The following is a 72,089-nucleotide window of genomic DNA, read 5'->3' as shown; positions in this document are numbered from 1 at the left end:
GTCAAGACCTTGGTCTGATAGGTATCATCTGCCATACATTAAATAAATTTAGACAATAAATATATTTATATTGCAGTTTAACCAGTTCAACATACAGTATATACTGTATGTCATCAGTTGAATTTTATTTTAAGCAGAATAAATGAAATTTAAAAGCAGCAGGAATAAAGTTTTTAATTTAAAACAGTAATGAATAATGTGCTAAGCCGTTTTCACTTTACATATTGCCAGGCGTTCAAAAATGCTTAATTGACTAGTTATGAGTATGCGTATATTCTACAAAGAGATCAAATTAAAATTACATCTGCCAAAGGGTAAAGAAAACCATGACCACATGTGTTGCACTGTTACTTCAAGTAACACAATACACTTACATAAACTGCTTCAAGGTATTTTTAAGGCATCAATAAAAATCACTTTGCTGTATTGCAATTGTAATACATTTCAAGAATTGAATTTAATTGAATGTAATAACTAAGCCCAACTAACAACTTCATGGTCATGCTGCCTATTACATGTTTAGATGTCATGTTTCATTGAAGTATTAATTGTACATTGTTATTTTTTTCTAGAACTTTTGACATCCTCCTTCATAGGAGTGGAAATGTTAGAACAAGAATTCATAATGCAAACTTGAGGGTCAGATGTTTAAATCTAATGCAAAGAAATGTTACTTCACTGAGAGAGTGATAGATAAGTGGGACAGCCTCTAAGCTAAAATGATTGAGGTTAATATGCTTACCTGGGAACTCCCTGGGTTTGACCCAGGGAACTCCGGGAAAAGCAACTGTTCTCAAGGTCAACACTCAAGTTCTCCGGGTTGTGGGAGCGGGATCTTAGCACGCACCACTCCCCGCCCATTTCCTCTTTAAATTGAGGTGTCTCCCGCGATGTCAGTGTAAACGTCCACTGACAACAGTGGGGATGCCCACTGACATTAGCAGGAACGCCCACTCATATAAGCAGGAATGCCCACTGACATCAGTGAGAAAGTCAAATGATGTCAGCGGAAGTACCCCAATGTCAGTGGGACCACCTACCGATGTCAGTGGGACTACCCACTTGCATCATCGGGACTGCCCACTAACATCAGTGGTCAGTCCTGGCTGCTAATTTGCAGTAGATTTTCCCTTCGGGTCAGTAGCATACCTAGCGTGGGGCGGGGGGCTGTCCGCCCCAGGTGTCACTCATCAGGGGGGTGCCACAGGGCTAGGGTGACCACATGTCCCTGATTGCCCGGATCCCCGGCAGCGTCATCATTTTTTTATTTATTTTTTTGCGCGGAGGAGAAAGAGGGGTGTCTAGCAACCGCTCGGCGCCCCTTCAGTCTCCTTCGTGAGGCTTCTCTGTCACGGTGCCAGCATCAAATGCTGAGTGCCGAAATATGACATCACATTTCGGCGCTCAGCAGTGAAGCAGCGCAGCGGCAGAGCAGGAAGCAGCGGCAGAGCAGGAAGACTGAGGCGTCATGCTCCCACCGCAGGACTTCTGAATGGTAAGTCCAAAACCTTTAACTACAAAGGGGGAGAGGGTAGATAGTGGAGAGGGAGGGAGAGTAGCGTAGATAGTGGGGAGAGGAGGCTAGATAGTGGGGAGCGGGGTAGATAGTGGGGAGGGAGGGAGAGGGGGTAGATAGTGGGGAGGGAGGGAGAGGGGGGTAGATAGTGGGGAGGGAGGGAGAGGGGGGTAGATAGTGGGGAGGGAGGGAGGTTGAGGGGGTAGATAGTGGAGAGGGAGGGAGAGGGGGTAGATAGTGAGAATGGGGTAGAAAAGGGGGAAAGGTAGATAGTGAGAATGAGTGAATGTGTGGATGAATTGTCTGAATGAGGGAGATAATTAATGAGTTTGTGAGAATGCATTAATGAATGTGTAAATTTGTGTGAATGGGTGAGAGAATAAATGATTGTGTGAATTAATTATGTGAATGAAAGTGTTAATTAGTGAGTGACTGTTAAAGTGTTTATATGATAGATGTATATAGATGCTAACAGCAATCATACTCCTATCATGCCAAGTCAGCTAGTACATGCTGGAATCTGGGTATGCCTGGGCATGATAGGAGTGTGATTGCTGTTAACAATCATATATATATATTAATATTGTTAATTAATTTATTTTTGTCCTATTTTGCGGTGTTACTTACTTTAAATAAAAGTGTGAGATTTTTTTTATGGTGGGGGGTCATATTCGGTTTCGGACAGGTAAATGCTGCATTTTCGGTTTCAGTCCAGAAGTTTCGGTGCATCCCTAAGCCATACAATGAAGTAGTAGGCCTACAACACATCAATGTTTGGCTTAGTATATAGTGATAGGAGTTATGCTGCACTATTATCAATGTCTGGCTCAATGTATAGTGATAGGGATTATACTGTACCACCATCAATGTCTGCCTCAGTATATAGTGATAGGTGTAATGCTGTACCACCGTCAATGTCTGCCTCAGTATATAGCGGTAGGTGTTATGCTGTACCACCGTCAATGTCTGCCTCAATATATAATGATATCAGTAATGCTGTACCACCTTCAATGTCTACGCCAGTATATAACGATAGAAGCTATGCAGTTTTAAAGTGTTTGTGGGTGGGGTGCCACATACAGCATCCGCACCAGGTGCCAAATACTCTAGGTACGCCCCTGCTTCAGGTTCCAGGGTTTGGGAGAAAAGGCAGGAAATGTTTTAGCCAACTCTGCTATGGCTTGTGCAGCTCCTTTTGTGACAAGTCAAGCCTGCTGGTTAGAACTTGATGTTTGCCTTCATAAGCGCAACTTAATCTATTTTAATATAAATATGCATTAGCATTCCGTCTCGTAAAAAAATATCCTTTATATATAGTGGTTACCTCTGTATGTTTTATGTCTTCATATATATATATACCGTATTTGCTCGATTATAAGACAAGGTTTTTTTCAGAGCAAATGCTCTGAAAAATACCCCTCGTCTTATAATCGAGGTCGTCTTCTAATTAGACCTCAAAATGTCCGCTGGGGCCAGGCTGCTTACCGGTGCTTTGGTCGCGAGCAGCAGGAGAACAGGAAGCTAGAAGTGTCACATAACTTTGCCTCCCCCCTCCTTCCTCTGGGGGCGGGGCCAGAGAAGTTGCTCGCACAGCCGGGCCCCTGCAGAAGTCTTCCGAGTGAGAGATCTGCAGTTCAGGTAAGGGGGTGGGGGAGGGTTTTTGTGATTAATGTGTGAAGTATGTGTGATTAATGGAATGAATGAGTATTTAAATGTTTGTGAATGAGTGTGTGTTAGTATGGATGTGTAAGGGGGGTAGTGGTGGTAGCATGGCATAGGGAGGCTGTACTCACACTCCTATCATCCCCAGGTTCCAGCATGTACTGGCTGCCTTGGCTTGATAGGAGTGTGATTGCTGTTAGCAGTTATATATATATATATACCTCCAGAAATGCCTTTTAACCCCCTATATGCCACTCTGGCATATAGGGGATTAAAAGGCATATCATGGGGCAGAGTGGCATATAGGAGGGTATAAGACATTTCTGGAGGCAGAGTGGCATATAGAGGGTTAAAAGGCACATCATGGGGCAGAGTGGCAACCCTGGGGGCAGATGTGCATAACTGGGGGGGCAGGTTGGCAAATAAAAGGAAATAAAAAATATATATATTTTTCTCAATCATAGCTTTTATTAAATATGAAAATATTGTTTACATGAATTAATATTTACTAGTAAAACTTTTTTTCCTATAGGGTCGTCTTATATTCAGGCTTTTTGTTTTTTTTCCTAAATTAATATTTAGATTTTGGGGGGTCGTCTTATAATCAGGGTCGTCTTATAATCGAGCAAATACGCGATATATAAAACAGTATTGTTTTTGGCTTAGTGACTGTCTCTAATGGAAGCATTGTTAAAAAAGCAATAGGCCTTTAGGCCTTTTACAATATCACCAACCGTGCTCGCTGTTTGTTTTTGCATTATGAGATTTATTGATAGTTAGTTGTACTATGGTCTCTCACACCCACACTTCCTTAACATCCTTTTTGTTGGATATAGTGAGGCTTTTATTTTCTGGCAATACATTATGCATGTATGCACATACTGACAGTGGCGTCGCTACAGGGGGGCAAGGGGGGGCAATTGCCCCCCTAGGTTATTCCTTGCCCCCCCCTGTTGCCCCCCCGCCGAATTTGTAACCACCCAGGACAGTCCCAGTCAGGTGCTAACGACGGCACCTTGCCGTCACTAGCACTACCTTACCTTGATGGAGGTCTGTGGACCTCCATCACCACCTACCCCGGCGATCTGCCCCTCAAACTGAAGGGCATCATTGGGGCCACCCGATCCGCCCGGTTCCGTTTCGCGCAATGACGCGATGACGTCACCGCGCAACTTTATTAACAACTGACAATTGTCAGTGAAAGAGGTATGGGGGCATGCTGCTTAGATGCCTGTACATACCCCCAACATATACCGTTGGAAAGGTAATCGCCTCACCTTTCGGTATATAGATTGTAAAAAAAGAATAACAAATATTAAGTTAAAAAAATAAAAATGTAAAAAAATGGATTTGGGGGTCTCTAAAGGCAGATAAAAAAAGATCAAAGTTGCCTAGAGACCCCCAAATTAAATTATTTAAACATAAAGTAGTTTAACTTTAAAAAACAAAAGGTTTAAGTATTCTAGCTAAATGATCACTGTGGTAGCCAATGTTACCACAGTGATCATATAGCTATAAAAAGTTACATTCCCTTTTTAAAAATGGCCGATACTAATTTTAAATCCTATTATGCCTTTGATCATGGGGTTAAATTTAGCCAACGGTAGAGGGAGGCAATTTTTGAAATCCTGATGAACTGCAAATATTATTAAAATCAGCCATTTAGCCCGTGCGGTACGTGAGTAACCATCTCATCCTTGGAGCGCCTTGCATTTTTACTGCAAAACTTATTTTTGCTGTAAAAGTGATTTTTTTTTTCTCCCTTTACCATCATTTCTTTGGGATTGTAACGGGAAAGAATGGTGTGTGCTTCTGCGAGTGAATGGAGATATGAAAGGCGTGTGAATGGTCAGTAATTATGGTTAAAGCCTTGACGTGGCATTACTGCTCACGTAGGAAGTTAAATTATGGCACAAAAAGTACACATTTGCAAAAACTACATCCCTTGGCGCATCAAATGAGGGGCTGCATGTGTTTCTAGTACAAACCTGGAGTGCGCAAGACAAAAATGAACATGTCGCTATGGTTAGAAAAAATTTTTTCTAGCCAAAGCGACATATTCCATCATTATTTGTGCACTCAACTTTTGTCCTAGAAATACATGTAGCCCCTCATTTGAAGCTCCAAAGGGTGTAGTTTCTTAAAATGGATGAATTGCCTGAATGAGGGAGAACATGAGTTAATATGTGGATGAATTGTCTGAATAAGGGAGAGCATGAGTTGATATGTGGATGATTTGTCTGAATGAGGAAGAGCATGAGTTAATATGTGGATGAGTTGTCTGAATGAGGGAGAGCATGAGTTAATATGTGGATGAACTGTCTGAATGAGGGAGAGCATGAGTTAATGTGTTTGTGTGTATCATAGATGTATAATTGTGTAAGGGCAAAGATGGCACTAGCAGGATGTTTGAGCCTTGGGGACCAAGATGGCACGGGCAGGGTATATATGGGACAAAGATGGCAAATCTTATGTGTGTTATCTGGGTGCTGACCAGGTTCTATGTGGGCAGCATGGTTGGGGTGTGCAACCTGTGATCTATCCCTTTAATTTAGGGGGTTTAAATATACCTTTAATGCCGTGTTTTTATGTGAATTCCAATTGATCTGTACCTGCAAAGCTGGGTTTGTGTGTTCTTCTGTAGATCCATATCTGCTATGCTATGTTTCCATACATTATTTATGTATACCTGCAAATACAGGGTTTGTATGTCTTGTTCAGTTGATTAATACCTGCAATGCTGTTTCCATGTATTTATTTGATCTATACCTGCAATGCTACATTTCATATATTATTATTGTATACCTGCAAATACAGGATTTGTATGTCTGATTCAGTTTATTTGATATATACCTTCAGTGCTGAGATCACAAGTGAATTTCAATTGATCTATACATGCAAAGCTGGGTTTGTGTATTAATGTGTTGATCTATACCTGCTATCGGCAGCAGGGTCTAATATTTATATATATATTTATATATATATCGGCAGCAGGGACTAATATTAATATATATATCGGCAACTGGGGCTAATATTAATATATATGGGCAGCAGGGGCTAATATATATATATATATATCAGCAGCAGGATCTAATATTTATATATATCAGCAGCAGGATCTAATATTAGGCCATGAAATCATTTAGTGCAAAAGTTAAGGTATTGTGTTGTTTAAAGGATTTCAAGGATTAGTTTTACTAAATTGTGGCTTCAGGCTTCCCATGTTGAATGTACAAGTATTGTATTGGCCAATAACAAAAGTATCATTCCATAGCACATTACTTTTGGCAATATATATATATATATATATATATATATATATATGTGTGTTTTTTCAGTGGTATGATTTAATGGTGGAAATTATTAATGCCCCCCCAGTTTGACTGTGGTATCTTGTGTGCCCCCCCTATATATTGTTTCTAGCAGGGCCGGCCCTACAATGGAGCCGACTGGGGCAATTGCCCCAGGCGGCACTTCAGAAGGGGCGGCACTTTGCCGCCCCAAGCGTTTTTTTTTTTGTTTTTTTTGAAGCGGAGGAGAGAGAGAGGGGCACAGAGTGGTTTTCGCTTACCCGCTCGGCGCCCCTCTCTCTCCTCTGCGGCGAGTTTCCCTGTTCGGTCTCTGTGCGGGCTTGTAATGCAGAGCGCCGGAAGTGACGTGAATTTCCGGCGCTCAGCATTACAAGCCGGCACCGTGGCAGCACAGGGAGACTCGCCGCAGGACTGTTTAAGGGTAAGTACCGGTGGGGGGCGGGTAGATAATGCCGCCCCCCCCCTCGGCGGGGGGCGGCATTTTAAACTTCGCCCCAGGCGGCGTTAAGTCTTCGGCCGGCCCTGGTTTCTAGAGTCGCCACTGCATACTGACATAACCTTTTAGACATACATATAATGCCATTAGAATTGAGTCCACTTCATACATCCCAGTTTAGAATCTAGCTACCACGCAACTATTAATGCTGACACAATCATATATCATTAGGCGTTTTTTAAGTGTAGCACCTGTCTAACCTGATTTGCTTCTTTATGTAGGAGTGTGAAGGGAGAGGTTAATGGCTACAATCTGAGCAATATTCATTTCTGAATAAGTTTTAATATCAACTATGCAAAATAAAAATGTGGATAGTTTAGAGGTATTAAAGTTTCTCCTGATTGAGTTCTTCTGCTGTAACAAGTGATAGAAAGTTCTAGGAAGCACCACATTCCGGCCGAGTGTTTGCAGACATAAATTGTGAAAGCAACCCTTAAAGCTACAATTGTGTATCTTGTTTATAAGTATTACATGATTACCTGATTATCTTTACGGAATTATGTTCGAGATTAGGACTGATAACACCCTTACATAAATTCTAACAATAACAAAGTTGCACTGTATAACTTCTTGAAGTACAAGCAAGGCCCCAAGAATGTAGGAACTGATGCAATGTCACAACTCGCTGGCCTACTTACTGCAGTGTTGAAAACAAAAATAACATAAATATCTGAGAACTGAGGTTCATTAATTCAGTAGTATGTGCTCATAATGCCATACTGATGGCTATGTATCTGTTAGTGTAGACTCCCAACTTCGCTTGTGCTGCCTATTCTTGTTCTATGCTTCTTCTGTCACTTGTATATATATATATTATACACATACACTTCTAAAAAAGGTTACATACATATACCTTTATTATTGTCTTCTATAAAACAGAATTTCAGTTCTGTTTTCAGTTATTAAAAACCCTCATGTAAAACTGAACAGAAGTAAGGAAAAAAAATCTCCAGAGTGCTTTTTTCCATGAAATCATAGAAATTAAATGTGCAGTGCTGTAGACACATGTATAACACATACTGTCATGCTTGATTTAATTACATCTGCCCATTCATTTTTCTGACTGATATGCAGTATGTAGCTTAGTCTGAACTTGCAGTCTGGTTGCCTCCCTAACTTTTACTCTGATTTAAATGCCAACTAATTGACACAGCCAAATACAGTATGTTGGGTAACAAGTATGCATTTTGAATATTTATTTATTCACTTTTATCTCACTGTCTGGTAATGTAAGGTCTGTCACAATCATATTCAATAAGAATTGATATTTAATGATGATTTTATTGTAAAAGTTTAACAAAATACTACCACTATCATATAATTATTTAGAATACAAAAAAATATGCAAATGTGCACATGGTACCTATTAAAATGAGTTAAAAGAATGTGTCTAGGATTCCAGTAAAAGGCTGAGTAGGCAGCAGATTGGTCAACTGATGATCACATTTCCAACTTTATGATTGCCAATTTTGTTCCAATGCTAACCAAACACATCTGCATTCTATCACTTTCAAACATCAACACCGATATTAGCACACACTTTTATTACAAGGATAGCTCCCTAATAATTCATCTTTATAGTGACAGTATATATCAGTTGGCACTCTATAAATGGTCTGAATTTCAAGAAAATCTTTCTTAAAAGTCTTTTCGTAAAATCCAGTTACCATTGACTGAAACTCTGTAACCTTGAATACAACAAAATGTATTTGATTCACTTTGTTTCATACTAGGAGCAATCTAATGGCCTCATGGTGTTTCACATTTCAAGTACAACTTGACATTTTTTTACATTTTTTATTTTTTCTGAATTTTAATAGTGGACTTTAAAATTTTCAACCAGATACAGATAAAGTTAACCAGACTCATTTAAGTGCACAACAATTTTACTTTTGTTTGTCCACAAATAAATGTTTAGTTGATAAGTATTTTAATATGCATTCATTATGCCATCCAATTATATATATATATATATATATATATATATATATATATATATATATATATATATATACCATTACATAAGTTATGGTGTATAAAGTGGATATAGAGGCAAAGGTGATAATTGTTAACCTTATTTGCATGCGCCTACCCAGAATCCCTTGTGGTTGTCAAAGCATCATGAGATTTCTGAGGGAAAAACAAGCCTTCTGGCTTGTCTGGTGTCTGTAGATGAGTGTTTAATAATACTTCTACTACCCCCTATATATATATATATCTATATATATCTATATATATAGATATATATATATATAACTAGTGCAATGCCTCCAGCACCAGAGCCATGGCAGTATACCACATGACAGGAAATGTACCTGCACAGCAATTGGAGTATTATCTGCCTCATCATACATATAAATGGAGCTCTATAGTAGATGTCCAAGTCCCCTAGACAGCCCTTTGATGTACATGCAGAAGTTATTAGAGATCTTTTCATTAAAAAACACACAAAAGTATAATAGGGAAGCTAAGCTTTAATTCATCTGAACAACAAGCAGGGGTAAGCCTAGGGTTACTGGGGCCTGAGAGCAGTTTTCTCAGACATACACACAAACCTACATACACGTTATACCTGTACGTACTCAGGCTAACACATACACACTCACTTTAACACCATATTCTAATACAGACACACACTCTGATTCGTCCATCTTGTACTGAATCGAATCAGCAAGTGTGCAGATCTCTTTGCAGATGTCTTAGCACTAATGAGGAGCACCAAGACTAACATGTTTAGCAAGTAAGGCTGTAAACTGGTTTAAACAATATAAGGGGAGAATTAATTAATTTAGGTAGAACATAAACAGTAAACCCAGTTTTAAGGGAACACAGCAAACACAGTAACTCACAGCAAAATAAACTGAAACAAAGAAAATTAGGTAAAATCACACAACACCACTCTATGCTAGAAGAGATTGTTATATGCAGTTTTTAGTCCATCTTAAGGATAACCGATGTTGATTCTTACCAATTTCCCCAATCAAATAGTATTTGTTGCACATATTTATAGTACTTTGTACAAATTGCGGTTAACCAATCGCATACAATCTGTACTTTACATGACACCTCTTGTAGAATAATCTTTGTAAATAAATAAACTCAATAAAATGTTTACACTACCACTTATGTGCTGAGGACATTTAGATCAACCCCTTTTTTAGGCTGATCTCCCTTTTTCACTAATTGCCTCACCTCTAGAAGCATGACCAATTCCTAAGACTCAGTCACTCTAAAATTGAACTTCCCACAGTGTTTCCTAAAATATCTTTTTTAAGCTGTCATTCGTCTATATTCATGTCTAGTGATATAATTTATTAAAAAAATATTTGTGCTGGAATAAAATTCTGTGAGTAGTCCACCCCAAATGTTTGCATTTTTCACCTCTCCTGCGTCTTTCTAGTTTATAAGCTAGCAAAGCCCTCCTCAACTTTTTTTTTAATTACAAAGTGTTATTTGATGTATTATGTTATGTCCTACTTGCACATTGTACAGAGCTGCAGAATATGATTGCACTATATAAACGTATTAATATTAACAAAAATTATGTTTTTTTGGTATTTCTGAAATAAAATATTTCCTAGAATTTCCTAAAATAGCTGTTTTGCTGTTGTGATAATAGGTACCAGCTATAAATATCACTGCTCTTTTGTGAAAAGTTTTAAATAGTTTTGAATACGTTGAATAGGAACAGTTTGCAGTATAGTTTTTGCTTCTAGCTTATCGTCAGCAAAGTTTTCCTTCTGCTAACCAAGCCAACAGGTTGACTATTCAGCATAGACGAACCAAAATGTATGGGGTGCAGGTACATATAAGGGAAAAAAACAATACAATATAGTGCAGAGTGTTTGATCAATATTAGATGAAAGTGATGTGTTGCACTCACAAGTGGAATAGATGATTCAGACCCATCAGAGTGGAGTAAGGTAATACCGATTGATCATACTTCTCATGAGGAAGCCAACTTGGCAAAACACGTTGAAGGATCAAATTGGACTATTTTATATTCAACTTTTGGTGGACTTTCTACATACACGCCTGTATATGCACTTTTCGTGCATGGACTAACTGTGAGTGCATTTTTACCGGTGAATTCGGTTTTTACCTAAAGATATTGCACCATTTCAGTTTGTTTTTATAGATTCAACACGAAGATTATTAAAGATATTACCTCACTCCACTCTGATGGGTCTGAATCATCTATTCTACTTGTGAGCGCAACACATCACTTTCATCTAATATTGATCAAACACTCTGCACTATATTGTATTGTTTTTTTCCCTTATATGTACCTGCGCCCCATACATTTTGGTTCGTCTATATTTCTACACCCTGAGGAAGAGTGTTTTTTGGGTAGCTGCGTTTTTTTGGGGAAGTATGATTCATTGAATATTTATTTTCTTCACCTTATCACATTAGCACGCGACTTTAGGTTCATTCATGTTGACTATTCACATGAAATAAAACATTTGTTTAAAAAAATAATAAATAACCTTGGATTTTACAACTATATTTAAGATATGTTGCCTGAATGCATTAACAAGTTAAAACCTGTATTTCATTACACAGTTTTGGAAATATATAGTGTAGAAATATGTTAGAATCACCTGTTTTCTTAAACATGTATACTCAGTTGAACTTGTAACACTTTAATAACAAATGGAAATAACATTTTGACATGTAATAATGTTTAATTTTAAATAATTCATTCAGCACTATTTTAGTGTAACATTTTTTTGAAGCATACAAACATTTAGGTGTGGGAATACTATAAAATTAGCAAGTATAGCAAGATTTTCATCTTGTTTTAACCTAAGGCAAAGAGTTTCAATCATGCCTTCATGTAGTTCCACCAAACGATTAAATTGTTAGTATTTGACACGATTATATGTTGCAGTTTACCTTACCCTGTCAATAGAAAAACATGTATTAATTACCCATGCAGAATAATACTGGACCAGGAAGTTCATTTTTGAAAGCTTTAATTCAATCTATACACAGAAGACCAAGAACATATTAAGTCAGGGCTAGTACAAGGATCTTTGTCACCTTAGGCTATTTTGCTACCCCCGTATAATGACCTTGAGGGTGGGGTCATATAAGGGCATCATACACATGACTTATCCACGGCGTTGAGAGTGCCTACATTGCAGGCATAGCTCACAGGTTGCACACCCCAAAGACCAGCCCCAGCACCCACTTTGCACACATAGGACTGACCTCAGAACCCTGATTGCACACATAAGGACTTGCCCCAGGAACCAGTCAGGGATCCTCTCAGTCTGGCTCAAGTACACCCTTTATTCATTCTATACCCTTTAGGTCCAAAACAGTAACAATAATGGACAGATGGTCAGAATACATACATATAGGAGCATAGGACTTATCCTTTCATCAACGACGACAGACATAAATAGTAATCCCAAACGGCAGTGTGAATGTCGGCAAGAAATCTGACGACACCAGTTCAATGAGTTGAGTAAGCAAGAGCTTCTTTATTCAAGTGCGCACAGGGGAGAGTCCAGTTCGCAGACTTCTCTCTCCCTCCTTAATTTTCTAACAATATATAGGCAAAGAAGCGCAAACAGTTATTAGCATATTGTCTAGCCATCTGTTGGTATATTTACTTTGATTTGCTGACACACACGGTTTAAAGAGGTCAAGAAAAATACCCCCCCCACCCCAGACATGTGAAATCTTTACTTACAGAAGGTCAAGAAAGGGACAACTTGTCCTTTGTCGTGGCGGACTCTGATTCTTTTGCAACAAGGCACTTAGAGCAAAGAAAACATACGAAAACATACCATATGTACACATTCTTCCGAGACACAAACAAGACATAAGTAAACTAAGAAATGAGGTAGACAGGTGATTGTAGTGTTATCTTATCTGCTATCAGCAGAATAAGCAATGAGGTAAAGATCATTGTACTGACATCCAGAATCAGCAAAATTCTTCAACTTCCACAGCAGCTACATGGCCGGGCCCGCCCATCCGCATTTCCGTGGTCTCTTTGATTTTTAAACCATATTATAAATCATCTTAAGTATGCTAAGATATTAAAATCCAACTTTTCGATGAATTTTTTTGCAAGGAAGTTATGTTATATGTTGATATGTATTTATAAATTTGTAATAATAATAATTAAAAAAAACATACATTTACACTACCATTTCATTCACACACTTGCATGCCCTTAGACGTACTTGCCCTCACATACACTCTCAACTACCTAATCACCTCTCCCCTGGAGCCTGGGCCTCTATAGCATCTGTATAGTTGTGTACCCATATCTAAACTCTACCAGAGCCTTTCAGTTGATAGACTAAGGTCTGATACTTTCCTGATAATAGGGAAGGTAGTTGAATATAAATTAAAATTGTATATGGTATTTTAAAGCTCATAGTCCTTGTTTAGAGGTCCTTGTTTAGCCACACAATCTGAAACATTACTTTCATGAAATCTCCACCCTGATTGTAACATCCCTAATGTGTAGGAGCCCCATAAGCATGTCATTAGAGTCCTTTTTATTCAGAAGGCTACTCATTTCAAAAAGATCCGCACCCAAGAAAGTATGATGCTCTTTCAATTGATTGCAGATTAGAGAGGATGCACAAACAATCACTGTCAAGAGGAGGATTATGCGGGATTGGTTGTTCATCTGATCTGTTGAACAAGCTGATTCCATGTTCTTTCCTTAAGACTAAGGGGCTATTTTATGTACATGGCAACAAATTTCGGACGCTGTTAGCCAGGCTCTCCCTTAAGAAACAACTGCAATTATGCAATTAAAACCCAAACTGGTCCTATCACTTTCAGACCAGATGAAATGTCAGACACTTTCTGCATATGCTATTCTTGTCTATACAATATATACTATTCAATCAAACACTTGCTCCAACATTGCACAAAGGCTTTGAATTAATTCTCCGGAGTCTTTTTATCTGGGATAACATGTTCCCAAGTGCATCGTAAAATCATGGCATATGTAGAGGACCTGCTCTTCGTGGTCTCTGACCCGCCATTTCTTCAAGATTAGTGGGACAAATCAGAAATCCTCAACCTTTCTGCCCCCCAGTCATTGGTAAACTGGAAAAATGAAAGTACTTGGTATGTGTGGGAGTAATCTCACTTATCTATCTATTATCTCTGAGAATTTTGCCTCATTTGGCCTCATAGAGCAGTGCTTCACTTATTTACACCTTTATTTCTCTCTGCTACCTCCCCCTTTCCTCTCCCCCCTTTTTTCTTTCCCCTCTCTCTGGAGAAAGGGAGTGGCATGGGCAGGTAGAAGATTTAGTATCTTTATCCCTTTCGATGGGGACCGCTTGCCACATGATCTCTGAGAGCGTCAGTGGCGTCTCTAGCTTTCATATTTAGGGGGGCACATGGGGGGACAGGGAACAAAGTAGGGGGGGCAATTATATATAGATATATGCGTTAGACATCCATTTTTAACTACATAATATCCACTTATCTCTTTGAAGGAAAAGCCTTGATTGAAATATGATTTCAAAATAACAGTTGAACTGGCAGTTATTTTTCATTCTTTAATATTAGACCCTGCTGCCAATATATATAAAAATATTAGATAAATTTTGGACCCTACCCAAGCATTTCCTTGGGCCCCGTTTCACGCTCCATAGCATGCAATCACTCTCTCTGCTACGACACCAAGAAGAAAAAAAAATTTGCCACGCTGCAGATTAGGGGAAGACTGTGAGAGTCAGTAGTCTTCCCTCCTTCTGACTGCACTGTGACTTTGAGAGGTCCCTTTGTACTACTCCCTGTAGTTCGGGTATAGATCAAATAAACAACACATGGAAACAGCACATGCAACTGAATAAGACATAAAACCCCTGTATTTGCAGGTATACATAAATAATGTATGGAAACATAGCATTGCAGGTATAGATCAACAGAACACACAAACCCAGCATTGCAAGTATAGATCAACTGGAAATCATATGTAAACTCAGCACTGAAGGTATAGATCAAATAAACAACACATGACAACAGCCCTCCAGGTATTGATCAACTGAATACGACATACAGATCCTGTATTTGCAGGTAAACATAAATAATGTATGGAAACATAGCATAGCAGATAAAGATTAACACAAAAAAACAGCTTTGCAGGTATAGATAAATTGGAATTCACATAAAAACTCAGCATTAAAGTTATAGATAAAACCCTCTAAATTACAGGCATAGATCATAGGTTGCACATCCCAAAGACAGCCCTGGCATCCGCACTGCCCACATAGAACCTGACCAGCATCCAAATCACACACACACATAGGATGTGCCATCTTCATCCCAAAACAGCCCAGACTTTTACATTCACTCACTAATTCACTTTCATTCACACGATCATTTATTCTTTCACTCTTTTACATAAATTATTTACACATATTTATTAATGAATTCTCACAAATTCATTACTCACTCATTCACACAATTCATTCACACATTAATTCATTCATTTATTCTCTCACTCATTCTGACACTTTATTTCAATATTTTTGCTAACCTCCTTTCTCACTATCTACCCCCTCTACCTATCTACTCTGCCTCCCTCCCTTCTGCCCTATCTACCCCGCCTCCCTCCCTTCTGCCCTATCTACCTCTTCTCCCTCTCTTCTGCCCTATCTTCCCCTTCTCACTCCCTTCTGCCCTATCTTCCCCATTCTCACTCCCTTCTGCCCTATCTACCCCTTCTCACTCCCTTCTGCCTATCTACTCCCTTCTGCCGATCTACCCCTTCCTCAATATTTACTCTCTCCCCCATCTCCCTATCTACCCCTTCCTCACTATCTACCCTCCTACCCATCTCCCTATCTACCCCTTCCTCACTATCTACCCTCTCCCACCCCTGTCTCCCTATCTACCCTCCCCCCGCATCTCCCTATCTACCCACTCCCCTGTTTGAAGTTCACTTACCTTGTAGAAGTCCTGCGGTGGGATTGCGAGGCCTCTGTGTCCCTGCTCTGCCGCGGTGCGCGCTGCTGAGCGCCGGAGTATGACATCATATTCTGGTGCTCAGGATGAAATGCCGGCACAGAGACCGAGACAGAGGCAAGTGAGAGGCGCCGAGCGGTTGCTGAAAACTTATTCCTGAGCAACCGCTCAACGCCTCGCACTCGCTCCACTCCAGCTGTGCAAAAAAAAGAAAAAAAAAGGCGTTTCAATTGGGGGGCACAGCATAATGTAGGGGGGCCATGGCCCCCTCTGGCCCCCCGTTGATGATGCCACTGGAGAGAGTAGGCTGAAAAAATTCCTGTATGTGCTAGAATTTCTCATATAATTTGTACAGCTCACCCCCTCTAGTTTCTGTTTATTCCTGTGAAAACCTTTAAAAAAAAAACAGATTGATCAAAAAAAAAGAAAAAGCTGTCAGAGATTTAAGAACAGAACATTTGTATTTTCATGCAGTTCGTGCTAAGTAGTACAAATATAGTACACTATCTTCAGTTCGAATTATGCATATACTGCTGATTCCATATACGGCTGATGAGTAATGAGCATACAAATAATTAAACATAGTAGTGAATACTGAGTGTATGTTCCCTTAGCACCCCCTGCTGGATCAATTGTTTGACGATACCATATAGACAAGGCAGAAGTGACATTACAAAAGGACAACCCCAGTGGGTATCTCCAGCAAAATTTGTTAAAATAACTGTATTTTCCTCTGTTCAATCAGTGAGATAACATTAGGAAAATCTCACTGGTTGGTTTTTTTTGCATGAAAAGCTCACTCAGTTTCGCTTCATACTACACGGCGAAGTAAATTATTTGCAACGGTGTCACTCCTGCAAACATCACATTAGTGAACAATAGAATATCATAACATTAACCAGGTTGCCGGATGGTTTCTGGCTTTTGTTACCTGCGGGTATTGACGGGTAGTCGTACCAGTTCTCTATGTAAAAAAGTTTCTGCAGAGAAATTTCACAGTGTAACTGTGACCAGGTTATTGAAGCCGGTACTCAGAATACCTTCAGCCATCTGGCCTTGATGCTTTACTTTTACAGCCCTCCTCAGGTGATCAGAACACCACCTCATGTCAAAGACCAACAGAGCAAAGTAGTATAGCTGTAGCAATGAGAAAAGCTTAGGCTCCCAAGCAAAGCATCCTTCTAAGAATACAGCCAAAACTTGTATTGTGAACTACTCTTTATTGGAACTAGGCATGGATTATAAAGCAACATTGCAAGAGGAAAGGGAGGTCACATGCTCGTCGTCATTTAGAATAATGTTCTGTACATTGTTTCCTTCTAAATTATTGAAAATGTTTCTCGACATAACAATACAAAGTATGGTATAAAACTTCCCTTTCCCTAGACAATAGGAGATGTCTAGTCCATCATCCCTAGAAATGTGCTTAATAATAAGGGCTGACTCCCATGGCAGGTCAGGAACATTTGCCTATTTTGCTCAGTCAATATATTGCCCAGGTATCTTACTCAAATTCACCAGCCGGTGTCACACTGCCCCAAGCAGCTATTATCAGGTCTTCAATTCCACATTCATTTTCTCCACGCAGTATTCTGAAATATCCATTCTCCCCCCACTTTCTTCCCCATGAATTAGCTGCAATCTACAAAAAGAACACAAAGGAACCTTATATTTGAATTCCTTTACTAAGTTATATCAACATATATAATAATGAATAATTCAAACCCATCCACATGACTCATGATACATTACAGTACAAAATGTATATGCTGACCAACACAGAAGCTATGTTGACCTACACAGAAGCTATATTCAAGCAAGCCGCAAATAAATTGTAGTTTCAGGTGATTCACTATTTTAAAATTATAACTAAAAAACCATGTCATTAACCTAAATTAACTCACCCAGAATTTGTGTCTTCTATCTGTACCACCAATAGCACCCCACCTAAAAATAGCCATAGAAATATAGGTTATTGTAGTATAAGAATATTATGCAAGAAGAAAAATTTTGTATATTTATTGCCATTAATGTTTATTTAGATTACTGGTACTTGAAATGCAATTTCCCTTTCATGGTCAAATTCATAAAATTTGAATCATGTCTTAATTATAAAATAGCTATGGAAAAGATACGGTTAAGTATGTCATGTTAGCAGCTCATGTGGCTACATTATGTTCTTCCCTCTTGACAGCCATATTCCAGGTGTAGTAATTGTAGCTATTTTGTGAAAAAAATGTTACTGACCTGTGTAATGGCTATTTAATAAAAAATATATTTCTGCTACGCTTATTGTTAAATAGCATTAGAATATAACATGAATTATCAAGCGGTTTCTATCTAGTGCAAGCCATTTGTTCAAATTCTATATAATGTTTTGAAAAGAAGAATATTTTTTGGAAAGCTTAATGCTAACCACTACTCAGTTTTCTAATGGTCTCTCTAAAACCCCTTAAAAGTGAAAGCCCTGTCATTTATGAATTCAGTTGCCTGAATAATGATCATGCAGTTTTGTAATGCACTTTTTAATGCCTCAGACTTTCTTACACTATTTTAGCCAACCTATTCTGCTTTACTGCTTTCATGCATTTTTACTTGATAGCACCTGAGGACACATTGTTTTATTTTCCTGTCCTGTTTCCATTAAATACCATGTTAAAGCCTGGAACGCTCGGTGGCTAATATAGAAAAGATATTTTAAAACATAAATGTACAAAGGAAAACACTATATCTGAATGGCTCCAGAAAAGCGTATTATTTTAAACCAAAAATATAGGAACCCTGGCTAGAAATGAATCTTTATTTCCAAGAATATATAAGTAGTAAAATAAATGCTAACAATGTGAAAATTCTACAGTAAACTAATAAAACTAATAAAGTTATTTATCCATTATTTGAAGTGAGATCTTTACAGAGATGAAAATATCAAGGAGACACATGAGATCACATTTGTTATATATTATATTAACATTGGGAAAAAATGAACAACTTGTAATTTCAATATAAAGCAACAGCACATTCTGTCATTTCACATTTCCCTATGTCAGGCCCGGCGGGGACCACTTACCTCGCTGCGGGGTCCGTCGCCCTGGACCACGATCCCTGTCGGCCGGCCTCCTCGCGACGTGGCCGCACGGTCCCAGGACTGTGCGCCACGCCGAGTCTCGGGTCCCGCATCGCAGGAACCGTCAGGCAGGAGGTCTACTCCTGCCCGCGGACCTCCCGATCACGGCGCGGCACTGCCTCGTGGCAGGCCGCGCTCCCGGCCTCGCGGTCTGCGTGCACGGAGTGCCGCGCCCGTGCCGCGCTCTCGGAAAGGAGGGGGCGGGGCTTAGCCCCGTTGATGCAACCTCCCTCTCCAACAGCCACCAGAGGGAGGGGGAGGAGGTAGACACTGCTCTGTCTCCCTCCACTCAGGTGTAGCAGCAGGGAGGGGAACAGGCACTTAGTGTGGGAGGGGATCAGGTGCTAGGGGGTGGATATCTCATTACCTTCCCCTATATAATCCCCACAAGCCTCTACACCAATGCTTCTTTGTTAAGCTTCAGTGTTGCGTATACCTCTCTCTATTACTTGAATCCCTGGTATCCTGACTATTTGGCTTTAGTCCCACGTTTATGCTGTCTGCTGCCTGCCTTGACCTTTGGACCGTGACCCCGACTCTTCTCTTGGATTTGCCCCTCTTTGTACTGCGTTGCTGGACTTTGTGTAGTGGTGCCTGCGCCACGCTCCGCACCCCCCCCCACCTGACACCCTAAAAAAATCTCAATTTCAAGACTTAATTGTTTTAAAATATCTTTTATCCTTGTAAAAATCACTGACAACAAAAACATCTGTTAACCATATGGTATTCTTGAAATGGCAAGATATTCTTATCTTTTCATTAGTTTGAACTAATGATGTTCTGCATTGCTGATTGTGATATTGTCTCATAATGAAAGAACATATAATCAAAATTTTTACAAGAAACTAAGGTCCTGCCCTTGAAATGTCTATCACAACTGCCATAACTGTATGAGGAGTTTACTCACCAAACTCATTTAACTTTATTATTATGGAAATTTTGATAAAGATACACTCAATCTTTGCTGGATGTCTATGTGTCCTATATATTTTTCCTCCAAAATTCATCTGTTGGGTCTGCTCACTAAAAAGTTCAGTGGTCAGTTCAGTTACTATTTATATACATGAAATAAAAACATTTTACTTTAGGACCCTATTAAAAAATGAGGGCTGAGAATGCCCCTACTCTCTGAACTTGAGAGGGTGATTTACTTTGGAAAGGGATAGAGCCCTCTCCAACTCCCTCCATCTCTGTTATGTGTTGGTTGGTGGTGGTAATGTTTTAATGGGAAGACACACACTGCATATACACTACCGTTGAAAAGGTTGGGTTCACTTAGAAATATCCATGTTTTAACATAACAGGAAATAGATAAGAAATACAGTGTAGGCATTGTTAATGTTTTAAATAACTGTTGTAGCTGGAAATGACTGGTCTTTAATGGCATATTAGGTCATTTAGAAGAAACGGAGGTCATTTATCAGCAACCATCACTCCTGTGTTCCAATGGCAGGTTGTGTTCACTAATCCAAGTTTAAGTTTAAAAGGCTAATTTATTACTGGAAACACTTGTGCAATTATGTTACACAGCTAACAAAAGTCCTTGTATGTGTAATATATATATTTAGATAGATAGATAGATAGATAGATAGATAGATCACCTCCAGTACCCCAGGTAGAAAGGGAGTAAGGTCCATTAAAGCTCCCTTCAGCTTTCAGGCTTTTTCCACAGGTGTAATTTGCAATATTACACCAAATTACCAGTTGCGGTATATCTTTATCATAATACAGAAAACTGAAACATAAATATTTACTCACCCAACAATTTTGACAGAATGGGTGCCATTCTTTTGATGTCTTTCTGATTTATTTTGTGCCGCTCTGGTGTGTTTGTAGATCCCAGTTTTATAAAGGAAAAAATCTTCATGAGCTGTCATCACCGCTGAAAATGAATGCAAAAATGTGACAAGTTACAATATTTATCTTGTCTAATTTCTTCAAAGTTAAGGTTTGTTTTCAATACTATAAGGGGAAAATGTAGTAAAACAAAGCAAATTACTAATTCGGTATGGTCCAATAGCAATCAAACTATTCTCAACTAGAGTAACCTTGAAAGGTGCTAACTAGTTTCCTAGTTGTCTGTTATGTTGGTTTTTACTTGAATACAATTTTTGTAGTAAGATACTGTAGTGTAACACCATACTGTGAGGGTGCAAAATAAATGGAACACCATTTCAGAAAACATAGTATCATGGACTTTAAATATGCATGGTATAGTCATATGACTTCCCTGACTCTAAAATGAGATTAATGACTGATTTAGGATTAAGTCTTTAGATCTGGAAATATGGGCAGACTTGGTGGGCCATATGGTCCTTATCTCCTATCAAATTCAATGCCCCTATGTATGTAATTGGAATTCTTGTTTAAGCAATATTTATGTACATATCTCTATTCTGTTGCCTCCAGTCAACAAAAATTAAATAAATCTAGGTCTCATACTGCTTCAAATTGCCTCAAATAAACCTCTTTGTCTACCTTTTCTTTTTCAAAAATACATTTTCCCTAAGAGGTTTATTTATTCTGTCAGCTGATAGTTCGATCAAGTATCTAGCTGTCATATATTCTCAGTCCAAGTACCATACCAAATAGTATTAGCTTCTTGAAGTGCCCCTAGTTCTTATTTATGCAATAAACCTGAATAGGTTTTGCATACATTAGTCTCAGGGTAACAAACACAGCGGCAGTCAATTTCATTAAAGAAAATAAATTTTAATAATTCTTTCAATACATAAATACATATATTTTGGCAACTGTTTTATTTCCTCCAGTTGTTTATATCCAGCAACGCTGGTTGTTGGTCCCCAGATTATATAAAATGAAAGGGACTACTCTTAGTGTGATTCGATTTAAATTCAACTTGCGATACATATTTGTCTTTGTGTGGCAACATAATTAGAATGCAGCCCAGCATGGTAATAAAAAGAATAAAAGCTGTAATAATAATAACTTTGTTTTCAATTGAATCTCAGAGGTGGGAAGGGATAGACTTTATGGTATCTCATAAAATAGTTTGAATCAGTATCAATTTTGTTACATAAATATCCAACACAGACCTGTTTTAACATCATTCATCTTTTTTTAGTTTATGTATTAAAAATGCTGTAATTTTGGCGTATATTAAAAGATCAGTGACAGGTCGCACGTTACATGAGCATAAAAACCTAATGTGCAGCTGCACCTGCCCATTTATGTCATCAGCCACGTAATGACCAGTCTGGACATCACGGTAAAAAACTCTTTGTTGTTGCATAATATCATAATAGCTTTTGTAGTAGGATCTGGTGAAGTTTGTGTTGCATGATTGACCCGGGGTTCTCATCTTAGTGATAGTATACCGATCTGAGTAATCTATTCAGGTAAATAAATCAGTTTCCAGACATGAGAAATTAAACTAAACTTTTTAAAGATATTCTCTGTATTTGATTACATTTGGCAATCTAGATTAAGAGCTGTAGAGTAGTGTAAGCATTTAATCACTACACAAAAATGAACAGCACAATGATGCATGTTGTTTTGTATCAATTTATATAGTGACATGTGGTAATTTTGTGACAGCCTTTCATCTATCTGTTTTGTAAAAGGGTTACCTGTTGACATTACATGTTCTGTTCATTTCATGGGTCATTTTTAAACAGCCTGGCAGTTATATTCTAGCCAATCTCCTCCGCATATATAGCCATAGTGTATTAATATAAGCCTTGTGGAACAATTGATTTAGTTTTGAGAAGAAGATCACTACAACAAATGGCTTCCTAAATTACTTGGCTCTGGCTATGGAGCAGGCACACAATAACACAGATGGTTTTGAAGTATTTTTGATATTTTTTAATGTGACATTCTCACAGTTCGTATACTGGTCTATTCAAGCTGAACACCTTTGTGATGAACTGGAGCCAGGCCTTATCGTGTGCCTTATTTTGGAAGTACTTTGAAGCCATTCGGGAATGATTGTCAAGCACAAGCAGGCAAATACTGTGTATAAGTACAAATAAAAAATAATGGAAAGTTTAAAAGAATGCTTAACTATTTAAAAAAATGCACCTGAGGAAGCCGATTGGTGAAACGCGTTGTGCTGAATACGCCCATTGAGGAAGTGGACACAGAGGAATCCTGAGAGAACCAAGCTGTTCCTGCTATAACACAGCATTATTCCGGTCCTTCCCACGGGAGCGTTAAAGTGTTCTTATATGTAAGATACTATATTTTTTTATTTATATTAAAGTTACTACTTTTTTAACTCCTTCTCCTCCGGTCTTTTCTGGTACACCGGTACAAAGAAGAAACTCCATTCCCCAGAAGGGGCTCTATGGGCTTCTCAACAGAGGAACCTATTGAAGAATCCATTTTAATGAATTTAAGTATTATTTAATTTCCGCACATATTGTGGTGTCGTTTGTAAACTTTGCGCAGCACTTTATTTCTTTGTTTTGTTTTTTAAATACTGTGTATAAGTACAAATAAAAAATAATGGAAAGTTTAAAAGAATGCTTAACTATTTAAAAAAATGCTCAAACATACCTTACAAAAACAAGTAAAAAGCCAATTAATGTTGTTTTTTCCAACCTAATCACACATTCAATGACTATAAGGTTTGTTAGCATTCACATCAAGTTAAACATTAATGAATACCCAATGGGTTTCTGATTTAATAATGTATTATTAAAGTAGTATTAAGTAAGATGGAAAAACAGTTAACCACCCAAGACTCAAATCTGTAATTGGCTTGAAAAATACCATTTTATTGAGCAAATCACATCAAAACCCCTTAGTTACCCATAACAGTTTTCTTGCATACATAGAGTGCGTTCTGGAGCTTCTTTTAATACACATATACAATGAAAAAATCTACTTTTATTATGTTTATTAGGAATAAAAAGACAAATAAGTCTGGATTCATCATATATTTACCTTGCACAGGGCCATTTTCCATAATTTCTTTCATTATTTCCCTTTCCTACCAAGAAAGTAAAGATTTGTAAAACATACAAAATACTTAACATGCTAAGTACTTTATATACTCATGATGAAAGAACAACCATTATGTAAAAATATATGTGTGTAAGGAAGAATACTTACACTGGAAGGTACTCTGTAAGGGGGGCTGCACTGATAGATGTAATTTGAATCTTCTAACCGATTAGGACATTTCGCTGTTGGGTGACTTTTTCCAAGCTTGTCAGAAATGCTTGACATGTTGCAAGGAACATATGCATCATTCTTATCCATTACATATGGGTAACATGAATGTGATACCAGCCTGTGAAAAATAAAACAACAAATGTGGTTTTGGGGAGATGTAACTTCATCTAAACTACAATAAAAATATTGCTAGAAAGAAAATAATACTTTATTTATCTTGAGATAACGATGAATAGCAGCAACTATGTCATGTACTGTATCTTGTGTGTATTTACCCACGTTTTCTCAGGAACCACCAAGCGCTATCTATGTTTCCTCCATGGCATCCATTATGATTGTGAGTGTCACAAGAAATCAAATTTTGTGGAGACAGGTTGGATGTAAAATGTCCCTGTGAGTGAATTGCTATTCGGTCTGCAGCAACACCTGTTATCAAGAATATCATGTAATTGGTTGCTTAAGTTTACTAAAAACAAAAACTATCTGCAATAAAGTTGGCAACAAATACATAAACATAATATAAATGAGAGGTTTTGGTTAGATACGAATGGGCCAAATAAAAAATTTGTTTTATTTGAGCCTGAAACTAGCTTAGCACACTGATATTTTTCTTTTCCCTAAAGTTTACTAAAACCTGCTTAGTCTTTACAACATTAAATCAATTTAAAATAATTTATGTTGGAAAAATCTATGTATGAATAATAGCATTGATTTACTTGCTTACCTGATGACACAATAGGGACATTGAACTCAGCATTGAAATGGATGTTTGCAAACAATATCCTCAGATTTTTTATGTATAACAGAATACTCAGGGTCATAAAAAGATGAAGGAAAATACAGGCCCACAATTACTTTTGCTAATCTTGAATTAACTAACATTTCACAACTAAAAGACAAAATGACATAATATGTGCACTTATATCAGTGACCTCCTTTTAAAAAGTTGACTAGACAGCAGGACTTGCAAATCCCTATTTAGATGTATTTAAATGGAACTATCATGACATCTTACTTGCAGTTGAAAATGCCCATGATGCTGCACAATTCTTCTGATCCAATGGTCCATGTATGTACTGTGGCCATTTATATGATGCAATAAAAAACAATGGCAATTCCTCATCAAATGAGACTCGACCCTGAACAGATAAAATACTGTTTATAAATTATTTGACAATGTGAAAAAGCTTTCTTTTAACACTGACAAAATCTCATAACTCTCATTAAAATCACAAACATCTGAACACACACTTAATCTCAAAAATATTTTTTACAAATATTTTCTTGATTTTTAATTAGTCAAAGAGTGGAATCACTTTAGTAAACAGATCAGGGAAAAAACCTACAGCATTGAGGTGGAATGCACTAAATTAAACCACAGAGGAAAAAAATCTGAAAAAATTGAAGTAAATATATATACAGTAGAGTTCAAAATTGTGCAAGTTTACCAAAATGGCTGAACAAATATCCACTTCTCTTTTAAATTAAAATAAATGCAATGGTTAATTTTGCAAAAATAGTACATTAAGATGCAACATTTTTTAAATATAATGGAGTTGATAAGGCATCTGAATCTGTGTGTTAAAGGTGTATGATTTTCAATTCAACTATATAAAAAAATTCCATCATTAAAATGTAAAATACCAAAAAAAGGATACTATGCATTCTAATTCTTGGCAAAAACCAGTGTTCTTCTCTTTTTGACCTGGGCGTGAACCAATGAAGATTAATACATTTCTGGCCTTAAATCCAACATACTATTAGCAAGCAGTTCCATTTAATAACTTTTATGTGGTTAACTTCATTGAGAAATAATACTTTCCTGGCAGAAAGCCCAGAAGTGTATCAAATATTTATCAATTAACAAAAATAATCATAAATAGTAAAATATGTCATAAAATGTAACCCTTTGAATGCTGGTACAATTAAAATAAATTCAAATCATGCAAGACCTGCACTATATAAATCTTGGTAATTAGTGTAAATATACTTTATGAATTAAAAAAATATTTGTATAATCACTGGCAATTTTTTTTACAAGAATAATCTCCACTCATATTGGCAGTTTATTTATATTAATTAATAATTTAATAATTAAGTCCAATTTTTTTTTAAATAGAGCACAATGTCTTTTTAGAATTAAGTCAGCATCGGGATTAGTTACTGATCTACTGAATCATAAAATCACCAGTTATATGAAAAAAAAAAAGATCTTAAAAAATCTCACAGCCATTTCATTCATGCTTAGTAAAGCAGGGGATGGAGGGAAAGTGCCAAGTCGATCTTCAAATCCTTTGTCTAAAGTCATGCCCCAAAAATCACTATGGTTCTCTGCCTTCCATCTGAAAGAGCAAAAAAAAATATTTATGACTGGTAATATGCGACATCTGTGTTTAAATTGCACTATTATGATGATAGCCCTTAAAAATAAGTGCTTGCTCGACAAACGCTGGGGACAAGGTCCATTAAGCCCCTCCCCTGCACATATGTGGAAAGCGCCCCCAGTAATTTTAATAAGAGAACTTTCCTTTAGCAAGAAAAGTTGGACCATGGAGGCAGACGGCATCCAGAAGAATACACATTAAAGTACTCAGACTACTTTAATGTGCATTCCTTTATACTGGGGATGTCAGGGGCACTAAACTAAGTTTATTAGTAACAGTTTGCAATTAATCACAACTAAAGTAACATAATAACTGCAGTGGGCTAATGCCTGCCCTTTGTACATGAGATTTAATAATAACGATAGAATAATATTATAAATTAAAATGTTTAAGAAATAAAAGCATTTCAGATGTATTGCATGTGATGGTACATTTAACAAGGTCATCATTAGGGGTTGTTTCTAGCTATGGTGCTCTTAAAGTAAATTAAATAAGTATTTCTGTAAGATAATAACATATGGAGTTCCCAATAACATTTTATGTTGCTGTTATCTGAAAATAATTGCCAAATTCTTGTTTACAGCTAGAGTTGGTACTGTATATATATCACTGGCAGTGTGATATTTATTGAACAAAATATCAATAGTGTCGGGAGATTTTCTGCTGTAAACTCAAGAGAAAGGTTTTTATTTCAGTATGTGCTGGGCTGAGAAACTGTGAGCTTATTCCTTGAATAAATTGCATTGAATTTATATGGTCATTGTTGTTAAGATCTTGATCACTGCATGCAATCTCTACAATCACTGGTCTTTTCCCTATCCAATAAAATGTTATAACATAGACCATATGCATCCAAACAACACCTAATATCTTGAGCAGCAAGTTCTTAAATAACTTGAGAACAACATCTTCTCTAGTCTCAAAATGTGTGTGGTCATGAGAGAATTCCGAGGATTAGCATGATGATTAATACAAAAGACATTGGGGTAAAAACTTCTAAAGCAGAATGGTCAACTGACCAACTTCAGTTTTAAGTTAAAAATTACAAGGCAACTGGTATATTATCTCAGTGGTATACCATATCCATAGACAAACACTGGTAGTAGTATGGACTATACTGAGAAGGTCAGTGACTTTAAATGTAGTACTTACATAGGATGCCACTGTTGCCCCAAGCCATTTCATGACAAATATGCCTTTTAGATCTGCCCCAGTACTACTAATGACAGTGTAAGTGCTATTATTGTGAAGCAGAAGCATCTGGGAGTAAAAACAGCTCAGCCATGAAGCGGTAGACCACACACTCACAGAGAACACTATCTATCGGAATGCAAAATGTCTACTGGAAAGTTAGATAGAGGAGAGATAATGATCTAGGGCAGAGGCGCAATTTCCCTCCAGGATGCTCCAAAATGCTATTTTTTTCTGCGATGTGCCTGCTCTAACAGTGTGTGCGAGGAGCAAGAAAGAAGGCAAAAGGAGTGAGTGGAGGAAGAGAGGGAGAGGTGACAGAAGGAGTGAGAGAGGATTATGGAGTAAGGTAGGCATTGAGTGTGTGGATGTTAGAGTGAGTATGTATTTGTAAGTATGTATGTGTGTGTTTTAGAGGGAGCACGTCTTACCATGATTGTGTGTTGGGATTAGTGTGTAAGTGTTTGTGTGTGTTAGCATGAGTGTAAGTGTGTAAATATTTTGTGTGTTAGAAAGAGTGTGTGTGTGCACATGTATTTGTGTGCTAGAGTGTGTAAGAGTATGGGGGACAAGGGGCCAATGTGCCAGCCTTCCCCTGGTCTAGGGCTTTTTTAATGGTTTTGGCTAGGTGCCTTAGTTCCAGTGAATGGTAATGTTAATGTTACGGCATGCAAAGAAAGATTAAACAATTGTATGCTTTCAACTTTGTGGCAACAAACTGTCTAGACCTAGCTTTAGGCAACACCCTTTCCAGCATGCCAGTGCCCCTGCGCACAAAGCTAGGTCTATTAAGACAAGGTTTGATGAGTTTGGTGTGTACCCCACACAAAGCAACAACACGAAAAGGATGGAGTATCTTGCAGTAAAATTGCTGATATAATGAGGTATAATGTGTATAATTACATTGCCATATTTAACTTACCCAAAATCTCCTGCATTGATATATTCAATTAGGTCTGTCTGAACAAGACAAATATATTGAGTGCATTTCCACTGACCACCAAAACAGGTACTGAAACCAAAAAAAGGTACAAAATCAAATAAATATGGTGGTATGCTAGAGGCTACCATAGGCCTAACCCAGGGAAGCACCCCAACCTTGCCTAGCCCATTAAGTAACCGGTGCTCGAGGAGTTCTGCTCATCCGGTAAGGTGTTCATCCTGAGGCTTTGTGGCAGAGGGACTGTTACCCCCTGCACTTGTCATCCTAGGTCAAAATATGCAAGTAGGTAATCTTTATCGTGTGCTTGATCACTGAATTACATGAATGGGAACTAACAAAGACCAGTATGTGTTGTGAATATCAAGTAATTCACAGACCTCTTGGTCCCAAAGCAAATTAATCCTAGAAAAGGCAGATGAGCATTGTGTTTGTCAAGTAATTAACTCTAAGTCACAAAACATGACAATACATTTAGAGGTTAAAATTGTATATTTGTTTTAGAAAATGGTATCTGAATAAAAAGAACACATGATTTTATTTTGGGAAACAGTATAACTGAAGCATGCTGATGCAAAATACATGGAGTTTTAGCTTCATTATAAACATTATAATTAGTACTACCTTTTTGACGGCTTTCCTGACATACAATTCTATTGTAGTTACTGTGCTTAAGCAGAACTAGTCAGTAATTTGATGGATAATTACAGTCATCCCATACTGATTGGAACATCGCAAGGAAGTGTTATTTCATTCTGGACTGTCAAATATGTTCATATAATAAGGCTTTGGATAGCATCCTATAGGTAGCTTGTATAGGGTGGCTGGGAGACTTGCTGTGCAGAGAGCGATCCCTTGAGTGACAAATTTCTGACCAGGATTTGTTCTGTGCGCATGTAGCTTAATCAACATTTTTTAATGAATGCTATGTGAAGTAGTTATGAATGGGCAATTCACTTGTCAGAATTTAGAAAGTCAAAAGTATTCATGCCATTGCTTTAAATGGGGATATTTATGACAGCAGTTATCTCTGCAGTATGAGTAATTAAGCTTGAATTTGTGCCTTCTTCCTACATTTAGCAAGCGTGTTAATTACCACAATTATACATGTAACAGAAACCTAGAAGGTGAGCTTTGCAAAGCTGAGTTATGAAGCTGAGTTAGAAAAACACAATTGAATACAATTCAAAGTTTTTACAGTTCTACAGACATTAGATAGTAATAGTAATAAATAGTTTGGCTGTTGATTTTGTTTAATGAAAACAATGTGTTTCCCCAAACTAAATAGTAGTAGTAACTAAAACTAAATAATCTCCTTAAAAACACCCAACGCCTTAGTAAATGTATTATTTATATGTAGTGGTAAATACAAGTAGATTGCACACTAAAGTCATGCAGTTAGTAGTACATACTATATCTCATGGTAGGAAATCCCCTTGAATGCTATTCTGAGAATAATGTCTACTGCACATCATTGACAAAGCATAGGATGGTCAAAATATATATTTTGGTATAACCTTTGCAGTGGCAAGAAACCTATTTTCTTTTTCCGAACAAGTTAATCTGTTCAGGAATACTTGGTTTATGCAAAATTGAGCACTACATTGAACGTTCCCCTCATTCTTTCTCTGCATATACCACACTACTAAAAGTAACTAAACAAAAACACTGACCTCCCCTAGTAAATCTATCCTTTTTTATATAGTGGTAAATACATGTAGATTGCACACAAAGCGGATGTAGGTAATAGTACATGGTAAGCATGCTTAAGAATTTGTTAAATTTGATAATTATACTAAAAGAAAAACACAATATAGGTAGAAAATACACATTTTCTTAAGTTTGTCAAACTTTTTGCACTTTTTTGGGGTATCTCCTTTTGAGTGCCACAACCCCCTCATTGTCATTCTGGCCCACTGGCACAGTTTTTGCATTTCAAAATACACAAAAAAAAATGTATGTGTTTATTGTGTGTAACGTGTGTTTTTATTGAGGGAAAGTGAATGGGCAGGGCACTTTTCACATTACAATCACTGAATCATGTGTGTTAGCAGAGATCAGACTTTTGCTTAACAGCATGCTAGCCAGTCAAAATAATCTGCCTGCTCCATGGCTCGAATTAAAGGCAAAAATATGTTAATTTTGATTCCATGATCCCTTGCTGTGGGGGTAGCACTACAAGATTTCTGTGGGAAAAGCAGGTCTTCTGGCTTGCTTGGTGGATGTGGATCAGCGGCGTACCTAGAGTATTTGGCACCTGGGGCGGATCCTGTATGTGGCACCCCCCCCCACACACACACACTTTAAAACTGCATAGCTTCTATCGTTATATACTGGCACAGACATTGAAGGTAGTACAGCATAACACCTATCACTATATACTGAGGCAGACATTGACGGGGGTACAGCATTACACCTATCATTATATACTGAGGCAGAAATTGATGAGGGTACAGCATAACACCTATCACTATATACTGAGGCAGACATTGACGGGTAAAGCATTACACCTATCACTATATACTGAGGCAGACATTCACGGGGTAGAGCATAACACCTATCACTATATACTGAGGCAGACAATAACAGTGGTACAGCATAACACCTATCACTATATACTGAGGCAGACATTGACAGTGATACAGCGTAATCCCAATCACTATACTCTGAGCCAGACATTGACAATAGTGCAGCATAACCCCTATCACTATATACTAAGCCAAACATTGAAGTGGTATAGGCCTACCACTTCAGTGTCTGGCTTAGTAGGGATGCACCAAAATGAAAATTCGGGACCAAAACCGAAAATTCAGCATTTACTTGGCCAAAACCGAAAATGACCCCCCCACACCATAAAAAAATCTCACACTTTTATTAAAAGTAAGTAACACATCAAAATTGGACAAAAAAATAAAATAGCAGTATTTATATATATATATATATATATATATATATGTGTGTGTATATATATATATATATATAATTGTTAACAGCAATCACGCCCAGGTTCTAGCATGTACTGGTTGCCTGGGCATGATAGGAGTGTGACTGCTGTTAGCAATCATATATATATATATATATATATATATTGTTATTATTATTGTTCACATGTGAACTCAGCTCTGGAGGCATAGAATCAGACATACAAATCCCGTATTTGCAGGTATACAATAATAATGTACGGAAACATAGCATCGCAAGTATAGATCAACTAGAAATCACATAAAAACTCAGCAATAAAGGTATAGATAAAACCCCCTAAATTACAGGCATATATCACAGGTTGCACACCCCAAAGCCAGCGTCCACATTGCCCACATAGAACCTGACCAGCACCCAAATTACACACACACACACATAGGACGTGCAATCTTTGCCCCCAAACAGCCCAGCATGAGTCAGCATTGTTCCCAAACAGCCGAGTGTACGCCATCTTTGTCCCATAAACACGCTACATGTGCCAACTTTGTCCCATAAACACCCTGCCTGTGCCATTTTTGCCCCATAAACACCCTGCTTATACCATATTTGTCTTTTTGACAAATCAATTATACACCTATGATTAACACAAACACAGTCACTCACTAATTCACTTTCATTCACACAATTCATTCACACAATCATTTATTCTTTCACACAAATTATTTACACATATTAATTGATGCATTCTCACAAATTCATTAATTCTCTCACTCATTCACACAATCTACCCCCTTCTCACTCCCTTCTGCCCTATCTACCCCCTCCTAACTATCTACCCTCTCCCCCCTTTGAAGTTCACTTACCTTTCAGGAGTCCTGCGGTGGGGGTGCAAGGCCTCTGTCTCCCAGCTCTGCCACTGTATGGAACAGTATAGAGTGATGGGAGTTATGATGTACTTTTAGAGCATAATTATATAATGAAAAAGACATTGGAAATGGTACAGCATAACACCCATCACTCTCACACATATACCAATCCACACATATACCAATCCACATATATACCAATCCACACACATACCAATCCACTCTCACTGTCACTCTCACTGAATGCTTTCCTCTTTTCTCCTTACAGCAGTCAGCTCCTTTTCCTGCTCTTCGCTCCTCTTCTTCTGTCTTCTTCCGGTTCGGTGGGCGCAGCTTCAGTGTTGTGCGCCGAGATCTGACAACAAACCCCGGCGGACAGCAGCAGTTGCCGCGCATCGCAAAGGAGCGGTATTGGAGGTCTGTTAAAGATACCCTTGTGAGCCTTACTGTCCGTCTCTGGAGGGGTGCCGGGTGCTGGAAAGTTGGCACCCCCCTGATGAGCGGCACCCAGTGCGGACCGCAACCCCCGCCCCCCGCTAGGTACGCTACTGATGTGGATGATGCCTCTGCTACCCCTTAACTAGACTTATGCATTAAGATTCACAGGAATTGCAATTTTAACAAAACATGCTAATTTCACCATCACACAAGTGAAAATGAAGCAAACAACATCTTTATTTAAATTTCACTGGCGCTTTAATTCTCACTCCCGCACTCACCCACTCTGTCTTTCACAATCTCACACTCTTATTCACTCATTCTCACACTCTCTTTCCCTACCAATCATGGGAAAGGCTACTGAGAAACACCCTAATTTTGCAGAAGTTCACGGGAGGTGAGAGAGTGAATAAGGATGAATTTATTGTAAATGTAAAAAATTAATCAACTGTAAATTGAATTGATCCAAAAACGAATGGACCAAAAATGAAACAAAAAATTAATCTGAATAATTTTTGGTCCATTTGCACAAGTCTATTGATAACTATTCCACCAAATCACTTAATTTTTGCAGGGCAACTATTGTGCATGTAGACTGGGATGGATTGTTTTCAGGACAAAACAGAAGACAAGTGAAATACCTTTTTGCAGACAATTCAAAATTACACATATGCATTCCTTTTGGAAACAAATATAAAGGAAGCAAATTAAAACCAATGTGGCTTAACAAAAAATTAAAAGCAAGAAATTGACACTTAAACATTATAAAAGCGATCAGCATCATCATTTATTGAGTACAAAGGAGAGTACAAAGAAGCCAACTAAGCATTCAAAAAAGGCTAATAAAATGGCTAACTTGAAAAATGTGTTAAGTGTAAAACAAATCACAAAAAAATGTTAAGTATGTAAATGAAAAAAGGTAAAAACCAAAGCTAAATGCAGAAAATCTTTGGCCATTGTTATCCGAAATGGGAAATTTGGTTGTTGAGGACAGAAACAAAGCAGATATTTTAAATAACTTTTTCTTCTTCTGTTTATACCAAGGAAGAACCAATGGCTGAGCCCCTGCTGGCTGATTTTAAGGAACCGTTACAACAAACGTGGAATTTGCTTAAGCAAGGTAGACAAGGCCCCAGGGCCAGATGACATACTATACACCCAGAGGCACTTAAAGAGCTGAGCCTAAACTGGCCAGACCATTATTTTGAATTTATAGGGATTCTTTCAGTGCAGTGCCAATGTACTGGCGCAAGACAGATGTGGTGCCCATATTTAAAAAGATCAAAGTCGCCTGGCAATTACAAGCAAATGAGCTTTACATCTGTAGTGGGGAAATTTCCCACCCTGGTGCTAAGACAATATTGAGCATTTTGCTGCAGCTCACGTTTAAACGCGTTTAGAAGTAAATTTGTTGGGAATAAACTATACAAACCATAAATTGTTTTTTCTGATGTCATATCCCAGAATGATGCATGTGTGTTGCCAAGTCAGGTCACGATGGAGGCTATGCTGGATAGCCATATTACCCCATAACGTATTAGGGTTGATTACAAGGCGATCTCCCCAACCAGCCCAAGGGTACCTGGTTATGTGGTAGAGGGACTGCCCACTCCCTGTAACTGCCACCCTGTACCTAGTCAGCCTAGGTGAGAATTTGCAACTGCCCAGAAGAAAAGTTTCCAGGTATGAAAACATAGGATGATTATGCAGGTGACAGGAGCAGGAACGGTCATATAATGCAATGTTATGTTACCCTGAGCTTATAGTGTGAAAAGAAAAAGAATAGAAGAAGGCTCTGGTGAAGGTAAGTGATGATGAGGTGATAAAGTGAGTGTTAATGTGTAAGTGTGTATTAGCATGACTTTGTGTGTGCATGTGTGTGTTAAAGTGAGTGCATGTATGTGTGAGCATGCAAGTGTGTTTTTGTTAACATAAATGTGGGTTAGTATATGTGTTAGGGTGTATGTGTGCATGAGTGTGTGTTGGCATGATTGTGTAAGTTGATGTGTATTAGCATGAGTGTGTATGTGTATTTGTTTTAGCATCAATAAGTTTGTGTGTTAGTATGAGTGTACGTGTGTTTGCATGTAAGAGTCAGTGTGTTAATGTGTGAGCTAGCGTGTATGTTACAGAAGGAGTTAATGGGACTGGTGGGTCACTCTACTTTCCAGCCCCCCAGGCCAGAAGGTGCCAGTCCCCACCTGGTAAGTTTAATCGATGAATACAAAATGTCGTTCTTGTTGACTGAGGAGCAAATGCAGCATGGATTTTTAAAGTTGTTTTGAAACAGAGAAAAAAATTGTTTGAAACTAATATTTAGACATTGATAAATCAATGAAAAACAAAACAAACTACTTTATAAATTTGCATGTTTCAGCGATTCCCATATCAGTAATATTAGTAACCTTACCACCAAACATAATGAAGCTGCTGAACTGAAAAATGTTTGAACCATGTGGCTGCTAGTGCAGTGTGACAGCATTTATACGTACTGTTGCTGAATTACAACATTAATATTAGACTTGTGCATTCGTATTCTGGCGAACATGAAAACGGACACAGAGGGTGCGTTTTCATTGTTCAGCCTGAATACTGAACATACGAACATGGTGGCGGCAAAACGTATACGAAGACGAAGACACACAACACGAAGAATCTTTGTCTTCGTCTACTAATCTCCCTGGTCCCTTCCCCATCTAGCCTACCTTATCGCAATGTACGGCCTTTGTCATTAAGGGGTTAAAGGGCCATAAGAACGACTCAATTTGTTGGTGGCAGGGCCCCTGCATGGCCCTTTAACAACTTGGCCTGTTCCAAGAGTTAAAGATCTGTAAGAGCGACTCTATTGGTCGCCAGCAGGGTGCCGCAACTTGGCTCCAAGAGTTAAAGGTCCGTACGAACGACCAATAAAGTGCGAGTGAGCCTATTGGTCGTCTGCAGGGGAGGCCCCTGCTGGCGACCAATAAAGTTGCTTGTACGGACATTTAAAATCCTGGCGCCAAAGCTGCTGTGTAATGCGTACCACGTTAACCCCGTATTAACCCCTTATACAAAAAACAGCGAAAAACAACGAAAAAAACGAACACAAGAATGTACACGAATATTTGTGGAATATGAATATTTTTTTCTCCCACGAAGAGTTGGCCAGTGCCCAAGACTAATTACCGTAATATTGTGCTTGGTATAGTATGTTGCCTTATAGGCCACTAAATAGCATGTTCCCCCAGATGAAAAACTGCCAATTATGCAGACATTAATGATTCTGTCAATAAGCTAGCTACTTATTTCTTTGCAAAGTCCTGTGATTGCATGACTATTTTGGACTGATAGCTATTGACCTCACTGCACCCAGGCTGCTGAACAAATGTAGAGCTTTTGAATCAATATATATATATATGTACACTATATATACTGCATATATATATAACTACATATACTTCTGCTATATACTATACTATAATGTAAAAGGTATTTATGAAAGATGAGCAGAATAAATCATTTGGCACAAATGCTTTCCTATGTGTTCTAAACAGTTACATGAAAGCAATGCTTTTTCTCTTTTTAGCTTTATCTTGACATACAGAGTAATTGAACAATGAACACTTTACCAGTAATTGCAGTTTTCCCTTATAATGGCTTTATCTTCATAGTAGGTTCCATCAGCAGTGCATCCTATCAATATAATTAATATAGTTAATGCAGTGTGTGAATAATAATAATAATAAAATCTAATTATATTATTTTTGTCATTCTTGTACATGTGCACGCCTATTCCTCATACAAGGAATAGGAAACAAAGCACGAATTACCCTATAAATGGGCACCAATAAATCCATCATTGCTTGGTTATACCAGCACCCCAGTGAGTGTGCCCTGCCGTCCTATGTTCCCCTTTGCCTATTATGCAGAAGTAGGATTATAATTAAGGTCTTGAATTGGTGTCCCTTATAATTCCCAAACATATCACATTAATAATACTGTCTTTTTCTTAATACTTGAGTAATAATGTAGGCATGACTGCTGTTATTATCTGGTGTGCTGTGCGTAGAGATCGCATCATCTAGGTTAATGGGAAATGAAGGACATTATAGGATATGCTTGAGTTATGCTTTTGGTAAATGCCAGAGCTGCAAATAACTCTGAAATAGGAAAATATAAATAGATAATAACAAAGAAAGTGCCAGGTGTTTTTCAGGGCTCCAACTGGCATTTTCTTTGCACCTACACAATGGGCCTGATTCAACTACCCAACTAAAACACACACTAATGACAGAAAAAACACTAAAGCCATACTCATAAGTAAGCAATTTAACCCACAGCACATAGTCAAGTAACAAGTACAGGGCACATGTTCATCACGCGTAATTTATTCATAACGTTACCATCAGTTCATTATTACCTTTTGTCTACGCAGATCAAATCAAACCCCTGGGCACACAACTTATTCAAGAAGTGGGTCTTTTTGAGGCATGGGTTAGAGCATTCCAAAGGATAGTGGCAACCGCTAATACATGAGCAGTAGAGATCATAGGACAGGTGTGTATTTGGACATAAGTGAGGAAATATAGGTACAGATACCGCTTTGTAAGTGAGAGTCAGGATTTTAGATTGAATCCGTTAGTGTACAGGCAGCCAATGATGAGATCAACAGAGGGTAGCTCTAGTAGAGCAAGGAAAATTGGTTAAGCAAAATAATCTCACAATAATTATGGTTTGTATGAAGTAAGTAAAGGCTTGAGAGAGACCAGTGAATACTTGAGTTAAGTAGTCAAAATGATAATGAGTGGATGAAAATGAGCTTTAGTTGCACGTTATGTTAGGAAGGAGGTGAATAAGGTATTAATGTTTAGGCAACAGGTTTTTGGAAACAGAGTAAATGTGAAGGTTCCCCTACCTACATTTCATCACTAATCTCGAAATACACTCCACACCGGTCTCTCGGCTCATTCAATGATCTCCTTCTATCCTCTACTTTGATTTCTAGCTCTCATGCACACTTACAAGATTTCTCAATGGCTGCCCCTATCCTCTGGAATGCTGTCCCCTGGCCTATCCATCTTTCTCCGTGCCTTTATTCCTTAAAAAAAGACCCACTTCTTTAAGGACGCTTACAACATTGCACATTAACGCCCTCCCATATTCCTTTGGCTCACCTTTCCTAGTCCCTCTCCTGCAATACTTTTACTAGTGTGGCTGGTCCATCCCTAACAACAGAACTTTTACCTATTGTGTAAATACACCCTAAACCCTTCTAGATTGTAAGATCTTTGGAGCAGGGCCCTCCTCACCTGTTGTCTCTGTAAGTCAAATTGCTATGTTACATACTACTTGTTTTGTCCTGTCCACCCATTGTACAGAGCTACGGAATTTGATGGCGCTATATAAAACAATAAATAATAATAATAAAAATAATAAATAATAATAATTCCTTTTTATTATGTTCATGTCGATTATTGTTTGCTTTTATTATATTGTTTACTTTTATTTAATCTGTAGGTAAAATCTATTCTGTACTTGGCTCCAGAAAAGGAGAGAAATCTTAATGTATTCTCCCTGGTAAACCACTTTAAATAAGTAAACAAATACAATACTAGCTATTCCTTTGATTAATTTAATTATTTTTTTAATAAAACCTTTCTTTTTCATTCATTTTAAATTATAAAAGTTATTGTCAAGGACATATGGAATGTAGGTCAATATCTTTTTAATTAAATGGCAACTTACAAAATTTAAAGCTACATGTACTCATACCTGTTCACTAGTAACTCATTTATTAGTCATAGAATGCAAGTGCATTCAACTTCATCATGTCAGACCAGTAAACTTTACTTTACTTGACTCACCCCTTGACTTTTCATAAGTTATCCTCACTGCATTAGCTAGAAGTGGCATTTTTTTACATTTTATTAAAACATAAACATAGTTACATATCTTAATTTCTTGATTATCAAATCTTAATCCAATATCTATATTTAACCAAAAAATACATGAATGTAGATGCTTAAGGTTTTGTTTTATGTATGAAATGAGTGCTTCAGGGAAAGATAGAAAAGAAGGATTCCTTTGTTCTGTAAATATGCACCGCAGAATAATTAGCTTGAAAAGTTTCAAGGACATCATGATAAAATGCAAGAGCTATCAGGATCGGAGTCCATTGTGTAGATTGTGTGCACATATATTATCTAACGATTCTAGTTCTTGTCTCCACAGTAACAAGCAGGTGTGTGAATTTAAGAACATTTATAGTTATTTAAACTGCTCCCTGTGTAATGAATAAGTAATTTACAGATGCTTTTTAAAATCAATTAGAAATCGGATAGAAATATGGCCTAAGACAAGTATATATTTAGTGAAAATTACAATTATTCACTTACCATTTTCATCTAAAGATGGAGTGTTTGTTGTTGGAGGATTTTGTAAATTCATGTCACTGCAAACCAGCCAAAAGTCTGGACAACAATCTGCATGTCCTACTGGTTCTTGATCACAGAATTTATCACAGTAGCATGTTGAATTTTTTTGCAAGTACCAGACACTGCAGTCATCATTCCTGTTCTGACAACAGCCACGTTTTTCACAGTAGCTGCCTATATCCAATGCTCTTTTTGCTCTGCTACCTCTAAGAAGGTTATGTTCTTCTGCAGAATATAAATGTATCCCTAAATTCCTCCCAGAAACAAAATATTCAGTGAAAATAAAGCACAGAAGTATACTGTAGCCAAAGAACACCATCATTATTTTGCAACTATTTAAAAAAATGTGTGGTTTTCTCCTGAAGACATTAATGGTCAGCCAGATGAAGAATACCTAAGTCTTAGACAGAAACGAGTTTCTCCACTCATTTTGATTAAAAATTAACCAGAGCTATTGAATGATTAGCTTGACATTTTGCTGAGCTATAAAAACATAAAACAAATTCTCATAGTAAACTATTATAACTTGCAATACATATGAAACATTTTCAACATGCCAATAAAAATATTATATACAGATTGCATGTAACTGAAGAGGACGAGTGAAAACTAGGAGGTCCTCTTTGAATTTTATTCTCTCAAACATCCAACAGCCCTTGTATTAAGTGGTCACCAAATAGTATTAAAAAACAAATTTGACAAAGTACCTCCATAAAGATTTTTTTCCATGTAAAGATGTTAAATATTTCTGAGGTAGTTATTGTCTTAGACACAAGGCTAGAAGGCTGTGTAACAGGTATCTCACCGACTAAGAACCAATGCCAACCGAAAATTATGATTGTCTAAGTGCTCAAATGTGAATTGTTTGAAACTTTTTAAATGCTCAGTTTCCATTCTTTCTGAAAAGTCCGGTTCCAGAGGGGTTGTTAAGCCCCATGAGAAGAAGGAAATCATCTGCATGTCCTTCAAAATATAAAACAAATTATATCATTATCAAATCTGGTTGATAGTTAAAATATTGTTAATGTAAGTTTTACATTATGACCAGATCTCTTAAGGTCCTGCCACAGCATTTGAATCGTGTTGAGGTCTGGACTTTGACTGGGCTATTGCAACAACTTGATTTGCTTTAGATCATTTTCCTGTTGCATGACCCAATCTTGGCCAAGCTTTAGCTGTTGGCCTAACATTTGACTCTAAAACATTTTGATATACAAAGAAGTTCATGGTCGACTCAATGACTGCTAGGTTCCCAGGTTCTCTGGCTGTAAAACAAGTGTTAGAAACCACAAAACCATATAGAGACTATAGTGCAGTTTAATCACACCTTTATTGAATATAAATAACAAAATTCAGAGACGTAATCAAAACACACAGCCAGAAAGCAGGAGCCAAAATCAGTAATCAGACGAGCCGAAGTCAGAATACTAGATGACATTGTAGTCAGGAACAGAGCCAGGAATCAGGAACCAGGAATCAGAGTGGTAAGTCAGCCAGGCCAGGGTCAACATGGATAAACAGCAGAAAGAATGGTAAATGCGCTTGAAAGTCAGAGACCACACAAGGTCAGAGAGATACTGGGCCATTGCAGCTAAATAGCAAGAGCACAGCAGGAAAGGGGTCTGGCTGATTAGCAAGTAACCCTGGAAACAAAGGAATGAAAGGCTGCTAGTTAGTATCAACTGAGGTTTTTCTGTTTCTGAACAGAAAAGCAAGTAATGGAGCAGGGAGAAGGGTGAGGACCCTGCCAACAAGCCCAAATCATCACCCCTCCACCACTGTGCTTGACAGTTGGTGTGAGGTGTTTGTGGTGAATGTGCTGGGATATCCACTCCTGGGAGGATTGACAAGTTTTCCACTTTTGAATAATTTTGAACTTTGGACTAAATTGTTTTGAATGGCCCTATAACCCTTCCCAGTTGATGGGCAGCAACCATTGCATCTCTAAGATCATTGCTGATACATTTCCTCCTTGGCATTGTGCTAACACACATCTGAATTATCCATGCCAGCAAACTGTTACACTTGCTGATGATCAATTAATCAAGGGCATTTGTTTGTCTGAACAACAAGAACTTCAAAACCAATTGTGAAATATTAGCATCCAAATATTACATAACTTTATTCTTTGGTTAGCAATGTCATTTGCAAGTCCATAATATTAAATGACCATCATAGATTTATTTTTTGACTTCGAGAATCATAAATACTTTGCTTCAAAACATTAACATCAATCTGATTTTAATATTTTATTAGAATGTATTACACCAAAACAATAAGTAAAACAACCATAATTTCTTATATATTATTGCTTGTACAGCTTGTGATAGTCAAGAGTGCTAACCTCAATCAGTCATTTGTTGATGCAGTTTTACAATTAGAATTATTTAGAACTGGTAATTTTAAATAAATGAGATGATCTTGCAGATCGCATTACAACCCATATTACATTTTGCCAGGCTTACCAGAAATGCAAGAGGAAACTACTTTATTGTTACATTTGTAAATTATTTCAAACCACTGCAAAGAACGGAATTGCTTTCTATAATACTCTGCTTGTAAATTTATGAAATTGTAATGATACATTTTGAGCTGATGATTTTCTGCTCTGGATTCAGTGTACTCGTACATCACTTAAAGGAGGATTATCAGGAAAAACAATTAGGTATAGCTTAAGCTCATAAAAATAAAACTGTAACAACTCATTCAATGCTGTTAGCAAGCTGATTTGGGAAAATCAACTAAAGTTTAGCATTTTTCTTTTTAAACATTATTATTACTATTATCTCAGCTTGGCTTAATTAATTAATTAATATACCTTTCTCAACCTACAAAGAACTGCACAGCAGGCTGGGGAGGCTGATTCACTCACACCAAACTTATGCCTACTCAAAGGTGCAGCAGGGAGTGTGATTGTTCTCACAAAGGAATTCTAGTAACTGCTCCTCTTTTATTTCACCAGGTACTCATCCGGGAGTACTCATTGGGCAACGTGTGAAATTTTGACCAGATTGTGATGAAGCTTACAGAGGTTTGATGTTTATATGTGACAAGTCGTCCACCACAATTATGGCTAAGATTACCATTCAGAACTTAAAAGGAATATCCAGAAAAAAAATCAGTATAGCGTGAATGTAAGCAAAACAGATCAATAAAATGATCCAGTGTTAGTTTATATCAAAACAAAAATAATCAGATTCACACAGTTTAATGGCAAATCAAAATAAAGATTGAGTAGACTATAAGTGATATAGATTTTTGCTACAATAAAATAAAACTTTGTACATATAAAATATTTTTCTTGGTAGTTTCCCTTTCCATTGAAATATGCTTTAGTGTAATATATTTTAAACTACAGTTATATAAATATGGCTTTAAAACTATTTTACAGTCACCACAGTCCTTAACAGATTTTTTTATTTCTTCTAGGAGAAGGAGGTCTCTTCTTCCTCTTACCTGGAAAAAAAGAAGAGAGAAATAGAAATTAAGGCATACATGAAATTTAAAAATAGAGACAATTGTGTGTAATCTAGATGTACTATTATACTCGGTAGATTTCAAATTATGTTGGTGATCAAATTATGTTGGCATTTTAGAGCAGAAATAGGTTAACAAGTGTCTTGTACTTCATTGTTAAAAAAAATATGTTTTTACATATAGGTCTTTTGCAATCATGTTTTGTAGTTTTCTTGGGAATGGTTTATGTAATGATGTAGCAAGCATTGATTGTCATTCCTAGGGACCTCCTAACTTTGCTGCTTCACCCTCCTCTTTCAAATAGAAGCCATGGGCAGAGCCAAGTTAAAGAGGATTAGTCTAGGATTTATCAGGGCTACCTAAGCTTTCAATAACAGATTGTATTGTAACCTCCTGCTCAGTCTTTTAAAAATAAAGGATGGAGGAAAGCTGGACATCATCACTAAGCATCACATGTGGAGCTTTCAGATTAGTTTTTTTTATACTGTTCTCAATGCACTGTTAAAAATGAAGTTAGATTATTATGAGCTATATTTTCCCCTTTATATAAAAGAGAGTTTTCATTTGCATTAGTTTATTAAGCTATCATTTCTAGTTGAAGTAAAAGACCCTGTAAATAAAGATGCCTAACCAATGTTCACTTATTTCCTAATCTCAATATCAAATCTCAAATCTATACTTAAATGTAATACTTTATTTTTGGCACTTTTTTTTAGCATATAATAGATCACATTATGTGAGAAGAAAATTAGAAATGGATAATTTCTTTTGATGCACAAAGCCCAGTTATCTTGAGCACTCATCATAAAAGAATATTACAAAACATAAGAATATCTGCACCACAAAAATGTATTGCTATTTCATAGCAAAAAAGAAAATGCTAATTATTTGTATTCATTAAATATTAACATAAAAGAATATATTAGAGATATGAATATACTTCTTCATGTTATTAGCTTGTCATATACATTTACATTCTTTTTTTTTTTGTATATAATCATGGGGTTTTGACCTTAATTGGACATAATTGACTTCTGCCTAAAAGGCATTGTATAATGTAATTATAATAGTGAAGAAATTAACACTGAATGTTAATTAAAACATATGTAACAACTTGCATGCAGCTGTGGTGAAATATCATCATTGGTATACGTAATTATACAAGACAAAACAGTAATAATGGAAAATTAGACAAAAATGACCGCCTGGCATACCATAGCACTACAGCAACAAAATTGGTGGCAAAATAACTCACTAGGCTCCCGTTGACATAAATTTAGGAGCATCTGGCAACCAACTGCCAGTACCAAAGGTTAAAAGTGTTAACTATATATAAAAAAATCTTCCAGTTGCGTAATACAAGAAGGAGTCTGGTAAGGATCTTACTACAGCACTTTAAAAACCATAGCCATATATAGTAGACTTGTGCATTTGTTTTCGGGCGAACATGAAAACGAACACGAAGAGTGCGTTTTCGTGTTCGTTCCGAAGACACGCCGAAGAGAAGACAGCGGCGGTAAACCGTAGGCGAAGACGAAGACACACACCATGAAGATCTTCGTGATCGTCTTCATCTACCAGTCTCCCCCCCTTCTAACTTACCCTGGCATCGCGGCAGTTCACGGAAGTGGAAATCCGCAATTGGTTGATGCCAGAGGAAGACCCTGCAGGTGACCAATAGGCTCACTCACATGGCCTTTGTAACACCTGACAGCAAACCTATGGATTTCCGCTCCCGTTAACCCCTTCGATGCTGCGTTAGAAAACATGAGCGGAAATCCGTAGGTTAAAGGGCCGTGCAAGCGACCAATAGGCTCACTCGCACGGCCCCTTAACCCCTTAAGGTGCAACAAGTGCACCAGGAGCCTAAAAGTCTGTACAAGCGACCAACAGAGTCGCTCGTACAGACTTTTAAAACCCCAATGCTGCAACTTACCCAGCAGATCCCACTGGTCTCCCTGTTCTATCAGTTAAATGTCCGTACAAGCAACTTTATTTGTCGTTCGTACGGACATTTAACTGATAGAACAGGGAGATCAATGGCATCTGCAGGGTAAGTTGCAGCATTGGGGTTTTAAAAATCTGTACGAGCGACCAACAGCGAGACCAATGGCATCTGCCGGACAAGTTACGGCACCAGGAGTTTAACAGTCTGTATGAGCGACCCTATTGGTCGCCAGCAGGGGGCTCGTCTGCCATCAACCATTGGCAGACGAGCCCCCTGCTGACGACCAATAGAGTTGCTCATACGGACATTTAAACTCCTGGCGCCAGAGCTGCTGCGGTACGCGTTAACCCCGTATTAACCCCTTAACCGGAAAAAACTAAGAAAAAACGAACACGAAGAATGTCCACAAATATTCGCCCGAAGAGAAGACGAGCATGAAGACGAACACGAAGAGCCCCCTGGTGCCCAAGTCTAATATATAGGTACTTGGGTTTAATGATCACAAATGCAATAGAACAATGATAGACCGCACCATAGATATCTACCACTGTAAAATAATTATTCATGCCGGTCAGGTGCCCAGATGCATATATACCACAAAGAAACAAAAAAACAGATCATGCCAGACTAGCTCAGCTGAGGACAGGTAGCACTAAAAAGCTTTCCCCATGGTCAAAACCACTGAGGAGATTCTCAAATCTTAGATCACTTGGGTAGTTAGAAAAATCACATCCATTTCACCCACATGAGCAGTCAAGAACCAACATTTAAACTGCACAGGAGGATCAGCCAAAGAGAAACTTTTCAGCCATCACAAGTCTGGCCAGTGAGGTGTAATTGGTATCCCCCTAGTGGCAGTCAGCAAGTTTTTCATTTGGACCACCATTTAAACTCTCTGGAAGAAGTCCTTGAGTCTTCAAGGACTCAAGGACTTCTTGAGTCTTCAAGAAATATATGACCGTATGAAAGGTACATCACAGTGAGAAATGAGGCACACTTTATAACTATAATTTAGCATCTCAGTTTAAGTGTTATATGAAAATATGTTGATTGTAAGCTCACAAAACAAGGCTTTTTTTCTCCTTCTGTGCCAGTGTTCATGTTATTCTTACGTTTGCATATTGTTCAATTTTAAGCTTATATTCTACCCTCATTTATGAATATAATTTTTTTATGTACAGCTCAACCTACAAAGCACATTTAACCTGAGTTCACCTTAGTGTTAACAACATAACTAATAATTTGCTTTTGAAGATGAACTGTTCAAAGTCCTAATTGATATCAGCTGTATGTTGATAAAGGAGTGAAGTTTATTTCTCTATAACCATATAGGGTGATTTTTACTGCATGCCTACAATATTGCATGTGAAATATTGTATGCAAAAATTAACACTAGGTTGATTTTATGTTTCCTTCCTAGGTTTACTTAAAATATGCTAAATAACCCAATATTTTTACATGAAACTAAACTGCAAATCAAAGTTCTTACACAGTAAGGTTAATTTAAGTTAAGGGAGAATACAGAACAGTTATACATAGTATAAACATACCAAGTCAATGACCGAGGCTAAAAACAAATGTGACCACAAATAATTAGTACTCTCTTAGCAATTATCTCCTCTCCCCCATGTGTCTGTGATTTTACTTCGGGGTAATTAATCAATTGGCAAATAACTAAAAAGAAGGCTTCCCTATATAAGAACTGACTTTGGAGGTACAACCCCTTTTCCATTTGGATACCAGTTTACTAAGTGCCAATTTAAGACGTTTACTAAGGGAGTTCACCAAGGAGGAAGGACAAAGAGGAACTTGGAAGCTCTCTTCACTCAATACTGAACAGTCATTAACTGATGCATACTGGTTACTATGTTTGCTCCACCATCATTTTACTCACATCCCAAACAAAGTTATTAACTTTTATCTCCCTCCAACCACATCCACACTATATCTGTATTTGTCCCTCACCACTTGCAATTTTTAGGTTGGCATCCAACTTTCCCCTACCTGCACTTTTTTACCTATTCCTTATGTTCCATCACTGCCTTTCTTCTCATTTCAAGTCCATGCTGTCTTGTTATTTAATCCCATCTCCTTACACATTGCGATTATATACTTCTCCCCCTTGCCCTACTAACATTTGTCTAAATCATTTCTCCTCATGGCTACCCCACTTCCTCTCCTCTGATGTCCTTTCATCATTGGAGACTTCAACATTGCAGTAGATACCCCTTTGAGTCCCGTAGCTTGTACATTTCTTTCCATTACCTCCTTTTTTGACCTTGAACAGCATATTAATTCCCCTAGATAATAATGTTCACACCCTGGACCTTATTTTCTCTAGCATGTGATCTCTCTGTAACTTCTCTAAATCCCTTTTCCCCCTCTCTGACCACCACTTTCTATCCTGCTCTCTCACTTTGCCTCCTACTCCTTCCCTGCTACACCAAAAACCATGCCTAACCTGAGATGAACCTCTACTGATTTACTCCATCTCCTCTCTCCCATATCAAACATATCATGCCTAACAATGTAGCCCCTACTACTACTCACTTCTCATGAGTCTCACGTTTCCAACCCTGGCACACAGAAGTAACCCGACACCTATGATGCTGTTCTCACACTGCTGAACATAGTTGGAAGGAGTCTCATTCTATGGCTGACTTCCTGCTCTACAAATTCATGCTACACTCCTACTATTCTGCTCTCACCCTTGCCTAGGAAACTTATTTCACCCCCTTATCTCCTTGTCACATAATGTAAAGTTCTCTTCACTACCTTCAGTTACCTTCTTCGTCCTATTGCAACTACCCCTTCCACTAACTTGCCTTACACTTTGCAACATACTTCAATAATAAAATCGAAACTCTCTGATATTAAATATCAGCACTGTCTTCCACCTACACTTCCCCTCCCTTTGACTTTTCGCCCTCCTATTCGTTGAACACATTTTCCTTCACTACATTTAACCAATTCTCTCCTATCACAGATGAAGTTCATGCTCTTCTTCATTCCTCTTGTGCAACCACATGTCTCCTTGACACAATCCCTTCTAACCTTATCCAGTCTCTCTCATCTATCTTGGTCTCCGTACTAGCTCATGTCTTTAACCGCTCCCTATCTCCTGGATCTGTCCCATCCTCCTTCAAGCATGCTACCATAACTCATATCTTAAAAAAGTCCTCCTTTGACCCGACTGATCTGGCCAACTACCGTCCCATCTCTCTACTTCCTCTTGCGTCCAAGCTTCCTTAAAGAAATTGTCTGTACCCAACTAAGTTTCTTTACTCCAACTCCTTACTCGACCTTCTTCAATCTGGATTCTGATTTAAAAATTTTCTCACTGATAAATCCAAAGGTCACTACTCTTTGTTAATCATACTTGATCTTTCTGCTGCTATGGACTTTCCTCTTCTCCTTCAAACTCTTCAACTCTATCCTGCTTCACATCTTCCCTTTCTGATCATACCTTCAGTGTTTCCCTCTCCAGTAACACTTCCCCTCCCCTTCACCTCTTAGTTGAGGTACTCCAAGGCTTAGTTTTAGGACCTCTTCTATTTTCTCTTTACACTTGCCAAACTAATCACAACCTCTGACTTTCAATACCACCGGTATGCTGATGACACCCAGATCTATAGTACCTATCATCTCCTTATCTGTCTTCTTCTGTCTTAGACCGTGTAACTAACTGCTTTTCCTCTGTCTCTAACTGGATGTTTCGTAAAACGTAATTTCTTACAAACGGAACGCCTCATATTCCCTTCCTCCAATGCTAACATTCCCTCATCAGTTTCCCTTAATGTCAATGGTACAATCATCTCTCATCCCCTCAAGCTCGCTGACTTGGTGTCATCCTTGACTCTGACCTATCATTCACTCCCCACATTCAGTCTGTCTCAAAAAACTACTGCCTTCATCTTAAACATATATCTGCATCCATCCCTTCCTAACACAAGATGCCACTAAGGCTCCTGTCCATGCATCTGATTCGAGGAAGCACTGCCATTTTGGTGGAAGTTCATGCCAGGTTATTTCCGCATAGATGTGGACAAAGTTAGAAGAGAGAAAATAAAAAAGAAGATGAGAGAGAAAAGAAGAACTGAACTCATTATCTTCCCTCCTTCCATCTCCACCCAGTACCTGAAATCTCTATCACCATTAACAACATGACTAGCTCTCCTACTAACCAGGCCGGATGCCTTGGGGTCATCTTTAACGCAAACCTCTCATTCATCCCTCACATTCAGTCCCTCGCCAGATCCTGCTGCTTGCACCTAAAAAACATCTCTCACATCCGCCCATTCCTCATCCAAGAATCTCTAAACGCTCTGGTTCATTCATTTACACTCTTCTGGTTGCCATTCCTCTACAGTCTGTCCTAAATGCTGCTGCTAGGCTTATCTTCCTTGCACGGCGCTCTTCTTCTGCTTCCCCACTCTGTAAAATCCTCCACTGGTTCCCTATTAACTTTAGAATTATATGGAAAATCCTTGTACTAACATTTAAGGCCCTCCATACCACTGCTCCTCCATACATTTCTGCCCTCATAAACAAATACTCCCCTACTCGATCTTAAGTTCTTCCAATGGGCTAAGGCACTTATTACCTCTTCCTTTTCCCATCTTCAAGATTTCACTTGTGCTGCCCCATACATCTGTAACCTACTTCCACCAAACTTTTCCCTGCCAAAACCCACTTCTTCAGAGAAGCATACCATCTTAGTTGCTAAAACTTCACTGATACAACCACCACACTACCTTTGACTTTTCTTTGTTCCTTATGTTTGTCCTCACCCCTTTCCCTCAAGCTTGCGAGCATGGAATATGACATACAGTTCTTTTTTTAATTTCATGTTTATTGGAGTATTTCCCATATTTGAAAAACATGACAATGTTTTAAGAAATAGAAACTAGAATTCTTAAAGTGCATTGGAAACATAGATGTTATTTTAATTGTGCAGACATGAAACATAATGAAATGTGTCATCTAGTTGGAACACAACATTCATTGAATTTAACTTTCTATGTATTTTATGCTCTGTCAAAAACACATTTAACCGATGAAACAATGCTTATTATAACACTAATAAGTTTAGCTTTCCCCACCTCATAAATTTTAGTATTCAGCACACACTGCAGAAATTCGCCCTGAATCACCCCTGAACATAAGTGAACAGTAACTTGGTTTATCCCAACAGTGTGGAGGCTCCAGTATAGGCTCTGAATGTAGATAGCAAAGCCTAGTAGAATAACCGTACACTTGTAAAGGTGAACTGCAGGTGGAATTCCTAGACATGTAACACAGGATACCAGGGGTTAATGTAGGATGGATTGACAGACACATCCATGTTCGGTTCACTAAACACGTAGTCATGCAAGCCAGGGTCAGTTCACCAAGCAGGTAGTCAGACAAGCCAGGTATGGTACACAGGCAGGGAAAATCAGGAACAGGCAGGATAGTAGTCAAGCAAGCCACGAGTGGTAGTATGCATGTGTAGGTGTATGGTGTTAGAGTGAGTGGGTGTCAGAGAGAATTTGCGTGTTAGTAAGTGCGGCATGTGAAGGCATATAATCTTACTGTACTTCTTAGTAAATCAACCCAAGATGTTTGTGAGCGAAGAGAAATGAAAAGAAAGACAAGGTATAAAGAAATTGTTTTGTGGTCATACCAGGAAGATATATGTCTATATCTTAATTAATTTTAACTAAACAGTTTTTACATGCTTTACCCAGAGGGAGATTCAATCCTATTAACCTAGATTAAAATTCAATCATAAGAAACAGTGTGCTATTAAGTGAGTTTCCAGCTTTGTCTTCTGTATAATCGCCTTTACGTATTCAGTAGAATTTAACTGAAATCCTAAAAAAGCAAGTGTTGCAACAAGAAATGCATGCTGATCTAAATTGAAAGAAAAAAAGAAACCAGTAACATGATACTAACAGTTCATTATAATAGTTAGCCTTTCAAATGCTTTTCACCAAAGCAAATATATATATATATATATATATATAATTTATTTTTTTCTTGTGAAAATGGGCCAAAAACGATACGGCAGCATTTTTCTTAGAGGTTTTCCTATCTAACGCCTTCAAGAAAAGCAATGCTTTAAAAGATGCATTAGAAGATAAAATGTGTGAGCAAATGTGTATGCAAACCTACATATGTTTGTATGTCTAAAAAAACGCCATCAAACAGAAGGCATTGTATAGGTGTGCCTTTTAACATGGAATATGTGAGTCAGAACAACTTTGATTGATATTTTAAAGAGGTGTGCAGACTGTGTAGTGGGACAGTTATTTTAGATATTGCAATGCAGTATTTACATACAAAAAATATTTTAGTAAATCAGCTTATCAACTTACGTGGTCAGACATTTATGTCCCAGGTGTGTGCAGTGAAGTCACAGTGAAATGATCAGAGGGATATGGATGATACATCTCTTCATTCTGTTCATCTAGACACACTTTTAGTGTTATGGGACGGATCACTCCTGGCTTTGTCTTAGATTAAAAATTAAGATATATATTAGACCATTTTCTTTTAAATTTGGTTATGAATGCAGTTAAGACTATTGTGCTCTTAGAAGCAAGTTTTGTTTTTTTTTGACAACTTTCATTTCTCAAATCATGGTTACCACATCTCTATGATAGTTCTTTTTGTTGCATTTTCAGTGTCTTTGACATAGCTACAGAAGTTGTCTCAGTCTTGATATTCACTATCCTTAATCTTAAATCTAGAAGACATATATATATATATATATATATATATATATATATATATATATATATATATATATACACCTACATACAGTATATACACACACTTCTAAAAACATCATAATAACAATAATTCACAGTGACAAAAGATGGCATTTTAGAATCAGTGGCATTTGTTCAGCCAAACATATATTACTCCCTTTTTACGAATATACATTGTTAAATTACATATTTTTTTCTCAAACAAATGTCCAATTTATTCAGATAAGGGCTGACTTGTTAAACACGTGGCTGCATCACAGTGCAGTTAATTATATCAGAATAATCATGCTGCAATTATTGTTTCATCAGTGTTGATGACGGTAGAGAACAAGATTGTGAGATGTACAAAATAGAATTTTTTTTATGTTACACAAATCTGCATATTAACTATACTTTGGCACCGGCAAAGTCTTCATGTTCATCTTCGTGTTCATTATCAGGAAAGATTTTTCGTATTCTACCAATATATTTGTTTTTTTCTTGGTTTTCTGCCCTTTGCTATGGAAATGCCATGAAAGGGTGATGAAATCAATAAATGAACGCGTAGAAGTGGAATAGGGTTTGTTTTGAGACCAATTCTATATACTTGCCTAACATTTGCAACTTACCTACAATGGCATACTAACCAAACTGAATTTAACAGGACTGAAAAGAAAAACGAGACTCTCCCGGGAAATACAGTACTGTTGGCATTTAAGCTGATGGAAGACAGTGGGCCAAAAACTCAAAATAAGCTTAGACTTAGAAAGTTATAGGGTTAATGTAATGTTAAGGATAGTAATAGTGCACCGGTTTGGTCAAAGATCATTAATTTATTATCTAAATGAAAATTGAATAGGTATTATTAAAAATAAGGGATTAATTTCTTATATATATTCTTATATATATTATTGAAGTCATTTAATTTATTATATTTATTCTACCTACATTTGCAGGACTGTTGGTAGTTAAGCGGATGGGAGAAATTGGTTTAAAAACTCAAAATATGTTAAAACTTTGAGTTATAGGGTTAATGTTGTAGGGTTAATGTTATAGGGTTATAGGGTTTTAAAAAATAATGCAGCACAGACATTGGATGAGCCCTCAGCATGATGTTACAAGAGTGAGCTGATTGGACAAACGAAGATCATCTTACTCCATCAATGTCCCTCGTTCTCTTTCAAGAAATGGCGGGTGGGACACAAAAAACTAAGACGAACACGAGAAAACAAAGGTTCTTCACTTTGTGTGTCTTCCTGTACTTTTATCCACCACCATATTTGCTTATTCAGTATTCTGTTTGAACAATCAAAACACAACATTTGTGTTTGTTTTGTTGTTCTCCCAAACAGGAATGCACAAGTTTAATATTAACCTCTATATTTCGTTAATTTAACTAATATAACACACTGTGAGGGGTAGCAATTGTTGTAAAGTAGCACTTTCATTTACATTTTTTAAATAATCATCTTCTGTAAAAAATTTGACCAACCATGGTGTAAAAGATCATTTAAAGCAAAGGTCACAATGCTGTCACTAGTATTAATTGCATATTCATTTAAAACAGCAGGCTGTAAGTACAGATTAGACTTGTGCATTCGAATTCTAAAGGTGAACTTCCAACAAAATTTGGTGGAAGTTTGCGCCATGTTATGTCTGCAGAGATCTGGTCGAATTTAGAAGAGAGAAGAAGAAAAAAAAAAGAAGATTAAAGAAAGAAGTTAGAAGAGGAAGGACAAGAAGATGCAGAAGCATAAGTGATCAGTGGAAGCAGAAATATTCGGCAATAGCGGAAGTGGTCAGCAAAGAAGGTAGGGAAACACTTCATGAATGTGAGAGAGAGTGAGAGCAAATGTGAGTGACTGTGGGCACATTTTGTTCCCAAATTAAAAATGCTTCTTTGTCCGAAAAGGAACGGGCCAAAAACAAAACCAATCATTTCTGGCCCATTGTAACATCTCTAGTACAGGTTATGCAGGGATCTGATAGATGTTTAGTTAGAGATTATCTGATCATGGTTTAGATTTGACACAGATTAAAAAAATAAAAAAATTTATTTTGTAAATTTGCTAATTAAAAAGTAACACTTTGGAGACAGATACATTGTAGCTTTTTAATGGGCAATGTCCAGCAAAACTAGAACACCATTATTTAGTTAAAGGAATTTAGCTCAAGAGCAGCAGATTGAAATGTTCCTACATTTTTAGGGGTGGACTGGGTTACAGTTCAGCACGCTGACAACATCATTGATTTGAAAATAGTTCACTCATTTTTAGCATGTTCTATACATCTTGGTTCGTGTCCCTGTCTGAATCTCACCTTTAAAGCCTTTTATCTGTAAACTTAGCATTAAATTTATCGATTTCAAAATGTCAATTTAGACTGCAAAATTTCCTTCATTGTCCTTTCCCTTCTGCTGTGTCTATACATGTGTTAGGTTTTGTTATAGAGCCTACAGGTTTATTAGATGTGCCTTTGACTTCTAGGTCAATACCTTCTTTAGGTAGTGGAGTGTAGCTACAGCAGCCCATTGACACTTTCTGTATCTCAACCCATATCATATGCATTTAAATGATCATTCTAATAGTCTATTGATTTATATAGTGCAACCGTATTCTAAAAAGTTATACAGTAGGATAACAAGTTGTGCATCACTTAGACTTATGGGAAGAAAATAGAGAATAGCCCTGCCTAAATAACCTTGCAATCTAGATCAAGCTGTCTGACCAGCATTATAGTTTTTTTTTTATTATATCCGATTAATATATGTGAAAAATAGATAAAATGACAGCTCAGCTTCGTTTGCTTTTATTAATGAATCACACCATCCATATAACAGGTTTTATTGGAGTGGAAACACTTTAAAACCTATTGAATTCTGCTGCCCAACACTGTTAATTGCATATATTTGTGCTTTATTGCAGGTTTGAGAGGCTTGAGGGACTATTCCTTCTTAAAAATAGGTTGTTATTATTATGAGTCTGTGTTTAATGCATATGCTTTTAAAATGAAATTGCATGTTTTATTCCAGGGAGCTTTATTGGACTTTGTTCTTCTAATTCATTTTTTTCCTAATAGCTTTGTTTGAATTTAATAAATAGGGAGCAGTTCAATCTAGTTCCTCACTGCAGGCTCCGTTTTCCCATTATTCATTCCTTTGACTATATCTGTCTGTAGCTATTGAAAATAAAGCCTTTAAGTTTAAAAATGTATGCGTGTGCTGTAATGGAAGTTCATTTTTTAGTTTCACTAACAATCCAGCGATACACATGATATTGACCCATGTGACCAAAAATGTTTGGACCTTTACATCTTATTAACAAATATTAATTAATCAAGATTGTAAATTAGGAAATATAATTAACATTAAAATATTAATATTAAGTTAAATAATAACTTTACAGAAAGAATTTAACAATTAGCCAAAGAAGTCAGTGTCATAGAGGGCTTAACATTAAGGTCAGTGAATGTATGCTTAATAGCCATATTTTTGTTAAACATGTGTGATGGAAAAAATCTAAGTAAAGTACTTACAACAGATGAACTCTTTGTTGTAGTCCTTTGTTGAAGGGAAGCCTGTAAAATAAAAAAAAAGTAAAACAAACTACACTAACATTTTCACAATATGTAATTTATTTCTTACCAATATAAACAAAGCAATTATACCATTTTATTTTTATCTACATTTTAAAAAAAAAAACACCATAGGCACAACATACAACATGGTATTTCTGATATTATAATTATTCTCAGTTCACCAACAGAATATTTCACACATTTAGTGTTCCCTTCTCCAACAGACACAGTGTATAGATATTAATGCTTTGCAGTCGTGTGGCATTAACACAATAATATAACAGTATAGTTAATGTGAATATAGCAAATAACCATATAAAACAAAAACATATTATAAGGTACTAAGGAGCAAGCTATGCATATGAAAACTATAATCCCTCATTTACTTCGCTAGTGTTAACATTAGCAAGTCTTATATACAAGTTTATGTTCTTATGGGATTTTTAAATATATCTAAACTTTGGCATAATTTTTTCCATTTCTAATTCAGTGAAATATCATAATGGTTTGTTACATGGGAACAGAAGCTGAATAAAGTATGAATGGTATTTTAGGAATAACTGTTAGATCCCCACCACTATTGTACTGCAGTCTCAATGTATCTGCTGGGATGCATGTAAATCATTTGTGTAAAAAATACATTAATTAATTCAAATTTATTCTGTTTTGGCATACAGAAAGTACATGAAAAGAATATAAAATATATTTGGCATTAGATAAGTAGAGACTTGTGTCTCTTTTGTTATGTAAAGTGTAAAGATCTGGCTTGTCATTTTATTCTAGTATGGGGTGCGAACTCAACCCCTGGAGGCATCACCCTGATTGGGTATCTGTGTATGTATAAAGAGATGGAACAACCGACATTAGCCTTTCATCATAAGTCAGTTACCAGTTGCAGCAGGTAGAGCTACTAAAGTAGTCTTTTAGAGTAATTCGTTAAATTTACTACTAGGTAGCATGTATTTTGTTCTACACTAAAATGGGTAGTTAAATATGAGCAGATCCAGCTTGGCATCTTTGAGGTTTATATTTAATGCTTCACAGTTACCAGCACACAATAGAGACACTGGAGTGAGATATTAGACTTTCCAAAAATCAGCAAGCCATCGCCTGCGAAAAGTCCTAATTTATAATTCCATTGTCCCACCTCTATACCCGATATGTCGGGGTAACTTCTGATGGTATTATTTGTCTTGGCAAGTGGCCAAGACAAATAATAGTAGGGAGACAGGGCAACCCTTTCTTATGTTTGAATTGACATTCAGTTCGTGGTATAGTGGAATGGGGATCTTGATATAAGGATTGAATTCTTTCTAGGTATTAGCCTCCCACCCAAAACCTGTACAGTGTATAGCACATGTAAGACCTGTCAATACTTTCAAAGGTCTTCTCTGCCTTAAGTGCTAGCACTATTAATGGTTGATATGTGCTTTTGGCTACTTCAACAAAGTCCACCGTCCTTCTGACCGGCTCCGAGTATACCAGATTCAGTATGACTGCTCTCAGTGAGAGTGCCAAAATTTTGGCATACAGTTTGATGTCAGTATTGATAAGGAATGTACGGGTAACTAGACAGGTAACAAATGGACCAAGAACATTTTTTTATTTTGTTTTTGGTCCATTGTTCTATCTTCTCTCTCCTGTCTTTGTCCGCTTCTCTATAAACAGCTTGGCAGGGACATGATTTCTGGTAAACTTCTGCAAAATGGGGGCACTTTTGGACACACACCCTCTCCCCTAATTGGAGGATCAGGGTAGAGGGTGTGCCCAGAGCCTCCGCAGTGAAAGAAGACAGGAGAACAAGAAGATGCAAGATTAGAAGTGGAGCTGCTAGGCACGTAAACAGGGACACGGAAACAGTCGGCAGAGAAGGTACAGACAACAGAGAAAGGTCTTGTCCAGTGGGGTACCTCAGAGATCTATTTAATATTTTTATTAGTGATATTGCAGAAGGTCCCGATGGTAAGGGATGCATTTTTGCTGATTACACATAGATTTGCAACAAGGTTGATGTTTCTGGAGGTAAAAGTCTAATGGCAAATAATTTAGGTAAACTGGAAACCCCATCTGAGCTGTGGCAACTGATATTTAATGTGGATAAGCGCAAGATAATGCACTTAAGGCATAAAAACCCAAGGCCAGAGCATAGAATATTTTATACAGTCCTGACCCCAACATATGGGGAAAGGGATGTAAGGGTAATTATTCCAGGACTTAATGGCATGTAGGCAATGCAATAGAGCTGCAGGAAATGCTTGGTTGGAAATGGCTTGAGGCATAAGCAGTAGAAAGTAGAAAGTGCTTATGCTGTTGTACAAAGCACTGGTGAGACCTCAATCGGAATATTGTGTATAGTACTGGAGATTGTATTTCAAGAAGGATATAGATTCTTTGGAGAAAGTTGAGAGAAGGCCTACTAAAATGATTCATGGATTTCAGTATAAAACTTACCAGGACAGGTTAAAGGATCTTAACATATATAGCCTGGATGATAGACGTGACAGGGGATATGATAGAAACATTTAAATACTTAAAGCAAATCAACACAATAAATAAATAAGAGTTTAATTAAAAGGAGAAATACCACCACAACAAGAGTACCAGGGCCGGCCCTACCATGGAGCAGAGTGGGGCAATTGCCCCAGGCGGCACTTTTGAAGAGGCGGCACTCTGCCACCCCAAGGGCCTTTTTTTTTTTTTAAGCACAGCCGAGCAGTTTTCGCTTACCCGCTCGGCGCCCCTCTTTCTCCTCTGCGAGCCCTCTAACTCGGTCTCGGTGCCAGCTTGTAATGCTGAGCGCCGGAAAATGACGTCATTTCCGGCGCTCAGCAGTAAAGCAGCGCGCACCATGGCAGAGCAGGGAGACTCGCCACAGGACTGCTAAATGGTAAGTGCAAAGGGGGGGGGGTTTGGTAGATAATAGGGAGGGAGTGAGGGAGAGGAAGGCATTATGTCTTGGGCTGGCCCTGAAGAGGACATAGTCTTAATCTAGAGGGGCAAAGGTTTAAAAGTAATATACCTGGAAATATTACTTTATTGACAGTGTGAGTGAATGTGTACCCACAAGTTTCAGATTTGTTCAAATCCGAATTCACAAGTCTAGTTTACACTAACTTTTCTACAAAGGCCTCTGCAAATTTCTAACTTTTTTAAATGAAAACTTAATGCATTATGCAGCACAAACATGGCCCTCCTGTTGCAGATATCTGCATTAGTAATTTAATAATTATAATAATTAAAATAAACAGTATTGTGCCCATGTTATTGAGGGCTGGAGGAATAGACAAACCAAGAACAACATTTTTAATTTTTTTTCACTTTTTTATGTCCTTGGAAGAATTATTTATTAATTTATATTAGTAACAAATAAGTATATTCTCTTTCTTATGAAAGTAATTTATATATTCCTTTGAAACTACATTAATAACTTGGCCTTGAAATGTAAATGCTAAAAATTGATTACTTTCAGTAACAATAGTAGAATTTCTGCAAAGTTCAATTTGTGACATAATTAAAATATCTTGATGTTTTTAATCTTTTTTTTTAAATTAATCTTTTCATTAATTGACATTTATCACCTCTTGCATTGTCATGATGAAAATGATGTACCAATACAAGATAACTTACAATATTAAAAATGGCAGTTCTAAGAAATTCATTTATTGAATATTAAAAGCTTTTGAAATTCATTTTCTTGGCCAAATAACATTCAAAACTTCCTAAATAGCTGTATAATTCACCTGACACAACAAGATTGCTATATGAAATTAAATTCAGTGAATATGAAAATGTAAGTAATGATGAGTAGTAATCTAAAATGTAACTTTTAATAATTTACCATAGAATTTATTGAAACAAAAAGTAACAAAATGCACTAAAGAGCTAAATAAATATAAATGTATTATAGTAATATAGTAAACCAATATCCTAGCCACTGAATTCAGCAAATTCCTAATATACTGTGGATCCTAATTGAAAAATATTTCTCACTGCTTTAGTATAATTCCCTATATCCACATAGTAAATACTTCCAACTGAATATAAGGGCTAAGTTAGAAACGACTAAAAAAAAGGCAATAGTATGACACATGTTTCACAAGATTCTAATCCTTAAGTAATTAAAAACTCTTAAAAAACACATGTTTTACCAACTTCCATTTTAGTGAATATGCAAATAGTTTTGCTAGTGTTGACATGCAATGGCAGATGATCAGAGCCTAGTTTTAATGTAAGGAAATTTTATCAGAAGAGACTGGTAGATAAGTGGAACAGCCTTCCAGCTGATGGTAATGGAATGTACTGTAAACACGCATGAAAAAGGTATATCAATATCTTGAGTCTAAGACAAGACCAAGGACTCATTAGGGTTTGAGTCTTTACATCAAGAAAAGAGAGCAGGCTAAATGGGTTGAATAGTTCTTATCTGCCATCGAAATCTATATTTCTATTTTTTTATTATAAATGTAAAAAACCAATTACAAAATTGATAAATACATATAAAAGCTGATTATTCAAGCTTACAAAATATTTTAATGGTGTGGATCTCAAAGATTAAGAAAAATAACAGAAGAAAGAAGAAAAGCATATGCTACATGGACAAAAGTATTGGTACAACCTCTTAATTACTGAATTCAGATGTTTCAATCAGACCTATTGTCATAGGTGTATATAAAATCAAGCTCCTAGCCAGTCTACATTAACAAACATTTGTAAAATAAATGGATTGTTCTGAAGAGCTTAGTGAATTAAAGTGTGGTACTGTTATAGGATGCCATCTTTGCAGTAAGTCAGTCCATAAAATGTCATCCCTTCTAGATATCGCATGGTCAACTGTAAGTGGTATTATGTAACATTCCACCCTTTGCAGTCTGGAATTCTCTTCACTCTGTCCTGCTCATTTTCCGTTACCAACCACTAGTGGCACCCTTGCCGCTCTGAAGCATTCAGACCTGATTATCATGTCCAGCTGCACCTTATTATCTGATCAAGCCAACCACTCCCACTACATACAGTACTCCAACATCTCCAGCATCTCCAACACAATTTTCATGTTTTTGGTTGAAACTTTTGTATTTTAAAGGGGTACCTGTACCATCTCTGCATTACTTTGAAAATATCTCATGTAGACTTAAACTATTTGGACACATATTTCAGTTCATTTTTGACCAATTCATTCATGGAAATAAATTGCATTCCATGCCCATTCGGTTCAGACGGAAATTAGGGGGCATTTTTAATTTGGGAACGAAATTTGATGTCCACATTCATTCACTCTCACACTCTCTGACACTCTCATTCACTTTCTTTCTCATGTTCTCTGAATGTTTCCCTACTTTATCTGCTGACCACTTCCGCTTCTGCTTCCACATCTTCTTCTTCTTCATCTTCTCTCACCAGAAGAGCTGTAATTGTGGCGGACATTTGCGACAGGTTATTTGTTCAGATATGCAGATGAAGATAGAAGATGAAAGAGAGAATATTGAAGAGAGAAGATGAACAATAAGAAGATGCAGAAGTGGAAGTGATCGGCAGAGAAGGTAGAGAAACATTTAGAAAGCGTGAGAGAGAGTGAACAAGAATGAGAGTGAAAGAGCCCACGGATTTCAGATGAAAATTTGGAGGTTTTTGCTTCTTTTTAATCTGTTTCATTGGGGTCTGGCCTAGTTTTCGTGGCTTCATAGGAACTGCCAAATTTGCCAAAATTCGTTACACTTGCAATTTGTACAAATCTAAATGCAGAAGTATATTAATTATTTATAATTTCAGTCTTTCCATATTTTTAAACTTAAGTCTCAAATATACGTATAGATGTAAAATATCTAGGATAGAATAAAAATGAATATTAGTGGGAATATGGAACTTTTAATTTGTTTTCTAAAAGTAACTTATATATCTTACAATTAGATTTATAACACACATTTCCTTTATTCTGAATTTACTACAAAATAAATGAGAAAGAGGGAGATTTGTGCAGTTTATTCTCTCCATGTACATCCAACTAGGGTCAATAAAATTTACATCTTAGATAATGAGTAAGCATACATATCTCATAAAGTAAATGTTTGGGTTGATCTGGTGCAATCACAGGCGTCCCTCTGGGGAATTGTTTGTGGATCGGGCCTACTTCTCTTGGAACAGCGACCCCCCCACATCCATTTATTTGGGCAACACATTTAGTTTAGAACGCTGATAGGAACAAGCTCTGCCTAGGGCACAGTTGAGTGTTTTTGTTTGTTGTTTTTTTGGCTTCTTCCCCCTCTTTTCTTTCTCTTGCCCTCTGCTTTCCTCTCCTTCTTGCTGCTCTTAAGTGGGCTCTGTATCTAGATGGATGAAGTGGAAACCCAACACCTTTTATTTGTTTTTCTCAAGAGCATACTTCGGTCGGACCTTTTATGTATTATACTTTTGTGTTACGGGTTGTTGACTCACATAGGCAATATATTTAGTTTTTAAGAGTATAACATACATAGGTTATCTGATTTTGTTCATATGCCTTGCCCTGTCCTTTTTCTTCTGTACCCCTCTCCCTATCCTATTATATGGACAATCTCAATAAAAATTAAATCTACAAAAAAATATATTAATGCTTATAATAGAAATCAATAAAATTTGTGGCATACTAATATTGTTCAGAAACTATCCTAATACGATAATCTTGTTTTTGGGACTCATTAACCATAACTGTGATATGAACGGTGAACAGTGTGTGTGTGTGTATCATTGGCTAATACATAGCAATAAATATCTATGTGAGTTTTTAATGTTAATCTATATGATTTTTTAATGGTTTTCTGTCCTGTTTTATCTCCTTATATTGAAAATTCTGACACCTACATATTTATATATAAGTATATATAAGTATTCATAGCTTATATTATTATTATTTATTGTTTTATATAGCGCCATCAAATTCAGTAGCGCTGTACAATGGGTAGACAGGACATAACAAGTAGTATGTAACATAACAAATTGACTTACAGAGACAACAGGTGAGGAGGGCCCTGCTCAAATCAGTTTACAATCTAGAGGGATTTAGGGTGTATTACACAATAGGTAAATATATAGGAGAAAAGGCAAAAAAAATATATACATAGTATACAGATAAACCTTATCAGAACATTTTTTCTCTAGCTTGTAAAGGATCTTTGAATATAAACAATTAGTCTGACCAGAAATCCTCAATATTATGAATTTTCTTCTCTCGTAGAATAGCCATTAGTCCTTCAAGGTAATCTAGTGGTCACAGAGGTATCCAAAAAGAGAGAGATGTCTATTATCTTTTAAGGGGTTTTTCCTGACTTCTTTCATGAGCATAGCTTTGATGTCTGAATTTCAAAAGCATACTATAACATCCCATGAAGCCAAGTTGTTCCTTTGTGTTTTGAAGTCTATGGGATCTTTCTATATAGATCAGGGCCACAGCTTGTGGAGTTAAGATTGTTAAGAGAGCAGATATGTTTCAAGATTCTCCTTTGTAATGCTTTCAGAATTCCTCTTTTTCTAACACTTTTCTTACAAGATCTATCCTCAAAGTCTGTCAATTTTGTTTCCAAAGATTCTATCTTAGACACAACTTGTGAATTTTTGGATTGTAGTTTCTTGAAATCCTATTGAATTTGTTCAACGTATTAGCTTGCATTATCAACTTTTCACCCAAATAAGAGACTTTTTTTTTAGCTCCTGTGTATTAGTATCTAGGTCCCATTTGATCTTATGGTAAAAGATATCCATCATAGATGAAAGAGAACATGGATAGATATGTTGAGATTGTGCCATTTCTATGATTCTGTGTTTTATCCCGATGCATCTGTGTTTTCAGTAGAGTTGGGCACCAGGGGGCTCTTCGTGTTCGTCTTCGTGCTCGTCTTCAGCAAAAAAAAAAATCTTTGTATTCGCTTTTTCTTCGTTTTTGCCGTTTTTTATAAGGGGTTAATACGGGGTTAACGCGTACCACAGCAGCTCTGGCGCCAGGAGTTTAAATGTCCGTATGAGCAACTTTATTGGTCGCCAGCAGGGGGCTTGTCTGCCATCAATCTGTAACCCCTGACGGCGAACCTACAGATTTCGGCTTCCATCAACTCCCGCGATGCCGTGAAGATAAGGTAGGCTAGATGGGGAAGGGACCGGGGAGATTAGTAGACGAAGACAAAGATTTACCGCCGCTGTCTTCTCTTCTTCATATCTTCGGAACAAACACGAAAACGCACTCTTCGTGTTCATTTCCATGTTCGCCCGAAGACGAATGCACAAGTCTAGTTTTCAGTGGTCATTGATCGCCTTTGATTTATTTGTGAAGAATCTTGACTTCTGGGCTACCAGAAGAGACTTATACCTTTTTGTATCACTTAATGTCATGATCATATACCTGCTTGGTTTATGTGTTAAGTGATTATTTATTAATAAGTCAATTATATATATATATATATATATATATTAAACTAACCCAAATTCCATTGATGTCAACATTAAATAAAGTTGATGTTGTATCTTTAATTTCAACCAAATTTTAAATTTAAATCAAGAACATTTGATATATATCTAGATCTAAAGAAAAACATGCTCACTCTGAGCTATACACACAGCCTTACAAGGGCCCAGGGCCTGCCCTGCTATGGAGCAGGCGGCACTTTTGAAGAGGCGACACTTTGCCGACCCAAGAAATGCTTTAGGACATCCCAGCCAGCAGCAAGCTATTATTAGCTTGTCTGTGGACCTAATGCACGCTGCGCAGAGCGTCTTCTCCTCCATGATTGGAGGTCAGCTCTCGCAAGGCAGCATGAGTTTCCCGGAGAGCGCAGTATCGGCAGGCGCCACGTCATCGCTCACGGGGGGGGGGGGGCTTTGTCATTTCACACTTCACCCCAGGCAGCACAATGTCTTGGGCCACACACAGTAATTATTAGTAAGATAATTTTTTTTCTTAATGCAGTCTATTTTATATCTACTATGGAAGCGTTTAGTGTTTGTTTATACAAAAATCATTCCTATACCTTGGGTGGCTATGACAGAATTCAGCTGTATCTTTGTTTGGAGCCAAGTACTAACAGCACTAATTATTTTCTGTTACCCATGAGTTCAAAATAAGGTATAAATGGTGTGCTGTTACAAGGGGACTTCTTAAGCTCTTGAATATCTCAGAATAGAAATACACAGGCATATGAATAAAATGAAATATTTTTGTAAATCATTTTTGCTGTTGTTGTCCTTGTAAGGGTTTTTAAAAGTGGTAGCTTACATATTTTGTTTCCCGTCCAGTTGATGGTGTTCTTGATGGTGATTTTGTCATCTGTGTACCAAAGATAGACACAACGTTAATTACTGAGATACTTAATGAAAACAAAAACACGACATGTACAGAGGATTTTAAATACACTATAAAATAAAAAATTCGACTCTTTCAATGTCATTAACAGTAAACAAATTAAAACAATGTTAACTGTGTTTATAACAATATGTTTTTCATCTTTTGCTATGTCTGAGTTTGAACTGTTTGCTACAAGTGTATCAATTTTAAGTGTCTTGGCAAAAGTTCATGTTCTTTGCCTTTTGATGTGGGTTTTCATCCATTAGAGTATTCATTTATTTGGGCTTCATTTCAGAATCAATCTTGATTTTGTGGCTTATTTAAAGTAACTGAACTTAATTAATCAATTACTTTGATTTTCATCTCATTGCATATGCCGAGGTTTCCATTGCTTTTATTAGAATTAAAGAGTTCTATCTACATATTAATTGGTATACAGCTAGGAAAAAACATGGTTTTGATTCAGCATCTCATATAAAACCAAGTAAAAAAGTTTAAAATCAAGGCTATACCCATTAAAAAGACAAAACATCCAATGATCAATGGAAAATAACCTAAGTTATGTGAGCTACATAACCCAGCACCCTGCTTGCTTTTTTTGACTCTTTATTGCATTGCCTACTTACCCTTAAGTTCTCAGATCTTGTTGTTCTCATGTGGAACACTTGCTATATGTGTATGTGGCTTTGAGTAGTTAGCACTGTTTTACATTTGTTCTCTGTGCTCTGAATTGCTTACTTGTGTGTATATTTAGCATTTAATGAAATACAATTAGGTCTGGTAATAATTGGACACTGACACAAAATGGCTTGGACGTCCACAAAAGACAACAGTGGTGGATGGTCGTAGGATCCTTTCCATGGCAAAGAAAAACCCCTTCACAACACACCAGAAGGTAGGCATATTATTATCCAAGTCTACTGCTTGCTTCACAAGTACAAATACAGAGGGTTTACCACAATGTTCAAACCATTCATAAGCCCCAAGAATAGAAAAACCAGGTTAGACTTTGCCAAAAAACATCCAAAAAAGCCTAGCCAGTTCTGGAACAGCATTCTTTGGACAGATGAAATGAAGATCAACCTGTACCAGAATGATGGGACGAAAAATGTATAGAGAAGGTTTGGAAGGCCCCATGATTCGAAGCATACCATATTATCTGCAAAGCAAGATGGAGGCAGTGTGATGGCATGGGCATACATGGCTTCCAATGGCACTAGATTTAGCCTAATTCAGCAAATTTGATTACAGATGGACAATGACCCAAAAACTGCAAAAGCAACCCAGGATTTTTTTAAAGCAAAAAAGTGGAATATTCTGCAATACCCAAGTCAATCACCTGATCGAGCATGCATTTCACTTGCTGAAGATAAAACTTAAGGCAGACAGGCTTGTAGAACGACCTACAAAACAACAAACTTTAACTGAAAACAGCTACAGTAAAAGCATGAACATTTTATTTATTATTTGTCCAATTAGATTTGAGCCCCTGAAATAAGGGGACTGTGTATGAAAATGGTTGCAATTCCTAAATGTTTCATAGAACATTTTTTTCAACCCCTTGAATTAAAGCTGAAAGTTTGCACTTCAATTGCATCTTGTTTGATTTCAAATCCATTGGGGTGGTGTACAGAACCAAAATTAGGAAAATTGTATCAGTGTCCAAATATTTCCCAACCTAACTGTACATTTAACACTATTCAGGAATCATTTAGATTTTCAGATTGACCTTTTTTCTCATCATTTTACCTACAGTAGAGGTCACAGTGTCTTCATAATTTGTTTTGTATTTATTCCTTGAATTACGGCTGTCTTTAACCCAAGGTAAAAGAGGAAGCTGCCTGGGCCCAGCTATTCGTGGGGGGCCCATTGCAGGTTTCTCTTGAGCCAGCAAAAACCGTGGTTGCTGGAGTCACAACTGCGACTTGGCCCGAGCCAGCTGTTTAACTCTGCACTGCTCACACAAAACGTCTCTTGTATGGTGAATGCAGGAGTCATGTTACATCACATCGCGTGACCCTGATGTGTTCCTACTTCCTCTAGGTGGTAATAGAAAAGTTGTTGTGCTTTTTGTGAGCAATGCAGAGGTAAGCTGCGGCCCACGTGAAGGTATGCAAGCCACACAGACAAATCTGCAGATGAGGTAAGGGGGTGGGGGAGGGTATATGAATGAGTATGTGTGAATGTGTGAGTGATTGATTGAATTAATAATTATTTGTACTATGTGTGAATTAATATTTATGAATGAATAGGTGTGAATTAGTGAATGAACGATTATGTGTGTGATAACATGGATGTGTAAGAGGGAGCAAAGATGGCATGGGCAGGCTGTTTGGTTCAAAGATGTCACAGGCAAGTTGTCTGGGGCAAAGATGGTGCAGGCAGGCTGTTTGGGGACAAGGATGCCACATTCATGCTCTTGGGGAACAAACATGGCAAGTCCTATGGATGCTAAGCAGGTCCTGTGGATGCAATCTGGGTCAGGTGACAAGTACTATGTATACAATCTGGGCTGGCCTTTCGGGTGTGCAGACTGTGATCTTTGTCTGCAATTTAGGGTTTCCATTCATTATTCATTTGATATATACCTTCAATGCTGAGTTTACTTGTGATTTTTCAGTTGATCTATACCTGCAAGGCTCGGTCTATGTGGACACCTAAAGCCAGCCTTCATCACTCTTTCAGGTCGCTCGCTGAACCCACACCATTCATTTGCCATGCACGTGTGACAGGACGACGTTTTACGTCGAGTCACATTAGGGTCAGAAGGAGGGAAGACCGCACTGACTCTGAGAGTCTCTTCCTAATCTGTAGAGTCAGGGCGGCAAGTACTTTGTATTTTGGGGAGGTTTGGTGTTGGAGTGGAAGGTGTGATTGTATGCCAGGGAAGGTCGGGGGGATGGGTAGGCTTAAGCAAATGCTTGTCCAGTGTCCAATTAATATTTAAAGCAGCCCTGCCTTGAGTGGGGGTTGGAAAAGGAAAAGTGTATGCCTGATGGTTATCAAAATAGCTTTAAAAATGTTAATTTACTGCTTACTTCAATTAGTTTAGGAGCCATTTGTCTTTTTGAAGATCTTGATCCATATTCCCTGTGCTAAAAAAAAAAAAAATTACATACAAGAGCATTCTATCTGCTTGCCTTTAAATTCTTGAGATTAAAATTACCTTTTTCAGAAGCACATTAATGAAGAAGGATTTGCCTTTTCCGGTTTTAACAGAGGAGGGTTTTTAAGTTTTAAAAACAAATCCCAATTTTGGAAGCATTCTTACCTTACAGCATTTTCTCACACATACCTTTTTGAACAGTAATATATTTAAATTAGTATTCCTGCTGTTATTGGGATATATAAGTATTTGACTGTAAGGATAGGTGATGAGGAGCCCGGTATGCAGGATACTCCAAGTTCAGGTAGAGAAGGCAGGGTCAGACTACCAAATGCAGCGATGTCTAGAAATGTAGCCACAGGGAGGGTCATGGGAAATAGGGAACTCCGGTAAACGATACCCAAGATCAGGATCACCGAAGAATAAACATAAGTCAAAAGTCAGAAAAGGTAGCGAAATCCAATAATCAATAGCCAAGGGTCTGTAACAGGAATCAATCTTAAATGCAGAGAAGAGCTCTTAACAGGCACAAAAACTGAGCACTGAGAGATACTCAGTGGCAATTTTTAAACCTGCCCCTAGAGGATGCCCCCGTACGAGACATAATTGGCGCACGTTCCCCACCGTCTCCACTCAGGGATGGATAAAGGGCAGCCAGCCATGGGGGCAGCAGACGGAGCAGCACCAGCGGCGTTGGAACCGGTACCCGTGGTTAACTAGTACTCTGGTGAGTAGCTCTGTCAGGGTCTCGGCTGCAGACCCCGACATTGATACACATGTATGCAGTTGTAAGATACATATGATGCTGTTTTTGTTTTAATGGTTATATTACTTTAAATACATATTTCTTTCAACTGCATTTATATGAATAGACTCACCAGTGGTTTGACTTGATTTGCCTAGGGAAGCAGTTTCTTTAAAATTGAAAATACACAGTAATGTGTTAACCATGTTAGTTATAATCCAGTTATGGTTTTGCCTGGTACATTCTAATCCAACCAGAGGTCATTGTCGGCATATCTTGGATTTCCTGGTTTTGAATAGTCTCCACGACTCCAGATTAAGGAGGGCATTTTATCTCCTTTCCACCTGCTCCCACCCACTTTCCATCTCTTTAAAGTCTTACTAGCTCAGCAACAGTTTCTTATAAAATCAAGTGTAAATAAATAGAATGTATGTGTTTTTACAAGAGATGGATTCTTCTTATTGATATTTTGACCTTGCAAATAATTGTATATCGAATACAAATTATAAATTAAGAAAGTTAGAAAATAGTCCCTGTATTTCACTATTAACACACAAGAATATATCTACATCTGATTTTTATTTTTATTTTAAAAGCTATCCCTGCTCATGAAAAAGAGTAAATGCTTTGGATAGGTTAGGTGAAATGAAACAACCGGTGGCTCACACCTTGTCTAAGATATAGCTAACAAAATAAATAACCTTTGTTTATATTTATGATAAGGGGTAGGTTATAAGGGGTTGCGGATCCTAAAAACTGTTAATATCACTGCATTTTCAATTTAAGAGATTATCTGGCTGGCCTAAGCATCACATCATGCAATTACCAAAGGCAGTGGGTCATGTAAAACTTCATCGATTGCAGCACATATTTCCTCTGTCTGTTGACGCAGTTGAGCTGGGGAACACATCTAAAAAAGAATAATAATTTGTCATTTTTTTCTATCATCATGAACCAAAAACGTATATGTTAAATATATGTTACCTCAGAATGTGTCTCCATTTTCTCTTCAGCAGCGTTTGCTTCATTTAATTCAGGTTCATCGATTGCCTGAGGAAAATACATTTTATATTAATCTGAAATTGTACAGGTTATGAATATATATGTATGTATGTCGATTAAATGTTCATTCCACTGATCACCATGTAGGTGGAATTAATTTTTCTTAAATGTGATCTCAACTATTTCAAAACTAAACAATTAGAAATCCAATATAGTCTTTCAATTGTAGTATTCTTTTAAATGATAGGGAAATTCATTAGATTTGGTTCTATATAAATTGTGGTTAAATAACAAATAAACACTAATTTATGATTTTTTTAAACACATAATAAGAATATATACAGTGCTAAATAATCATCATAAATACCTAGCAGTTGACAAACAAAAAATGTCATACAATGTAATTTGCTATGTCCCACCAGAATGCTATTTAACTTCTTAGAAAAAACTCTATTTTGGATAGATATTCATTTTTTTTTTACACCTGGCCATTACACCAATTATTATCACATTTATTATCACATTCTAAATACATAGACATTAATATGTAGTTGGTCCACCCTTTTTGCAGCTGTAACAGCTTTCACTCTTCTGGTAAGTCTTTCCAAAAGATTTTTGTGTTGGAATGTTTGCTCATTCATCCAGTAGAGCATTTGTGAGGTCAGACGCTGATGTTTAACGACACCTGGTTCACAATCTTCGCTCTGGTTCATCCCAAACATGTTCAGTGGGCTTGAGGTCAGGGCACTGTGCGGGACAGTCAAGTTCTTCCACACCAAACTCATCCAACCATGTCTTTATGGACCTTGCATTGTGCACTGGGGCACAGTTATGCTGGAATAAAAAAGGGCCTTCGACACAAAGTTCCCACAAAGTTGAAAACATAGCATTGTTCAAAGTGTCTTGGCATGTCCCCTTCAGCATACCAAGACATTTTGGACAATGCTATGCTTTAAAGATGTAAAGAGGTGACCAACTACATATTAATATCTTGACTTGACTTCATTTAAATCGATGATGGATGTAATGCATCCTTCACCCATTTTCTCAGTGCTTCTCACAGTTGAACCTTTCCCCTGAGCCAAGAGTAATTTCTTTTCATTTCTACACCCCCTTAAGTATTATTTTTGAGCTATATCCATTCACAGACCCTGTACCTCTTTGATATTTTGCCTAGTATGTTTTTCCCTATATTGTCCCTGTTTTAATGTAGTTTATTGTATCTCTAATTCCAGCCAGTACCTGTGTTGTGTAAACTACATTACCAAAAGCATTGACATATTCAAAAATATTATATATTGATGTGTAGGTGTAGGGTCACTTCATAGATAACAGCACATAATTTCAAAATACAATACAGATATACAGAATACATACAGAATACACCAATCCAGAATCTAACACACTGTGTTTCTGAATTAGCACATATTTTACATGAACAAACAAAATTATATGGATTTCTTATTTACACTATGTCACCCCCTCTTAAAAGTAAAGAGCTTTATAATGAAAGTATAGTGTTTGGTACAATGCTACAATTGTAGTGAAAACTACTAACTAAATTAGAAATGAAAAAAAATCTAAATAAGGATGTGATTAATTATTGATTTAATAGCATAAAAGTAAGGGCCATATCACCAGTACTATTAACGGTGAATTCATTCATAAATCCATTCCTTTCTTACCTGTATTGCGTGTAACCAATCAAATGATATCATTATCATCGAGCTCTGGGTGTTAATAGCTGTCACAGCAAATGAAAAAACTATAGCATAGATTTTTTCATTTATCACAAACCTTCTGATCCAGAAGCAACGTGTTTGTAGGAATTGCAGCAAAAGCCTTGTAATTTGACTTGATCCTGTATGACTGAAAATAATCATTAAGAAATTGTTTTATAAAATAATGAAATGAATAAATTATAATAATTGAAGTAGTTTATATTGTACATGTTTAACTGTTCATATTTGGGAATTTTAGTTTTCTCTTTATTTAGGTTTTTTTTTCTTTCTTTTACAAATTAACATACAAATTCAATAAGCTGAATCTACTGCTCAAAAGCTTCTTTAAACTGAAAGTTGTATGTTTTTCATTATAAATTAATCCATGTTGATATATGATGCAAACTTGTGCAGAATAGAAAAAAACAATTAATTTACACTTATGATACTACCATCAGTTTAGCTAATTTTGATTAACATAAAATTATGAAAAATATGAGTTTAGCATCCGATTCATAGGGCCTTCTAAAATGTGCAAATATTTTACAATTTTAAATGTATCAAAATAAACATACAATAATATTTTTTATATTTTTCTGTATTCATTTATAAAGCAATACAAAATGCTAAAATGTCACGTACATAAAATTTTGAACTTGCTTCGATATTTTAAAAAAAAAAAACAGACATAGAAAACACAGGATTTAAGTTAGAAGTACAGAACTTGTTATATCGTAATGATTTTTCCACAGCAATAAAAAACCACAGTGTTGTACATGCAGTTTCATATAAGAAATACATGTCAACATTACAATTAGCCCACTTTAAGGATGGCAGCTACAGAATGAAAATAGCATTGATTTGAATGCAGTTGTGTCATTTGCATTTTCCATAGCAATAACTTCATAAAAATTAGTTTTGGACATCCAACATTAGAGTTTTAAGAAAATCATGGGCATCTACAACACAGGCTTGGAGAAAGCAACATGCCACTTCCCCTCTAATTTTATGGTCTTTCCATTCAGATGAAATTTGGAGGGCTTTTTCCATTCGGAAACAAAATTATTAATAACCCCCATTAATTTTCTCACACACGGTCTCACACCTTCTCAA

The 72,089-nt window shown here is 37.1% G+C and overlaps 1 protein-coding gene across 1 annotated transcript; it reads right to left on the bottom strand.

Annotated features, from left to right (window-relative positions):
• Positions 1 to 16,319: 16,319 nt before the first annotated feature.
• Positions 16,320 to 39,682, bottom strand: LOC149302349 (tubulointerstitial nephritis antigen-like). Its single transcript, XM_089482432.1, has 13 exons — positions 39,325 to 39,682; positions 36,559 to 36,622; positions 28,707 to 28,796; positions 26,437 to 26,551; positions 25,225 to 25,348; positions 24,485 to 24,635; positions 24,147 to 24,327; positions 23,979 to 24,024; positions 20,826 to 20,949; positions 17,848 to 17,890; positions 17,452 to 17,585; positions 16,875 to 16,907; positions 16,320 to 16,335 (listed from the first exon to the last, which is right to left on the bottom strand). Exons 1-13 carry the CDS (start codon positions 39,680 to 39,682, stop codon positions 16,320 to 16,322), a joined length of 1,479 nt encoding a protein of 492 aa, XP_089338558.1.
• Between the last annotated feature and the right edge of the window lie 32,407 nt (positions 39,683 to 72,089).

The sequence above is a fragment of the Sceloporus occidentalis genome, unplaced genomic scaffold, assembly GCF_023333645.1.
Source record: "Sceloporus occidentalis isolate IW3139 unplaced genomic scaffold, rSceOcc1.0.p SCAF_19, whole genome shotgun sequence".
Lineage (NCBI taxonomy): Eukaryota > Metazoa > Chordata > Lepidosauria > Squamata > Phrynosomatidae > Sceloporus > Sceloporus occidentalis.
Note: the sequence above shows the minus strand (reverse complement) of the source record. Positions and strands in the feature narration are given on the sequence as shown.

What these genes read in the sequence shown, in the direction of transcription:
- LOC149302349 (XM_089482432.1), bottom strand. Translation starts at nt 39,682, where the DNA reads ATGGTGTTCTTTGGCTACAGTATACTTCTGTGCTTTATTTTCACTGAA. An exon ending in GGAAAATGGCCCTGTGCAAG is followed by an intron (nt 20,950 to 23,978) that starts GTAAATATATGA and finishes ATTCATTTTCAG; the next exon opens with CGGTGATGACAGCTCATGAA. An exon ending in ATAGAAGACACAAATTCTGG is followed by an intron (nt 17,586 to 17,847) that starts GTGAGTTAATTT and finishes TTCTTTTTGTAG; the next exon opens with ATTGCAGCTAATTCATGGGG.